This window comes from Monodelphis domestica, chromosome 2 (genome assembly GCF_027887165.1).
Source record: "Monodelphis domestica isolate mMonDom1 chromosome 2, mMonDom1.pri, whole genome shotgun sequence".
Taxonomy (NCBI): Eukaryota; Metazoa; Chordata; class Mammalia; order Didelphimorphia; family Didelphidae; genus Monodelphis; species Monodelphis domestica.
This window is the reverse complement of record NC_077228.1, coordinates 137,041,415-137,113,503: the sequence shown is the minus strand read 5'-3', so window position 1 is coordinate 137,113,503 and position 72,089 is coordinate 137,041,415. Positions and strand designations below refer to the sequence as shown.

General features: G+C 37.5%; 1 protein-coding gene and 1 long non-coding RNA gene across 2 annotated transcripts; one reads left to right on the top strand and one right to left on the bottom strand.

Moving 5' to 3' along the window:
- Positions 1–19,157: 19,157 nt before the first annotated feature.
- On the bottom strand, positions 19,158–27,859 carry LOC130457154 (uncharacterized). Its single transcript, XR_008916232.1, has 2 exons — positions 27,799–27,859; positions 19,158–20,373 (listed from the first exon to the last, which is right to left on the bottom strand). It is a non-coding gene; the product is annotated as an uncharacterized LOC130457154 (long non-coding RNA).
- On the top strand, positions 25,864–44,157 carry SDE2 (SDE2 telomere maintenance homolog). The gene is made up of 7 exons (XM_001376674.4): positions 25,864–28,128; positions 30,833–30,950; positions 32,059–32,170; positions 38,989–39,158; positions 40,647–40,761; positions 42,881–43,331; positions 43,748–44,157. Exons 1-7 carry the CDS (start codon positions 28,012–28,014, stop codon positions 43,973–43,975), a joined length of 1,311 nt encoding a protein of 436 aa, XP_001376711.1. The 5' UTR covers positions 25,864–28,011; the 3' UTR covers positions 43,976–44,157.
- The last annotated feature ends 27,932 nt before the right edge of the window (positions 44,158–72,089 follow it).

Genomic DNA, 72,089 nt, shown 5'->3' with positions numbered 1-72,089 from the left:
GTCCTTACTGCTCTTCTGCCTTAGAACCAATACAGTATTGATTCCAAGATGAAAGGTAGGGTTTTTTTTTAAAGTAAATAAAAACACAAAATCTTTTTTATTAGGGAAGGATCACTGGTAGGGGAGGGGGAAACTCAGAAACTAATGTGATTCAAAAACAAAAGGGATCAACTGAATTTAAAATATTTCAACAATGCCATCTCTTATTCTTTACTCCTGCCATGTGGCTGGACACACATGTGCTTAATAACTTTTCTTTTCTGGAAATACATGTGCTTGATAACTTTGACACAGTTTCTCATGCATACTTTGTTATATCTACAGTGCATCTTTTTATTGCCCTTTCGTTCAATAGTAATTTAGAATCTTCTGAAAGTATGGGCATTCCATTTGTAGCTGTATAGCCTCACCAGAATTTTTGTATTTAGGCTTTTGCAATAGCAAACAGTTTGGTATTAATTGGCAGCTGAGCTAAAACTGAGTGTACATACAGAAGGTTCTGTTAAAGGAACTTAAGCTCTTTCTTGGGAGCAAGTGAGAAAGATATGGTGTAAGCCTTTGGGTGGGGAGCAGTAGCAAATACTGCCACTGACTGCCTTATTTCCCTACAAGGCTTCCAGATAGTCATGAACACATGGGACTGCTATTTTTTGTCTCTCTGTATTTCTTTCTGATTTTAAGTAAAGAGGTATTGGAGATGAAAGGTACTAACTACAACTTTATGGCCTTCAAAAGGTAGGAAGAGCCTTTGGAGGTCTCCATTTTAATTGATGCTGGTGGTTATTGCAAGTGAGCCAATAATATTCTGCAGTGACCTGTTTGATCCAGGCCAACAGAGGATGGATCTGGCAGCTGAGACACTGTTTTAGAAGCAAAGGAGTGACATCAATTGATGATGCTACATGCAGAAGTAAACTTGGTGGGAGGAATGTTTTATAGTTATTTTATGCTTGAGCCAACTCTCTCCAGGGACCAATATATAGAGTGGACAGGGTGCTTCTTTTGGTGAGGGATGCTTTTATACTTTGGTTCTTGTCCTTCTTTCTACAAAAATATCCTTTTGTAAAAGTTAATGCATATTAATCAGTCTTCAATTATATTATATTACCTGTTTGAAATGATATTGTTGTGCTAAGCCTTAGATGATATTGAGGAGATGTTAAATGGTCAAATGATATTGGAAGCATTAGAAAGACACCCCTCATCACTCAAGGTTTCTTAGAACCTTAAAAAGAGATCCTTAATTGAGTTCTAGGGACCTGATTTTCTAGTGCTAGTGAGTTGGTATAGTGAGCCCAGAGATAGATAGAATAATTTAATGAGCTATATGTCAGCCATTATTATTATTATTATGAAATCAAATTTCAGATAACCAGTTTATAAATTTTTGGAACATCATCTCATTTGTAAGGGACTATTTATTTATTTATTTATTATACATTTATAATTACTTTGAAAACTTTGTCAGATGTTTACATTAAAAGATACATTTAATAGTAATATTACAATTACATTATATATGGCATACAGGGAATATAATGTTTGCGTATATGTAAAATAAATTTTGTTCCATATCCTATGCTCTAGTTTCTCTATGTAATGATCTGATCTTCTCTTTTGCCCAAAAAGGTGCTAAAAATTGTCCTTCTATATGTAGGACAGATTCTGATCTCTGTCCCCTCACCTCAGAATCATTTTCTAAAATCAAGATTCTGTTCAGGTCAAAGAGCTTCCTCTGGAAACTCTTCTTGGTCATTCAAAAATTGCTTTTTTGTGCAATTCAGAAGCATCCTAGGGATGCTGAAGTAAGGGATGTTCAATCGCAGCTGCAGGATGACTGGGAAAATATCTGTTATTATGCACCATGGGATGGCTCCTCCTTCTTCTGGGGCTGCCCAGGCTGGGAACCATATGGTAGGAGCAACCATGTGTAAGCTTGCTCTGTTCCTACGTGGGTGGGAAAGCTGATGGCCTGAGTTATCCCACTGCAGGGATAATCAGCCTCAACAATCCTTTCAACCTGCCTCACCAGGGTGTTGTCAGAATAAATGACAATACAACCCTGAGTGCTCTCAGCTATTTGAAAGAAAGGTCCTGGAGTACAAGGATTCCTTCCAGAATCATGCATTTATGTTTGTTATCTGAGCCTTCTTAGTATGTCAGTCAATCAACAAACATTTATTTATTTTTTATTATAATTTTTTTTATAATTCAGCAAGACAAATTTTTTATTAGTCACAATGAAGCAAATGACATCTCAAACTCATATTTAAAAGGGAACTCACAGTCCTTTCACTAAATTTCATCCATTTATCAAACAATAAACATTTATTAAGAGCCTATTCTCAACAAACATTCATTAAGCATGTACAGCTTACCAGGAACTATATTAAGCTGAGAACACAGAGACAAAAGTGAAACAGTCCCTGCCCTAAAAGGGCTATATTCTAAAGAGGGAGATAACATGTGCAAGCTTAAGAGGGAAGAAGGGTTCCACCATCCTCTTTAATTAAGGTGTTGAAGATTTAAAAGTATAAACAAGATGGTTCATTTTCTGTGACCTCTTTTGGAGGGCCTAGACACCTCAGGGGAATCCACCAACAATTTCAAGCTCCCAGAAGCAGGGCTAGCCTATTTGGTTGGCTCATCAGCTGTTCCCTTTTCTCAATCCAAACCAAGTTCATACCTGGTAAAGCAATCATTGGGCAAAGAACATCTTCCTTCCACATTTAAAACCTAATCAGTCTTTCCAATGATTATATGAAGTGTGGGTGAGTTGGAAGGGGGTTAAAATCCTCTCTCTTTTTCATCAGTAAAAACACAATTTATACAAAATGACTACAAGGTAGATTTGGAAGGGAGAACTAGCAGACAGAGGGATGAGAAAAAGCTTTCTATAGAAGGTGGTATTTGAGTTGAGCCTTAAAGGAAGCCACAGCTTCCAGGAGGTGGAGGTGAGGAGGGAATGAATTAGAGGCACAGGGGACAACCAGCGCAAAGTCCCTGAGATGGGAGATGGACCATCATTTATAGAACAGTGACTAGGTCAGAATAGCTAGACTGGAGAATGTGGGAAGGGTAGTGATGTGTAAGACAACTGGAAAGGCAAAAAGGATCTAGACAACAAAGATTATATGAAAAATATAAAGGTTATATATTTAAATGGTAAGGGTTTCTATTTGATTGTGGGGGTAATAGAGAGTCACTGGTGTATACTGAATCAGGGGAGGGATAATTTGGTTTTGGGTACTTTAGTGCATAGCCGTTTAGTGAACTTAAAGTGTCAGCACTTTGGTGGCTGGGTAGAGCATAGATTGGCATAGAGATAGCAAATAAAAGGCTATTGCAGTAGTCCAAGGGAAAGTGATGAGGGCCTGAACTTGTGTGGTGCCTGAATAAGTGGAGGGGAAAAAAAGAAACAAAAAACATTTGAGAGATGCTAAGATATGTGGAAAAAATAAATGAGAGAGTGGTTGAGGACAACACTGAGGTTGTGAACCTGGAAGGCTGGGATGATAGTGGTGCCCTTGAGAGTAATAGAGAAGTTTGGAAGAAGGGTGAGTTTTTCTGGGGAAAAATAATGAGTTCTGTATTTGGACAAGTTGAGTTTGAGATGCCTACAGGATGGTCAGATTAAAATGTCCCACATGCATTTCATGATGCTGGATTAAAGCTCAGGAGAGAGAGGAGGGTGTAATCATGAAAATAGGGTTTGCCAAGACTGTGAATTGCCAAAACTGTAAGGATAATTTTTAGTGTCTTGATTTATATTAAAAACAAGTGGTCGCCATGGGAAAATACCCAAATATGAAAATACCCAAGTCAGCTGGGTTTTATGGAGATTTTAATTAATACAAATGAAGGAATTAAGGGAAGAGAGAGAGAGAGAGAGAGAGAGAGAGAGAGAGAGAGAGAGAGAGAGAGAGAAGAGAGAGAGAGAGAGAGAGAGAGAGAGAGAGAGAGAAAGAGAGAGAGAGAGAAGAGAGAGAGAGAGAGAGAGAGAGAGAGAGAGAGAGAGAGAGAGAGAGAGAGAGAGAGAGAGAGAGAGAGAGAGAGAGAGAGAGAGAGGTCTAGGCCTGAGCCTTAAGGGAAACTAGTCAGTCTTTATCACTCACCACAAGATTGTTCCAAGTAAGCTCTAGTGTTCAGAGAGACCCTCCAATTCAGTTTCCAAACTGAACTACCCTCAATTTCAAACTCCCCTTCCTTTTAAAGAAAATTTTCTCTTGTGTCACCTCCCCTAAATCTTCACATCTACCAATCACAGTAGACGGTTTTTTCCCAGGACTGCCCATTCTTAGTTCTCACCACTCTTTAGTTTTTATCTTCTCTGGGTAGACTAAAACTTCACACCTCTTTTGTTAAGCTTGCCTTTTGTAAGTTGCTTCACCTTTTAGTGCTTAATTTAACCTTTATAGGTACTTAGCACCCTTTTGTATTGGATCTAAAAATAGACCACCTAGCTTAGGGTTTTTGCTTCACTATAAGTATGAGTGGGTACTTTTCATTGTTCAGTAAGGAGTTTACAACTTTATCTTCCCCTAAGGCACTGTTTGAGCAGGGTGGAGTAATTTTAAAAGTTCTCAATACATTCCTGACCAAGTACCTACATTGTAGAAAATGGGGAATAGCTTAATCAAATCTTCTGAAGTAGAGTCTGAGCAGTTTTAAGATTCACAAGGGTTAGAAATATAGATCTGGGAATTAGTAACATAAAGATAGTCATTGAACTCATAGGAGCTGATGAGATCTCCAAGTGAAGGAGTGTAAAAGAAAAGAAAAGAAGGCATAGGATAGGGAACACCTTATAGTAGGTATGACATGAATGATAGAAGAGCAAAGACTAAAAATTAATGGTCAGGCAGGTAGAAGCTTTATCATTTAAGTCTTACTGTATATTTCCAAACATTATATAAATTTACATATAAATTCTTTGAGGGCAGGGCTCATGTTATTAATCTTCTTCAAGCCAGTAATCCTATCACTGAGTATCTAATATACTCAGTATTTATTCAACAAACAATGACTGAATGCTTATTGAATGCAGAAATAACTTATTTGGTTGTAGTGAATGTGTGTAGGCTACTTAGAAACTATGCACTTAGTAACTATTAGTGTGGCTATTAATTATATATATATACACATATATAATTATATTAATTATCCATTGAAATTTCAGACCTTGGTCCTCTACTATAGTTCTCCTTCAATACTTCATCAAAAATGGCAACCAGGAAACTCAATGGATTGAGAGCCAGGCCTAGAGATAGGCATTCTCTTCCTAGTTGTATGACACTGGGCAAGTCACTTAACCCCCATTGCCTTACTGCTCTTCTGCCTTGGAACCAATTCTTAGTATTGATTCTAAGATGGAAAGTAGGATTTTTATTTTTATTCTTTGTACTGAATTTTATTTTATTTTTCCCCAATTACATGTAAAAACAGTTTCTGACATTTTCCAAAGAATATTGAATCTTAAATTCTCTCCCTTCCTCCCTCTCAATCTCCCTACCCACCTTGAGATGGTAAACAATCTCATAGAGATTTTATATATGCAATCATATAAAATATAGGTAAAGAGTTTTAAAAAAGAAATTAAAAAGCTGGCTTGGAGATTATGCCAAATTCTTGAAACCTATGCCAGCAAAATATGAATTCTAGCACTTGCTACCAAGTCTGAAAGACTTCATCTATGGATCTGTGTTGGACTAAATAAACCTTGACCAGATCTTGGTTACCTTTTGAGAGCCTCATCACCAGATTCGCCATAGGTTAATAAACTTTTTGTTTGTTTGTTTTTGTCACAACAATTCTTACAGCTCTTGCATTAGAGAAGAGTTGTAATCTGTAAGGCCAATGAAATTACAGGTCCTGCAAGTATTGAAGCTTTGCTTTGGTCATAGATCTGCTAGGTTTTCCAGCGAATTTTAACAGGGAATTTCTGATGACTCATATTTCAATGGATATTTTAAAGAAATTTAATGGCTCTGAGAATTCATAAGGCCAAATACTTACTCTCTTAAAGCCTACTTCTAAAGCCCTTATTGCAAACAAATTTCAAGTTCAGAAAGATCTTTTTTCTTAAACTTCTTTTTTTATATAAAGTGTTTACTGAGGTTTATTTTTTATAAATAAAATTGCTTTCAAACTATATCTAAATCAAATTGCTTCTGACCCTATCTTTTCAAGGAGAATAAATCTCTGCTTAAAAAACATAGTTGTTGGAATAAGTTGACAGATCACTCCTTATCTCTATTATTTGCCTTAATGAAGTATCTACCTCTCTTCAGTCAGCTTCTGCATTCACTATAGAATGGAATGTGAATACATTCAAGCCAGTTTGTTGACAATGGTCAGAGGGCTAGACCTGCAGTCAAGTCAGACCTCAGACACTTACTAGCTGTGTGACACTGGGCAAGTCAGTTGCCTTATCTCAGCCTCAATTTTCTCATTGTAAAAATGTGAAAATAATAGCATCTATCTCCCAGTTACTAAGTTGACATTGTTGTGAGAATCTAATAAGACAATAATATTCATGAAATGCTTTGCAAACCTTAAAAACTATACACAGGCTAGGTTATTATTATTGTCATTATCATCATCATCATCATCACATAGGCCTGGATTTGATGGACTGAAAACCTGTGGTGGGAGAGAAAGGTTAAAAATCTGTCATAAAACAATAGACACACACATAGGGAAAAAGTAATTGTTTTCAATTTAAAAATAAAAAATTTAAAGTTAGCAAAAATAAAGGTCCAAAATCAGCCAGTCAAAATGGAAATCCCTTGCTTGATGTGCCCATCCCTTCTAGCTATTATCCTATAACCTTGATGGCAAACCTCTGGCACATGTGCCAAAAAGGGCCAGAATTTGTTCATAGAAAGCTAGGACTCAGGGTAGAGCTGTTCCCCTCCCCCTCTCCATGCACCTGGGGACATTCCTTCCTTCACCTGCCCCTCTGCCCAGCAGCCCAATGGGAGAGCTTCCTCCCTCCCCTGTCTGGGGTAAGATGCTGAGTTGAGGGTGGGGCACATATGCTGCATGAGAGTGTGGTGCAGACAGCAGCCTGTTGAGTCTCTGGTGGGGTTGGAGAGGAGCTAGATTTGAGGGGAGCATAGCTCACAGCCTGGCACATAGCTGGAGGGGAGTGGAGCTGGCGGGGAACAGAGCACTCAGGCCACTCTCCTCCCCCTCTCCACATGCACTTCTCATCACCAGCAGCCCAATGGGAGTGTTTCCTCCCTCCCCTGTCTGGAGTATGGGGGGCAGAGGGTGAGGTGGGGGGAGCAGGGCATGGCACTCATTCTGGGGGGGGAACAAGCACAGCATAGGTCTAGGGGGTGGTGTGGGGGTGGCCCAGCATTCCATCTCTAAAAGGCTCACCACCACTGTCCCATAATCTTCTCCTTTCTGGCTACATTTCTTGAGAAAGTATACTCCAATCATTGTGTCCATTTCTTATCCTCCCATTTTCATCTAAATCTTTGGCTGTCTTGCTTCTGCCCTCATCACTCAACTGACAATGCTCTCTTCAGAGTTACCAATGATTATCTTCATAGCCAAATATAATAAAATTTTCACAGTCCTTATCCTTCTTAACCTGTATTCAATCATTAACACTGATGATCACCCTCTTCTGGATAGTCTCTCTTCTCTCACTTTTTCTGATAACACTTTCTCCTAGTTTTCCTCCTGCCTGTTTAAAGGCTCTTCTTAACCTCTACTGCTGTGGCTTCTCCTAGGTCACACCTACTCATCCTGAGTATTCCCTAACTATATACATCCTAGGTCCTCTTCTCATCTCCTTCCTTACCAGGGGGACTGTGAACTTTAGAAATAATTTGATCAGCATATTTCAATTTAATTGTTCTCCTTTGTAATCCTATACATTTTATGCATTTAAAGACATTCTGAGGAGTCTACTGGCTTCCCTAGATGGCCAGAGGGGTCCATGACACAGAAAGGTTAAGAACCCCTGCTCCATATTATTTACTTTGGTGATTTCATCAGCTCCACTAGATTTAATTATAATTTCTATGCAGATCCATTGGTCTAGCCTTAACTCACTCAATCTACAGGATCATATCACTATCTGTCTCTTAGACATTGAATTGTATATCCCATAGATATCTCAGATTCAAAATGTCCAAAACATTATCTTTCCTCACAAATTTTTCCCTCTTCTCACTTTTACTATCAATGTTGAAGATACCATCATCCTCCCAATGTCTCTCCACAGCTTCCAACTCTGGAACCATATGATCTTGGTGTCTTCCTTAACTCCTCACTCATACTCAACACACACATCCAATCTACTGCCATCTAGTCATGTCTACATTCACATTTCTTGCATCACGTTCTTTTCTCTCCACTTGCATACATTATTCAACTCTCACCACCTCTAATCTGAAGTATTGCAATATCTTTTTTTTTAAACCCTTATCTTCCATCTTGGAATCAATACTGTGTATTGGTTCCAAGGCAGAAGAGTGGGAAGGGCTAGGCAATGAGAGCTAAGTGACTTGCCCAGGGTCACACAGCTAGGAAGTGGCTGAGGCTAGATTTGAACCTAGGACCTCCCATCCCTGAGTCTGACTCTCAATTCACTCAGTTACCCAGCAACCCCCTATTGCAATATTTTTTAAAAGTTCCTCCTACCTGTATTAATGGAAGCCCCTCCCCCCCAAATCAATGCTTAATATAAGAGTACAATGTGTGAAAGATAGTGATGAACCAAGCTTCCCTGGAATCAAGCCTGTGTTTTGAAATGTGGCAGGAAATATGATTGGATAGGCAAGTAGGGGCAAATAGAGGAATTTGATCAAGTACGTGGAATAATGGAAAGATGAAGACCAATGAAGTGGGTAAATTGCTGGACTTGAAATCACAAAGACCTGTTTTGAATCCCTCTCTGATATTTAATTGGTTATGTGACCTCCAGGAGCAAGTCTGAGCCTTAGTTTTCTTATTTATAAAATAGGGATAATAATACTGTAGTGCCTAGTTTATACAGTTTTTGTGAGATTCAAATGAGATAATATGGGGTATCCCAAAAGTTTTATGAAATTTTACATTTTAATAGCTTAAAAACATACTAAGATTTTGAGAAAATCCCATATATGTAAGTTGCTTAGTTAAAATACTACATTTCATCATCATCTGTATCATCATAATAACAATAATTTTTTTTTTTTAAATATAAACCCTCACCTTCCATCTTGGAATCAATGCTGTGTATTGGTTCCAAGGCAGAAGAGTGGTAAGGGCTAGGCAATGGGGGTTAACTGACTTGCCCAGGGTCACACAGCTGGGAAATATCTGAGGCCAGGTTTGAACCTAGGACCTCCTGTCTCTAAGCCTGACTCTCAATCTACTGAGCTACCCAGCTGTCCCCAACAATAATAATTATTATTATCATGATGCTCTGCACTAAGGTTCAGGAAACTTGGGACCTAGTCCTGGCTTGGCAACTAAGGAGCTGCTTAAGTTTGTGCCAGTCTTTTAATTCTCTGGGAGATGAAGAGGCTGATCTAGATGATCTTAAGGTCTTTTAGTCTTAAGAGTCTATGATCCTATGAATATATCTCTTATTATTGTATCTATTCAGAGGAAAACCATCCAAGATAACTGGCCTATACCTTATATCAAGTGTGGTTAGATTTTCCATCTCCATTTGCATTCACAACCCCATTCCTGACACTGTTGGAAAAACTGTAGCCAACTTACATCTGTGAGTTTTCTATCCATGCAGGCATCCGTGATCTGTTCTTGCAAACAGCTGCTATGATTTTAGTTTTGCTTTTATCATGACTCACAGTAACCAAATTATCATGGATAACAACAGAATATAATTGTGAATTTGTGATAAAATCAATAACAGGCTGCACATGGAGCCCAGGTGTCTAAAGAGAAAAAGGATAAGAAGGCACTCAGCAGGCAGTCTTTAGAGAACAAAAGCCCAAGCAGGATTTCCTGCAGCAGAGATTTTTTTCTGCTCTGTACTTGATCCTGAGGGTTTATAGTTCTACTGTAGGAAGGAAAAACTCAAGATCAACTGAATTCCTTCCTATTTCCTCTATGACCCACTATTTACAGTCTGGATCCAAGATCCAAGTCCTCTTGGCCACTAGTTGCTTTCCAGTAAACCTCCAGGGTTTTTACAGCTTTGTTGACAACAAATCACTTAGTCACAGATTTTAGGTCTCTGTGACCTTCAGCTTTCAGTTCTGTAGATCCTCCAACATACATGACAAGTTTCCTTGTGGAGTATTTATTGGCTCTGCCTTTCTTCTTCCTTCTTGGTAATGCATTGACTTGGATTTAATGCATAAACAGGACAAGTAATTTAGTTGAGTTCATTTCCTGACCGTGACCCACCATCAAAAAGAAGTCAGAAAGAATGCTAGTTCATCAGATTTGGCCCTAGCAAAAAGGACAAAGTATGGCTATGTGGATTTTTTATAGTTAGCAGTGGGAGACAGACTTTTCATTATTATTGTTGTTATTGTTTTGAAAAGTTACTGTCTTCCAACTTATTGAGAAATAGTTACATTGTTATGAGAATCTCTGATATTTTTATCTAGGGACCACATATTTAATCATCAAAACCTTAGCTTAACATTAATATTTGACTATTATATTCTAATTTTTCCACATTCCTTATTAGGAAAACATCTACGAATTTTCCATATTTATCCTAGCATTTTGTCAAAGGTTTCAGACAGAGTTGATAGTGCAAGGAGTAAATTTTATGGTTGGACTGAATATATTTTTTTAGTTGGTCACGAGGGATTTAAATTCTAAGTCCCAATGAAATACTCAGGTCAGAATGGAATTTTATGGTGGTTTATTTACAATAGAGGAAGAAATTAAGAATGAGAGAGAGGAAAAAGGGAAAAAGATCTGCTCCGGCCTGGTCTGAGCCAGGAAGGAGTTCAGAGGCCTCATCCAAGGGTTCTCTCTAGAGGCTAGTGACTCCAGAAAGCCAAGGGAAAGGAAGTCCCAAGAAATAGGCCTTTCCATAGGCTGCTGCCTCCAGAAAGCCAAAGAAAGGGGAGTCAGCCTTATCACTCACCACGTGATCATCTAAGGGAAGCAGTATGAGGTCGAGCTCCTCCAGGGTTGAGTTCCATGGCCAAGTCCCTCTCACAGGAAGTGACTCAACATATAAAGGCAGTTCTTTACATCACTTCCTGTATCTTACCTGTACCAATGGTGCCTTAAACTTGGCTTTGGATGGCCCAGGGGGTCAGTCAATTGTTTCTGATTTGTTACTTGCTAGCACACATGGGTCATAGACTTTCCTTCCCCACACTTAATCCTAAAGTGGGGGTGTATACATTCCTGGTTGCTAGAATTTTAAAGACTAAGCACAATGAAGTAAATTTAAAATTCACAATAGGATGAACACATATCTATGAATTGGGACCAATGTTAAACCTTCAGAGAAATATTCTTTATGGATTTATGGGGATAGTGGGGAAAGAATATATGTCCATTTCCCTTTACTGACACTCTTCTGTCAGTGTCACAAAAGGAAAATTGGGTTGGTTATGTATCAAACAAATCTGAAAAAAAGTAATATGCTTTTTGAGAGTATACATGTTAGTGGATAGAGATCTGATGACACAAAATATTAGAGATGAAACTACATTTTTATATCCAGTTACGACCAATACTGGCTAGATGATTCTGGGCATATCACTTGAATTGCAGAATAGTTGCAGATCTGTATTGGTGAAGAGAATTTCCTCACTGGAACACATCAATGAAATCATATATCCTGACCACAGAAAACAACATTTTTTAGCTGTAGACATATTACATTATATATTGTTCTGATAAGGACATGCCTCAACCTGAAACCCCCTTCCCAGGATACCAAAACTCTATATGTATTGTGTTCCCCTAGTAGATGTATGTCCAAACTTTTCTGGTCATATGATCAACAAGATGGAGGAAAAGCTGTTTCCTCTAATTCCCTCAACCTCTCAGATCTCTCCAAAACAGAAATTATGTTTTTAAAGATAGAACAATGATTTAATAATAATCTCCATGGCTTAGGACACCTTCAAACCCCTCCCCCCCAAGGGTAAAAAACCAAGCAACCAACTAACCAACTGTAACCATGAAAAATGTGGGTTTCAAGACTGTGAATTGTCAAAACTGTAAAGATCATTTTTGTGTCTTGATTTTAATAAAAAATAAGTGGTCGCCATGGGAAAAATTCCCAAATATGAAAATATCCAAGTCAACTGGGTTTTATGGAGATTTTAATTAATATAAATGAAGGAATTAAGGAAAGGGAAAGAGAGAAAATAAGAGAAATATAGTATGAAGGGCCTAGGCCAAATGGCTTAGGCCTGAGCCTTAGGAGAGACTAGTCAGTCTTTAATCACTCACCACAAGATTTGTCCCAAGCAAAACTCCAGTCCTTCACTGAAATCCTCAACTCCTGAACTGAGTTTCAGAGACCCAGCTCCTCCAACTAACTCCAAACTCCAACTAAAAACTCCACCTTGAGCTCCTTCCTTTTAAAGAAAATTTTCTCTTGTGTCACCTCCCCTAAATTTTCACATCTACCAATCACAGTAGACTTTTTTTTCCCCAGGACTGCCCATTCTTAGTTCTCACCACTCTTTAGTTCTCACCTTCTCTGGGTAGACTAAAACTTCACACCTCTTTTGTTAAGCTTGCCTTTTGTAAGTTGCTTGACCTTTTAGTGATTAATTTAACTTTTATAGGTACTTAGCACCCTTTTGTATTAGATCTAAAAATCGACCTAGATTAAGGTTTTTGCTTCACTATAAGTATGATTTGGGGACTTTTCATTGTTCCAGCAGGAGTTTACAACTTTATCTTCCCCTAAGGCACTGTCATGAGTAGAGTGGAGTAATTTTAAAGTTCCCAGTACATTCCTGACAAAGCACATCCATTTGTTACAATATGGGGAATAGCTTTAACCAAATGTTTTAAGGTAGAGTCTGAGCAGTTTTAAGATTCACACAACCAACAAATCCAAGCTATCTTACTACTGGTAGAAGCAAAAAGGCTGTATTAGTTGATCTTCAATAAAATCAAATCCACATGTTGGTCCCTCCCTTCCTCTTTCCAGTATCATAGAATCCCCAGTTCTAGTCTGCCGAAGTTTGCTCACACTGTGAGAGATAGCCAGAACTGTGGCATCATTCTAAGAGTAGAAGCCGGCTGGGCCCTCAATGGTGAGCCAGCATCTCAGCTATATTCCAAGCTTCAGAAGCTTGCTTCCATGGTGGCAGAAAAGAGGGAAGGGGGAGGGATGTGTGTCTGGGCTTGGAATAGAGTTCAACCCATTCCCCCAATCCTAGTTATCTCCCCCCTCTCCCTCCTTCAGAGATTCAGAGACTGAAACTATAGAAATCAGCCCTACGGCACCAGAATATCAGCCAAACCACTAGTGCTATGTCAGAACTGAGGAACAGAGGAAGCAGGACACTGGAACAAGACACTCTGTGTGTGTGTGTGCATGCGCGTGTGTGTTTTGGGGAGGTGTCTGTGATAATCCACTAAGCATGAAGGAAAGACCTCAGTATTCAGCTGACTAGTTCTATCCCCAAAAAAAGTCACTAGGGGTGGAAACCCAGAGTAGTAAATAGTGAATTGCCCAATATGGGAGAAGGCTGAGATGCTTTGAGAAACAGCCTCCAGGGAAATCATCATCAGAGGGTAGGAAGTCAAAGAGTGAGCAATAGGGGGTCAAAAAAAGGGGGGGGGCTGAAATTACTAAAGATCTCAGGAAGAAGAAAACTTAAAGACCTTGAACAGAAGCAGATATATCAAAAGGGACAAACAAACAGAAGAAGGAAATATGGCCTCCAGACTGTAAATAAGTTCTGGTATTGATGAACAAATACTGAAAAATAAAGGAAAATTACCCAATACTTAATTAGACAGAGAACCCAGTGGAATATGAGATCATGAAATGACAACAATCTCTCACTGAATGATTTAAAAGAGAAATGAGGATTATAAGAGCAGAAGTTATGCCCTACACAGCAAAATTATGGGCAAAGTAGAATATAAACTCTTTGAAATGGTCTTTCTTATTTTTATTGGTAGCTAGGCAGTGAAATAAGAGTGTTAGGCTTAGAATATAGAAAATCTGAGTTCTAATCTTGCCTCAAACACCTATTAGAAGTATAACCCCAGGCAACTCACTCATCTTTTTTCTGCCTTAATTTCCTCATCTGTAAAATGAGGATAATATCAGTATTATTATATCCCAGGGTTGTTGTGAGGATCAAAAACATAAAGTGCTTAAAGTACTATATTATTATTGTTACATTTAAGGTAACTGTATTTATATCCCTAGCCTTAGTACAGAGTGTGGTACATAGTAAATACCTAATAAAAGCTATTCATTCATGAAGTTTATTTGTATATACTTCAGAAATGCTTTCAACCATTTATGCATCATACTAGGTTACAGAGATGATTTTGGGTAGAATAAATTTATAGTAAAAGCATGGTCCCATAAAATCTTAGTAGAATGAATCCTTCTAAAGAGTTGGTTTTCCTAGATGATTTATCCTTTTTAAAATTAAATTTAAATATTAATTATTAAATAATTAAATTATATTTAAAAAATTAAATTAAATAATTAAATAATTAATTATATAAAAATTAAATAAAATTAAAATTAAAAAATTTTAAAATAATTTGGATATGATTTAAATAATTTTAGGTATAAATCTTTGTAAAGGGTATTATAAATTTCAATATCTTTTAAGAGTAAATATCAAGGGCTTATGATTTCTTTAGTATAGGAACACAGAGGAAGTTGTCAAAATTTTATAGAAGTTAAATGACTTGCCCATAGGCCTAAAACTGTGTTAGAAGTAAGACTTGAATCCATGTCTTTCTGATTCCAACTCCAACTCTTTAGTCACTATCCAACATTTCAAATGTAAGATTTAAAATAGTATATGGCTTAAACTGTAATAATTAAAATGGTTGATGTTGTAAACTGTAGCGATTAAAATAGTGGAAGATGTAAATTGTGATAGATATAAGAGAGGGTGAGTAAATTTGACCGCAGAAAATATGTTTCACTACAGTGTCTTGGTTTGTAAATCAAATATAAGGTGGTTGCCAGGGAAATATTCCCAATTATTCAAATACCCAAGTCAACTGGGTTTATAGAGATTTTAATTAATACAAATGTGGAATTAAAGAAAAGAGAGAAAGAGAGAAAAAGGAAATGAGTATGAAGGGCCTTAAGCCAACATGGCCTAGACCTGAGTCTTAAGAGAGAGAGATCAGTCAGTCAGTCTTTTAACACTCACCACAAGGTCTGTCTAAGCAAGGATTCTAGTGACACCAGGCCAGCTCCATCTCAGCTGACTTCACCAGAGAGAGTTCCAGCCAGAGTCCTCCTTAAAGAGCCTTCCAGCCAGAGACTGTTCCAAAGGGCCTCTCTCCAGAGCCTCCAGAGGGACAGAGTCCCCTCAGAGGAGCTCCAGCGAGACCTCCTTAGAGATTGTCCTCCAAGAGCTTCCCTTCTCCAGAGCCTCTCTCAAGAGATTCTTCCCAAGTGATCCTCATCAGAGATCCTCCAAAAAGATTCTTTCCTCAAGAGATTCTGCTTTTTCTTATGTAGGGGCTTTTCTCTTATGTCACCTCCCCTAAGTCCTTACATCTACCAATCACTGTAGACGTTTTCCAAAGGACTGCCCATCTGAATTCCTGCTAAGTCGACAAATCTCCTCAGTAAGTCTGAACCAGAAAAAATGCTGCTGTGTCAGACTAATCTCCTCAGTAAGTCTGAACCAGTGAAAACACAGCTGAGTCAACTAATCTCATTAAGAGAAAACTTGCCCGACCCTTTTAGGTACCTAGCATCTCATTGTATCAATTCTAAAAAACAGGCATGGCTCAAAGAACTCCTTGCCTTATTATGAGTATGGGTCCAAGTACTTTCATTGTTTAGCAAGGAGTTTTCTCCCCTAAAGCAGTCTTAAGTACAGGTGGAGTAGAGGTCCTTCCATAGCAAGGATTTTTCTCCCCTAAAGCAGTCTTAAGTAAGGGTGGAGTAGAGGTCCTCCCATAGCAAGGAGTTTTCTCATCAAAACTGGGAAATTTTTAACATTCACAAGTCTGAGAAATTTCAAGGTTTACAATCTAAATAGAATATATTAAACATAATTTAATCCTTTTATGACTCAGGGTCATTTTTATTAAAAATCCATTATTTTAGTGTGACAATAGATTTATGCCCTTAAGGCTATTGCCATGCCTTTTGCATTATTGTCTGCTTTTAGTAGTTTTTCTATTAATTTTCTTGGTATCAGCTGACACTGCTCCCTGATTTCAGTGTCCCCATCTAAAGCAGCACCTCCTCTCCTTCTAATTTGATGTTTCTAATAATAGGTTGTGAGTTCAGAAAACAAATAACCAAGTTTGTTCTAATTGTTTTAGAATAATAAACAGGCACTGAGTGAGAGTCTGAAGTTCTTTCTTTCTCAAAAAACTTTTTATAATTTTAATGTACAAACTTTTAGACACCTACTTTTTTTCCCTAGTTCTCAGATGTATTCTGGAATAGTGAGGCTGCATGTATGCTTATTAAAAAAATAGGTTAAAGTTTCTGGACAATTGGTTTCCACATAGATTTTTTTTAAGGCAGGAGAATTTGTCAAAAATTCATTTTCTTTGGAGGTTTTTAAATTTATTTATTTATTATTTTTTATCAGCAATATGCCATTGGGTCTATTAAGAAACTGAGGACTGTTATAGCCTGCAGTATAGCAAACTTTTTCATCCAAGACTTTCCCATCTTCCTTCAAAATGCTTGTAAAGAGTTATTCCTAGTTCTTTGGGGCTTTTTAGTGAATTCAGGAAGTGATTCAAAATAAAAATCTGGGTCAGTTGGCCAAGTTACACAGGCCCTATTCAGAGAATTTGCATTAGCAAGGTACCTTTTATTCAAAAACTTCAAAGCTTACAGACATGAACTTTAACCACATTACTATGAAAGCAACAGGGTAGCTAGGTGGTGCAATGGATTGAGTATTGGGCTGGGAATCAGGAAGACCTGAGTACAAATCTGGCCTCAGACACTTATTAGCTATGCGATCCTGGGCAAGTCATTTAACTTTATTTGCCTCAGTTTCTTTATCTCTAAAATGAGGTGAAGAAGGAAATGGCAAACAATTCTAGGATCTTTACCAAGAAAACCCCAAATATGGTCATGAAGAGTCAGACATGACTGAACAACATGAGGCCAAAATTGCCATTTTTTCCCCCATAGGGTCTTGTGTCAAAGGAGAAATGATGCCCAATGAAGGCAGTGAGCTCTCTGAGATTATACTGCAAAGTTTTAGTATAGTCCTTGTGACTATAAGAATCAGAAACACAGAATCTTTGATCTAGAAGGGACCTCAGAGGTCATCCAGTTCAATCCATACTTGAGCCAGAAGGCCTAGGCTTCAGTCTCAGTTTTGTGAGCATTTAATGAAATTTTCCTCCATTTAAGTTGCCAAAATTAAATAAACATTTACAAAAATTTTACTTATTTCAAAATGGACTTTACTGGACTCATGCTGCCATTAAGAAAAAAGAAAATTATCAGGATCCTTTGGTTGTAGAGCTCTGCTCCTGTGATCTACTACTCTTCCTTCTGTCTTGTCCTAGGGATGGGAGAATGACAGTCAGAATGCCATGGAGGCAAGTCTGTTCCTGATATGATTACACCTCGTGCATACACTATCTTCTATGTTTTTCTCCCTCCTCATTCAACTAAATTTGAACCCTGAACTCAAGAACTCCAGGTTTAAATTTTATTCCTATTCTGTTTCCCTTCTCTAATACCTGTCAACTCCACTTTCCCCTTGTCTTTGGTTCTTTCTTAGCCTTCTTCAGCATTACAGATGATCATGCATCTCATTTCCTTCATTTCTCCCTCTCCTTGCCTCCCCACCTTGGTATCTCCCTCTATCCAGGCTAATAGAGGGAAAGAGGGTGAAGTTGTATCATAAGTAACAGAACAACTATGATTCTTGGTTCTGACTCTGGAATTCAAAGCCGTCCACAACTGACTGCCATTCTACCTTACTTCCTCATCACACTAGTCCCTTCCAAGTATTCTGTGCACTAGCCAAACTAATCTCCAATGTGCGTCATTTACTTTCCCATCTTTGTGACTTTCTTCTATTCTGTCCTATCCTGAAATGCACTCTCCCCTTTCTCCATCTCTGCCTATTAAAATTCTACCTGTCCTTTAAGACTCTGGTCAAATGCTCTCTCCTCTTTGAAGCCCTTCTCTGATTTTTTGGCCCTGATAATCTTGGTTCTCTTCTCCCTCTCCACCACTCACCTTGCATAACATTTTGTCTGTATTTGTCTTATACACACTTCTGTCCCATTTTGTATTATAGTTACTTGTGCATTTTATTTCTTCAAATTAGACTCTTAGGTCCATTGTAAGCAGGAACTTAGTTTATTAAATCCTTCCTTCCTATACTTATATAGTGGTTTACACATGATATGCTTAATAAATGCTTATAGAATGGAATGCATATTTTGTTCCACATTTATGTACTCATGAATTGTCTGTGGCTCTAATTTAGAAGATCTGAGCCGTTTATGGGACTGTGGACAATTCTGTCTTTTTTTTTTTTAATAAACCCTTACCTTCTGTCTTGGAATCAATACATTGTATTGGTTCCAAGGCAGAAGAGTGGTAAGGGCTAGGCAATGGGGGTCAAGTGACTTACCCAGGGTCATACAGCTAGGAAGTGGCTGAGGCCAGATTTGAACCTAGGACCCCCTGTCTCTAGGCCTGGCTCTCAATCCACAGAGCCACCCAACTGCCCCGAATTCTGTCTTTTTATATCGAAGGTCTGTGCCACATTTTGGTTTAAACTGAGTCATTATGGCACAGATTGCCACAGAATGGTTTAGTCTATCTGCTGTTGCCACTTCATGGTAGTTAAAAGTTATACCATGCACCTCAGGGCCTTTCCATGTATCTTTTCAAAGCTCATGAGAATTTAGCTTTAGAGAGAATTAGGGAAATCTCACAGGATTTAGAGTGAGAAAGCATCACAGAAATCACAAAACAAAGCTAATATGATAACATTAAAAAAGACTGCTAAAAGACGGACTACAATAAAGTATTGTCCAGTCTTATTTATTAAAAAAACAGCAACAACAAAAAACCTTGCCTTCTGTCTTAGTATCAATACTAAATATTGGTTCTAAGTCAGAAGAGTAGTAAAGGCTAGGCATTAGGGTCAAGTGACTTGTCCAGGGTCATATAGCTAAAAAGTATTTCAGGTCAGATTTGAACCCATGACCTCTTGACTCTAGGCCTGACTCTCTATCTAAGGAGTCACTAGTTGCCCCATGGTAATCTTATTTTTACCAGCTCTTGTATACATCCTCTTCTCTTTAGTCATACTGCTCCCACCACCATTTCTTCTCACCAGGTCTATAGCAATATCCGTTTTAGTTGATTTTCTCACTCTGCCCCAAGTCTATCACCATTTCAGTCCATCCTCTAAACTGATTTTAAGGTTCAGGTCTGACTTGGTCACTTCTCTACTTGGTAAACGCCATTGGTTACCTATCAGCACCAGGATCAAATGGACAATCCTGTTTGGCATTTAAAGCCCTTTACATCCTCAGCCCTTCCTACCTTCCAAGTCTTCTGCTTTATTCCTCTCCATCCACTCCATTATCCAAAAGGCTCTGCTATTCCTTACACACTCTACTCTCCCTCTAGCCTTCATGCATTTCCATCACCTGTTCTCATACCCGGAATCTTCTTGTTTGTCTTCTCTGCCTCCTAGCTTTGGTTTGCTTCCTTCAAAATTCAGCTCCAATTTATCTTCTGCAAAGAGATCCTTCTCAATCCCCCTCAAGGCTAGTGTCTTCCTTTGACATTAACTTCCATGTGGGTTGTATGGATGTTTGGGAGTACTTGTACCTCTGGTATGAGGGCTTGCCAAGCCTTTTCAGGGCTGCTCCTCTACTTTTGATGTCCACCTGGCAACTAACTCTCACCTGAGGCTCTGAGAAGCTGTAGCATGCACAGTGGCCACACCCCAGTAAACCATCTGGGCAGACGGGCAAAACCAGGGTGAGGGTAACTGACAGGCTTCAAACTGGTTGGTGAGTTAGGAGGCTTGTCCACCTCAAGCATGTGAAGATTTCCCTCTGTGGAATGGGCAGATGAGGACAATTTGTTCCAATGACCATGAAGTTGGCAGAAGCAGGCACTGTGGAGTGCTTAGATCTTGGTCAGACATGGAAGATGCCAAGGTCATCCACTCTATCCTAGGCCATTGCCAGGCATCCTGGATTTTGTTTTGCCACTGCACTTGGATGACTCTGAAAGAAAGAATGAAGCTGATGTGCAACTCTGTCTTATTTAAACCCAATTCATGTACAAATCAAGACATCACCTATGACATCATTAGTCTTCTTTGAAAATGAAGGACAAAAACAACTTCCATTCATTTCATGCACTATTGCTTAACATAACTTACTCTCTACACATATAATGCTACATTTAAATGCAAAATTGACCTTATACATTACTTATTATATGTAACTTTATTGGTAAACAATGTTATTTTTTTACTTTTCTTAATTATCATCATTTTCTTCACTGAATTTTGGCTGTTCTGTCACACTTTCCTCAATTTCACTTAGAGGCTATTTCAACAAAAAAGTCTTTCCATGGAGGTTTGTTTCTTCCTCCCTTTCAGAATGTTTTGATAATGTGTGAGACAAGGGTCATCACACAGCTCCAACCCACGACCTGTTGCAAACTTTTCTGGGTGCATCTTTTCAATAAACTGTTTAATTTCTTCCCAAATCCTCAACATTTTCTTAATCTTGCTTGTACTAATGATCTCATCCACCTTGGGCTCCTCCCAACTTATTTCCTGCAAAACCTCCATATGCTGCTGTTGCTATATATAACTCCTTTAATTCCTCTGTTGTCAGGACCCATGGTTAAAAGTTAAGAAATTTGCCCAAATAACTGATAAGACAAAAATAAAGAAGAAAGCAAAAGTAATTTAATACACATGCTCACATGGCCAGATAAACACAGAATTAAACAAGACAGACTTGTGTAACTTGTGAAATCGAACGTTTGGCAGGCTATCTAGTGAAGGGTGGCAGAAGTTGATGATTCAAATATCTGCTCATGACTTAAAGCAAAAAAAAAAATCCTGATTATGGCTGCTTGTATCTCAAATTGCTCATGACTTAAGGTGCTCATGTATCAAGGTACCACTATAACTAAAATATTACTAAAGTTGTTTGTTCTTTTACTCAACAAATATTCATTGAGTGCCATAAACTGCACAAAGTGCTTGTTAAAAATAATTAACAGGGATGAACACTGCACCTGTGATTTCATTGGTATGCTGTGTTGGAGATCAGATGGCACAGGTGCCTCTGCATGCTGGTGGGGGCTGCTTTGCTCCCCCTCTCCACAGCACCCAAGGACATTTTTACATGTCCTGTCCCTCTGCCCAGCAGCCTAACATGAGCACTTCCTCCCTCTTCTGTCTGTGGTAATGTGGGGGGCTCACAGGTGACTTGAGGGTATAGTTTGGGCACATGAGGTCTAAAAGGTTCGCTAATACTGGATAGGGAATTGCTTGGCAAAATTAACTATTCTCTAAGATATATTTAATAAGAATAGTGAGACTATTTCTTTTTTTTTTTAGTTTTTAAAACATTATTTTATTTGGTCATTTTCATACATTATTCATTGGAAACAGAGATCATTTTCTTTTCCTTCTTCCCCACCCCTCCCCTAGCCGATGCACGATTCCTCTGGGTATCACATGTGTCCTTGCTCTGAACCCATTTCCTTGTTGTTGGTATTTGCATTAGGGTGCTCATTTAGCGTCTCTCCTCAATCATGTCCCCTCAACCTCTGTAGTCAAGCAGTTACTTTTCCTTGGTTTTTACTCCCTCAGTTTGTCTTCTGCTTGAGGATAGTTTTGTTTTTTCTCATAGATCCCTGCAGATTGTTCAGGGACATTGTAAAGCCATTAATGGAGAAGTCCATTACGTTTGATTATACCACAGTGTTTCAGTCTCTGTACAATATTCTCCTGATTTTGCTCCTCTTACTCTGCATCACTTCCTGGAGGTTGTTCCAGTCCCCATGGAATTCCTCCACTTTATTATTCCTTTTAGCACAATAGTATTCCATCACCAACATATACCACAATTTGTTCAGCCATTCCCTAATTGAACGGTAATCCCTCATTTTCCAATTGTTGGCCACCACAAAGAGTGCAGCTATGAATATTCTTGTACAAGTCTTTTTCCTTATTATCTTTTTGGGGTACAAACCCAGTAGTGCTATGGCTGGATCAAAGGGTAGACAGTCTTTTGTCGCCCTTTGGGCATAGTTCCAAATTGCCCTCCAGAATGGTTGGATCAATTCACAACTCCACCAGCAATGAATTATTGTCCCTACTTTGCCACATCCCCTCCAGCATTCATTACTTTCCTTTGCTGTCATGTTGGCCAATCTGCTAGGTGTGAGGTGATACCTCAGAGTTGTTTTGATTTGCATCTCTCTGATTATAAGAGATTTAGAACACTTTTTTCATGTGCTTATTAATAGTTTTGATTTCTTTAACTGAAAATTGCCTATTCATGTCCCTTGCCCATTTATCAATTGGAGAATGGCTTGATTTTTTGTACAACTGGTTTAGCTTTTTATAAATTTGAGTAATTAGACCTTTGTCAGAGGTTTTTGTTATGAAGATTGTTTCCCAATTTGTTGCTTCCCTTCTAATTTTAGTTACATTGGTTTTGTTTGTACAAAAACTTTTTAATTTGATGTAGTCAAAATTATTTATTTTACATTTTGTGGCTCTTTCTAAGTCTTGCTTGGTTTTAAAATCTTTCCCTTCCCAAAGGTCTGTCATGTATACCTAATTTACTTATAGTTTCCTTCTTTATATTCAAGTCAAGAATAGTGAGACTATTTTCTAAATGACAGATTAATTCAATTATTATACTTGAATTTTTTTATAAGGGTAATTTGAGTACAACATAAGGACCTAAATGCATAATTCCATTCACAAATGTTAAAACATTAGGGGATTAGACATAATCATTAAAAATGAAATATAGTGATCTCCTTTATTGAAAAGGAATGACAGTAAATAAGTATTAACTTGAGTGCTCATAGAGAACAGAGCTCAGGCTTATACTTATATACTTATATATACTTATATACTTATATATACTATACTTATACAGTATAGAATTCTTAAGTAAATCTAACTTTTTCCCTTCCTTTCCTATTTTTCCTCTAAAATCAGACTACTTAGAATACTAGTTATTTAATTCTTGATGTTTGGGTTTTTTTTGTCAATGTCTTTTATTTTTTTATTCTCTAAATATCCTCAAATACTTCTCCACCATTAAACCTGCCCTCATAATAAAGAAAAACAGGTTAACAAAACTGTTAAAAGGACTGACAGTACCAATACACAGTATTGATTGAAGGTAAGGGTTAAAAAAAAAAAAGACTAACAGTGTAACATTCTGTACTTAGTCCCTACTAATCTACAGAGAAGAAGGGAGTACATGTCTTCTTCTGTTCTCTGAGATCAGGATTGGTTATTATAATTAATCTGCATTCAGCTGCCCTTTAGTCTTTTCATTTTCATTATTGTAGCCAGTTTATGCTTCTAATTCTACTTACTTTGGTCTTATCAATTAATCAATCAACATAATAAGCATAATACCATATTAGATGATGGGGATACAAAGACAAAAATGAAACAGTCCTTACTTCAAGGAGTTTACATTCTATTATGCATATGTATATACAAAATGTACATTTATAGCTATATACAAAATAAATGCAAGATAGTTTTTAGAGGTAAAGCTGTGGAAATCAGGAAAGGTCCCAAGTAGAACATTGCACTTAAGCTGAGTGCAGGATTTCTAAGAGCCTGAGGTGAAAAAAGATTTCATTCCAGGGATGAGGGACAGTCAGTAAATAAAGAGATGGACCAAAGAAATGGATTGTTATGTGTATACAATTGTTAGACCACCAATCTGGCTGCACCTTAGTATAGAAGTAATTAATTTGTAATAATGTTGGAGACAGGTTGTGAAAACCTTTGAATGCCAGAAAAGCTTCTATTTGTTTCTAGAATAAACTGGAAATTTATTTGAGTTTTTGCAAGTTTTTCTCATTTCCTATTTGCTTTCTTATGGTGTAATCATATAACCATTTTACTCATACACTTTTTTCAGTCATTCTCCAATCTATGGATACCTACATATTTCTTGGTTTTGTTACCACAAAACATGTTCTGTGAATATTTTGGTACATAGGGGGCCTCTCTTTGACCTCTCTAAGTGCAAGTACCCAGGAGTAGGATTATTGGGGTGAAAGGGTCATAGTTAAGTGATTTTACTAGAATTATTCCTAAGCAGCTCATCTTTATTCAATGATCTCTGCTGTACAACAGTCCAGATCTGCAAAGAACCCTGTAATAAAATTATTTCCTTTGACTCAACTCTAGGAATGCCTGTCTTTATCAAAATGTTGATCCAGATACAATTAACCCAAGTTAAATCCCTGCATGAAACCCTTTCTTGCCCCATGATCTCTCCCTCAAATGATTACTGCTTGTTTTTACCACTGTCTGGCATACATCTAGGGCTAAATTAGTGCAAATAATAAATGAATCCTCTGCAGTGGTGACTCTAGTTGAATTCATAAAACATGTTTCCACTGCGCTGGAACCAGTTACCATATTTTTCACAACTCTATCTTTGAATAGTGCATTTCAAATACATGCATCCACTTCAGGGGATTCATCATTGGAACTAATAGAGACTTGTTGCACATTTTCAGCCCTAATTCTTCAGTTACTATGGTTTTTGTGGCTTTTGATTTCTCTCTTTAATTAGACTTTAAGGTTTTTGATGGTAGGGATCACTTGGAAAATTAACTAATCTATGTACTGTGGCTATGTCATATTTCAGTTTCTTCTCCATGAACAAGTCACTATATCAGCTCTGGGTATATTCTCTGGCTATCTTCCATGCTTGAACACTTTGACTCCTCTGCTTCAACTACTGATCTCCCTTGCTTCCTTTAAGTTCCAACTAAAATCCCACCTTCTACACAAAGTCTTCCCCAACCCCCCTTAATTCCTATGCTTTTCTTCTGTTAATTATGTACTATTCATCCTACATATAGTTTGCTTTGTATATATTTGTGTGGTGTCTCCCCCATTAGAGAGTAAGTTCCTTGAAGGCAGTGACTGTCTTTTGCCTCCCCCAAATTTAATACAATTCCTGGCACAGAGGAGGTGCTTAATCAATGTTTGTTGATTGATTGATTATTGGATTCAAATCTATACTTTGCCACTTTATACTTGTGTAACCATAGGCAAGTTACTTAATTTCTCTGTGCCCCTTTCTTCATTTAAATGCAGAGTATTCTCTAGGGTATCCCTTTTCCCCTTCTTTGTACTTGTATTCTAGGTATTATAGGATGACTGACTTTCACTTCAGGCTCAGGGTTTTTCCTTGGGTCTACATGATGGTTCACAATAGCCCACCTGTGTATTTGCCTTTAGCTCCAAGCAAATGCATTTACTGTAGGCATAGTATGAACACTAGTAAGAAAACATTCTTTCTATAAACCTGGAAAGCTCTCCTACAAACATATGTATAATATCTGCAGGAAGAACAGATACCCAGAGTACTAACTAGTGCAGAGGTACACATGTAGTGCTAATATGGCTAAGTTAAGTCACATTTCTAGCAAAATAGGGCCCTAGTATTGTTTCTCTTTTCCCATTGTTCTCATTTTGTGCTCCTTGTGGGCACAGTCCCTCTAATGGGCATGTTGCTCTTCTGGGCTCCAAGGGCCTCTTCCTTTTTGCTGTTTAATTCAGCTCCCCAGCTGGACTCTATCTGGGCCAATTCTTTGCTGAGTTTATCAGTTCCTACTGGATCCTACTGAACAAGTTGACCCATTGCAAGATTGCCATGGCTGATGGTGTAGTGAGAGGTCTAAGAGCAAAAAGAAAAGCAATTCTCTCTCATGAACTAAAGTCCTTCTCTATAATTTATTTTCTGAACAGTTAAGAATGCCTCTTTCTTTCCTTTTTCTTCTAAAACCCTTACTTTCTGTCTTAGAATTGGATCTACAGCAACTAGGGTGATTTGCCCAGGGTTACACAGCTAAGAAGGGTTTGAATGCCAGATCTGAATCCTGGACCTCTGTCTCCAGACCAGGCTCTCTATATACTGAGCCACCTAGCTGCTCCAAGAATGGTTCTTTCAACTGACACAGATCATTCTCATAATTGACTTCAGAACTGACTAGCTTGTTTTTTAAAAAGCTCAAACCTTCAACCAATCAATATCGAACCATTCTATTTATTTCATGTCCTTTTCACGGCCTCCTAAAATAGCAAGAACTATAAACACTTTTCTTTAAGTAGTATGCTAAAAAACAAAAAGGCTGAGCTTCATTCATATTCTTTACACTCTGTTGAATGGTTGGAGTGGGGGAGTCAGGGAGGGGGCTCAAAGTATGAGCCATTCAAAGTCACACATAGTACAAGGTGCAAAATGATCCTTTCAAAATATGAAAGGACACACGTACACTTTTTACTAGGTGCAAACGGTACCACAGTACTTCTACATCTAAACGAGGCAAACCCATCTTATTTTCCTCTGTGACACAAATGCCATCCTGTAATTTCTTCCCTTCAGGATTCCTCAGCAGTCAGGAGAACAACCTCAATGCATGTGGGAAGCACTGGTATACCACTAGGCTTCTTTATGTTTGTCGATTGATTACCCCTTCACCCTTCCATGTCATCCTACTTGAGAGAGCCTTCATCCCATTCCTCTCTGTTGTACTCTGACATATATGAAACAAAGCTAAATAAAATACTACCGCCATAAGCTTTAGAAGCGCTGAAATTCTGGCATAGCCCACAGCACCTCTGCACTTAAGCTATTCCTAGACTTTTTTTTTTTTAATAGGAATCCTATCAGTAAGGAATTCAATTCCATGGGCCAGGATATATGCGCTTAATATGGAGGTCAGTTAGAAATTAGGTGCTGGTATATAACCCTTCTGACCTTCCTGTATTACTATCTTTAAAACCGTTCGTAATTTTGGAAACAAATATCGGTGCTTGTTAAGAAGGGCTTTTCTCTATCTGAACCTTTAGCGTAGTGTTTGTGCGCAAAGCAATTAGTATGAGGCGCCCCGCCCCCTTAATTTAAGGTAGGTGTAGGAGGACAGCCAGCAACATCCCCCAAAAGGGCAGGGCGTGGCAAAGAAGGGTCCGGCCTTGAGGGGCGTAAACCTTTAGTCAAGCCCTCTGTTAGGGGACGGGGCCTAGCAAATGTGAAAGAGGGTGCGACAGCGGTCCACGGCGGGTCAGGGTTAGGGAGCCACAATTAAACCCTCGACTCCTCCCAGCCTCTGCGGCCCACCCCGCAACAGCCCCGAGTCCAGAGGAAGCTATGTCCTCGGAGGGCCGCAGAGCCCGCCTTCCAACAACAAAACAGCGGATTGGCTGCAACGGCGCACGTGACCACAAGGCGGGGCTCCGCGGCCCGCTTATCTCAGACAAACAGGCCAGCCCAGGAAACCCGAACGCGAGGCTGGTTGTGGCTACCATCCTAATATAGAGCGAGTCCCCCGAGCACCGCCCTAGCAACCGCCCCTTAGCAACGCCTCGCCCTGGTTCCGGGCTCCCTTATCGCCCACTGCCAGACCTTTCCTGTTCCCCGCGTAGCCTCCTCTGGGCTTGGATCACGTGACTCAGTTTTGGGGCGGGGTAAAGGGAATAGACGCTAGGAGGGCGGGGCGAGGCTGCGCGGGGTGGGGAAGGAGGTGGGTCTGGGAGAAGGGCCGCTTGATGCGTCATCAGGACGCGCCAGCTGGGGTCACTGTGTCGCGCTTAGCTGTTTAGGTCCTGGCTCGAGAAGATGGCTGCTGAACGGCCCGTTTTGGTCTGTGGGCCCGGCCGTGAGTGCTGGGCAGCGCCGTGGTCTTCGGCTCGGGGTTCAGTACGGGATTTCATCTGCTCTTATTGCCAGCATCGGGTAAGGGGACACGGGCGCGGGTCAGGGAAGGAGAAGAGGGGAGAGAGACAGCCCTTCCTTGATGTCTCCTGGTCTGTGCAGGGCCGTCTGGTTGGGGGTGCTCTTTCCTTGAAGCACTTCACCTGAGCTTCCGAAAGTTCGTGGTGTGAGCTCCTTGGATGTCATGAGTGAGCTGGGAGCTTCCCTGTTCGGGTCTCAACCTTCCTGGGGCCTGGTACCCTGTTCCCACAGCAGGTAATAAGCCCATCAGGCTTATTATCTTCCATGAGAGTCACAGCTCCCTGGCCAAGATATTACCACGTTTCTGACCCTGAAACCTCTCCCCTACAGGGAAGCAAAGGAGATGAGGGTGTTGATTTGGTCTTGGGTACTTTGTCCTCCTAGTTTAGGGGTCTGTTTGTTGAAACATTTCCCCTTTGTATTTGGCTGTATTTTCCTTTCTCGTTCACACATTTAACAAATGTTAAAACAACTGTAGTTTCGGAAGCTTGCGAAGTCTTGGACTGTTTCCAAAAGGAAGATATGTCTGTTTGCAAATACTATGTTTTCTCAGCTTCCTCTTTTTCTTCCCACACACATAATCCACTTTATAAACTGTCAACAGACCTGTTTTCAGCTGTGACCATCTGAATTGGAGAACACTTCCAGAAATAATTTGGATCTTAATGTTTCTGAAATTTCCAATTATTCATCCTCAAGTGCAGGTTTTACATCGATAAATTCATGCAAAATGAGTCTAGGGAGGGAAATGAACTCTTGATAATGGAAAGTAAAATGTTAAATCAGAGTTAAGAAAATTAAAAGTATGTATTCAAGTATTTCAGGACCACCATAATGATGGAAAATTTTACAAAACTCCTCTATAACAGTTGGAGTTGCTAGGGAGCTGATATAGTACAAGGGAAAAAAAAAACCAAAACACTGCCTGGGATCAGAGGACCTGGGTTGAAATCCCTTCTCTGATGCTCAGGTGACTGACTACCTGTGTTACCACTTAACTTCTTTGTACCTCAACTTTATCATCTGTAATGGAAGGATTACATGGTTTCCAAGGTTGTTGTTTTAGAACTTTGAGCCTATGACAGGTTTTGGAGAATAAGACTTTCTGTACATTTCTATTAAATTGGAACAATAACAAAAAAGAAAATCCATGGGAGAGGTGTTTATCTATGAAATGGCTAATGGTTTAGGAAGTCAACAAATATTTATTAAATTAATACTGTGTGTCAGGAACTATATAAAACTGTTGGATTCAAATAAAGGCAAGAACAGTAATTGCTCCCAAGGAATTAATAATCTAATGGGGAAGATAATATGCAAACAACTTTGCACCAACAAGATAAATACAGGATCAATGGGAGATAAACAACAGAGGGAAGGGACTAATATTGAGGAAGACTTGGAAATATTTTTTATAGGAAGTGAGATTTTGACTGAGATTTGAAGCCAAAAGGGAGAGGGAGAGGGTGAGGAGTGAGAATTCTAAGCAGAGGGAAAGCCTTTGAAAATGCCCAGAATAAGGAAATAGTTTGTCTTATTCAAGGATCAACAAAGAAGCCAGAGTCACTGGATCATAGAGTGTGTGACTTCAGGAGTAAGGTAAAAGACAACTGGAAATACAAAAAGGGACCAGATTATAAAAGGCTTTAAAAACCAGGGGATTTTATATCTGATCTTGCGGGTAAATGAAAGATCCTGGAATTTATTGGCTTGGAATATGGGGGTTAGGGTGGTGACATGATACAGCTTGCTCTTTAACAAGGCCAGTTTAATAGCTGAGTGGAAGATGGATTGGAGAAGGTCGGAATTTGAAGCAGGAAGGCCAACTAGAAGGTTATTAGAATAGTTCCCATTTGAGGTGAAAAAGCCTTTTAATGATGAGGAAAAGATTTTCATGCCTATTACCCTCACTTTATTACCCAGGATTCCTAGAATGTACTAAATTGTTATTTTGTCATGTGAAGCTGACCTGATCCTTTAGGGAGTCATTGCAGTGACTGAAGGAGGTAGTTAGCAGAGCCAGCTGGTGCTTTAAAAAAGAACAACAAAAATGGTAATATATCTTTGAAGCTTCTTATGGCACTACTCCTTTTCCTTCCCTCTTTCCCCCACCACAGGCTTCATGTTGCTTTTTTATGATTTGTTTTTCCACTCTTCAAGTCTCTTTATAGTTCATTTTAGCTTGATATCATTGGTTTAAAAATATTTTGTGCAAATCACTGTATAATTTGTTTTTGGCCCTGAAACTTCTTAGTATGGCCAAGCCAGATGCTGTGCTACATAGAAGGTAGCAATTTTATAACTAAAAGGCATATGAGAATCTTCTAAAATATGCTCCAACAATCTGAGTTGAATCATATCTATGATCTAGAAAATTGTTTCTTTTGTATTTCTTATTTTTATATTGCTATCCTTTAAAATTATTATAATTATCAACAAAAAGATACAAAAAAAAGACTGATATCTTACATAAAGGCCTTGTATGTGACAGTGGAAAGCCACACAAATAAACAAGGTAACAACAAATACATTTGTAAAAAATACATGTTTTGAGTCATTTTCCAAGTCCATTTGAAGTTCCACTACAATTGACTTTGCTTGTATATATAGTCAGTGTATATACACAGTTTGGATTTTCCTGATCACACTTGCCCTCTAGTTGTAAAAAAATGACATTTTAAAAAGAACTTTTTATTGTGTCCAGGGTATTCCAGTGGATTACTTCTATGTGAAGTGTAATGGACAGCTAACTAATACTGAAGATATGGTTCAATATGGAGCGGTTTATAGTTTGGAGCCCAGACTTTGTGGAGGAAAAGGAGGTAATTAATGTTTGCTAGATGTATCTAGCTAGTAATATATCTAGATATTATTCCATATTTTTGTTCCTATCTAAAGTTATTTTTGCTTTCCTTAATTTCTAAAAGGAATAATTTTTCCCCTAGCATTCTTATAACTCCTGGTCTTTGAAAGCTTTGGTAACAAGAGTTGAAAAGAAGCAATTGATTAAAGACTTTGCTCAAAATAAAAGGAAGTATATTTTCATAATATTTCTGCTCTTACCAGTTTTTTAGCTGGTTGCTTGAGTTCCAGTGGAGATCTGAGTTCATACTAAGGACTAGAAAAGTCCGTGATTTCGATTTGTAGGAATAATTTGTCTGCAGTAAAATTTTTGAGAAGGGATCTGGGAATAAATTGCAGAAGTGAACATAGTAGATAAATGCTTCCCAGGATTTCTCTAAGTGTAACATACAGTGTCTATTTGGAACCTTAAATGACTTTAGATATTGAGAGTTAGTACATCACTACTCAGAATATTTAAAAGCTTTGAATCCCACAGGAGGAACTTCTTGGACCAACTAGTTTTAGCTTAAAATTACATTTCTTTTGAATACTCTGCAATCTCCTACCAAGTGATTTTCAGAGCTATTCATCTCAGAATACTTGGCTGGTTGCCCGTGCTTTTGGAATATCTTAGCTGAGCACAGGTGCTTTTATGGGAGAAAGAACTTTCCATAAGTAAAGAAAAACAACCCAAGTGGGAAAAAATTAGTTGAAAATTAGTTGAAAAAAAATGGTTTGTAGATCTTTTTACCTATGTTGCTTAGGATGATAAGAACCTTTAATTTTTTTGCAAAAATTTCAAGATCATCTTTAATCTTTAGATTTGTTATGGGTGTAACATTTTGCCCAATTAAAATGCTTTTTAATCCTTAGATAAAACTTTATGCAATGTATTATCATTTTTTAATATGTAAAATTAATAATTTTAATTTTCTCTTTTGCTCTGAGAGTGGATTTAAAGAGTGTATAGCATCTATTTAGTGTTATAAAATTTATCATTCTCATATCAAAATTTAGTAACTTGGAAATAAATCAAATGTGTCTATTGGACAGTTCTTCATTTGAAATCTTATCACTTTACCTCAGGTTTTGGATCTATGCTTCGAGCACTTGGTGCTCAGATTGAAAAAACAACTAATCGAGAAGCATGTCGAGATCTCAGTGGAAGGAGACTTCGAGATGTCAACCATGAAAAGGCGTAAGATAACTTCTTTTTTAAAAAGGAAATGCAGCTTCCTAAAAAGCAGAGTTATATTTTGCTACATAGGTCAGAAATGCAGACTTTGAATATTTCCTCTCAAAATCATATTATCATAGAGGTCACCTAGACCAGACCCTTCATTTTACAGCTGAGGAGACTGAGGACCAAGTGATTTGTTGAAAACCATACAGGTCATTAGTGGATGTCCTGGGATTTAAGATATATGTGCTCTTTTCATTGCACCATAATGCCTCCTCACAAACTTTATGTTGCTTTGACCAGAATGAAACCCATGTTGCCCACATTATAGGTGAAAGTTATAACTCTGAATTATAAATGTGGATAATGGCCATATTGTTACATTGAATTTTTGTTATCACATAAGAGAAAGTTTATTTTGAAAAATTCCAGTCAGTCATAGTCAAGCTTATTAACCAATCATGAGGACCCTTGGAGATAGTGTATCTAGCATTAAATGAGACTATTGTGGAATGGCATATTGAATTAAAAATAGAGGGATTATTTCTGTTTTCCTTAATTTTTCTGAACTTGAAGAACTAGATTAAAATCCATAGTAACTTCATTATGAAAATTACTTTACTTTTAGCTATTCTGTTTTGTATAGAAGAATGCTTTTTACAGTATTCTAAGGCCCTAGAGCATTAAAAATAATAAGCCTTCCCTGGAAGCTGTACCATATGAATAGTCACATCATCTATATCCTTCTCCCAGAAGGAGGGGGTATAGTTTCAGCATACTGTCTGGTTTTGTTGTTTTTTTGTAGAGGAGTCAAGGAATCTGACTGACTAGTTTGCTTGTCTAGTTAATAGTTAAGGGACTGTGTGCTAGCCTTTTCAGACATCTTAGAATTTGAAATATCCAGATAGGACACTGCCAAAGATCAATTTGAAATCCGCTATTTATGTTTACATTCTGCCCCAAGGAGACATTTAGGAGTCTTAAATAGCCTGAGCTTTTTTTTTTTTTAAATCTTTACCTTTTGTCTTGGAATCAATAGTTAATAATGATTCCAAAACAGAAGAACTATAAGGACCAGGCAGTTGGAGTTAAGTGACTTGTGCTAGGAAGTATCTCAGGCTAGATTTGAACTTAGGTCTTTACAACTTTAGGCCTGGTGCTCTCTTCACTGTGTTTGCTATCTAGCTGTCTCCCCCTCATCCCCAGTTTTTAAAAGCCTTACCTTTTCTCTTAGAATTGATAATAATACTGATTATAAGGCAGAAGTATGGAACCTGAGCATCTTTGAAAGGTATCCTTAGAAGCACACTTTTTGATAGCTTATGCAAGAAAACTCAAATGGGTCTGTAATCTCATCAACTTGGTAGTTCCCACCAATGATACAGATCAAAACTTATTCGTGTTTTTTCAGAAGTTCGCCACAGGGAGTCTACTCAACATGCTAGCGTCCTTCCTCACTCTTGACATTTGGAGAGTGCCAGTAGGGTGTTCTGGCTATCTGTCTGCCCTTGCCACACAATCAGTTCATCTCTTCCAATTATACAGTTCTTTGATGGCATCCTTTACTCCTGTTCTTCAGAGTTCTTTGCTCATTGGTTATATATTGCAGCCTGCCAACACCCATTTTGTACCTTTCCATTGCCCTATGTGTGATATTTTTCCTTAGCTGTTAGACAGTGGTGGTTCTCATCTTGCTGCCATATTGTAACACTGTTAAAATGTCAATGTTGGGGCAACTGGGTAGCTCAGTGGATTGAGAGTCAGGCCTAGAGATGGGAGGTCCTAGGTTCAAATCTGGCCGCAGACACTTCCCAGCTGTGTGACCCTGGGCAAGTCACTTGACTCCTATTGCCTAGCCCTTACCACTCTTCTGCCTTGGAGCCAATACACAGTATTGACTCCAAGACGGAAGGTAAGGGTTAAAAAAAAATGTCAATGTTGAATGACTTGCTTTCATGGGAGACTTTGAGTCAATAAAACAATTTTACAATTTCCTGAAAGCAATCCAGCTTTTCAATCCTGGGCCTAATATAGTGCCTATCTGTATTCTCTATTTCACGTTTTCTTATTGTCTGACAATCTATAACAGGTTTCCTTAACTTTGTGTCATAGACATAAAATGAGCATATCACAGATTCCCTTTGGTACTATAGTGAAGCCTATGAACCTCTTTGCAGAATAATTTTTTACACATAGTTAGAAACTAGTTAAATTAAAATCAAGTTGTCTTCAGCTTCTCAAATTAAGAACCCTTGCTTCACAACACTTGATAAATGGGTATCCCTCTGATAATGAGGAACCCGGGTTTCTTCTGAGGCAATCAGTTTCACTTCTGGACTGTTAGGAAGTGTTTCTATGTGTTAAGCCTAAATATACCTCTGCAACTTCCACCCATTGCTTCCAGTTATGCCCTCCAGGTACACAAATCTTTCTTCTCCCTATTATAGTCATTTATATCAGAGGTATCAAAGAGGTGTGTGGGCTGGAGCCAGATTAAAATATAAATGGAAATATTTAAATGAAAATACAATAGAAACAAAAAGATAAGGATTAAGTGATTTGCCTAAGGACCCATAGTTAGATTTGAAGCTAGGTTCTACTGACTCCAGACCTGGCACACTGTCCATTGTGCTACCTAACTACTCTGCTAATTGCTTTTTGTAAATACAATTGTCCCTTGCTATATTGCGGTTCACTTATCATGGGTTAAAAAAAAAATAGAATTCTGTATCGGTGAGTTTTTGCTATATTGTGGCATTTTGCAAATGAATACCATACTGTACACAATGAAAATGCAGTACACCATTACTTTGTGGGTTTTCACCTATCATGGAGGTCTCTGAACATAACTCCCACGTTAGGTGAGGGACCATTGTATTATTTTATCTGATCCACAACAACAACCCTGGAAAATATAGATGTCATGATTTTCATTATCTCCATTTTATAGAAGGAAACAGAGGTTAAGTGACTTGCCCAGGGTCACACAATTAGTGACCTGTCATATCTAAACTCAGATTTTCCTGACTACAGGTATAGTGCTTTGTCTCTTGCACTTGTCTCTCTAAGGAGGCAGAGGAGAGAAGAAGGCACCTATTAGAGATGTTATAAAGGTAAGATTGATAAGCCATGGCAACAGAGTGGACAAAGGATGTAAGAAAGAGTAGTTGAGGATGACACCTAGATTTTAAGCTCAGGTGACTTGGGAGGATAATGGCACCTTTAAATAGTAACAGTGAAGTCCAGAAGAGGGGAATGTTTGAAGTTAAAGCCTACTCTAGGAATTGTTTGAGAGAATGTCTGCTCTCTTATATTTTTATTAAGGATTCCTGATGATCACATAGATCATTTCTATTGATATTTTGTAGGGGAGGAGAAAGTTGACATGTTGATTGGTAGTTATTAATGGCCTCTCAATTCCTTGGGGGGGAGGGGGGAGGAGAATAATCATAGCATCTGTGCTTTTTTCCTCCCTCTCCTAGTTGTTGTCTTCTTGACTTTAAGAAGTCCTGAAAATTAACCTTTTTAGTGCTTTCAAAATTGTTTTGCCTGTGGGTTTTTTCTATGTCAATTTGATTTGGTCTAACTATAACTTCCATCTTCCTTAGCTCCATTTCCACATTCTCATCTAGCAGATTAGGGTATGAGGGTTGAGTCCAAATATAGTGGTTTCACTGTAACTGATATTAAGATTACTATAGAAATGTTGGCAAATGTGTTCTGTTTTCTGTTTGATACTTTTCATTTCTTCTTCATGTGGTAAGGCAATTAGACTTAAAACTAAACTTAATTTAGTTAGGTTTATTTTTAAAAATTTTATTTTTTCCAATTTTAAGCATTTTCTGTTTCCTTCTCTCAACTGAACAATGAAGAAAATCAAAATTCTTGTAACATATATGCATAGTCAAAAAAAAGCAAATTCTATAGTTTGTGTACAGAAATGGGTTTTATTCTGCATTTTGAGTCCATCACCTTTCTTTTGAGAGGTAGGGAACATGCTTCAATCATTATTGGAACCCTGGATGCCTTGTTTGTCACTGCCTGGATTTTCTCTCTCTCTCTCTCTCTCTCTCTCTCTCTCTCCCCCTCTCTCTCTCTCTCTCTCTCTCTCTCTCTCTCTCTCTCTTTCTCTTTCTTTCTCTCCCTCCCTCCTTTAATTTGGTCAATTTCGAACATTATTTCCTGGTTATAAAAATCATCTTCTATTCTTCCCTCCCCTCCTGTAGCCGACGCACAATTCCACTGGGTATTACATGTGTCCTTGACCAGAATCCAATTCCATATTGTTGGTATTTGCACTAGGATGTTCATTCAGAGCCTACATCCCCAATCGTATCCCCCTCAACCCATGTAATCAAGCAGTTGTTTTTTCTTTGGTGTTTTTACTCCCACATTTTTTCCTCTGAATGTGGGTAGTGTTCTTTCTCATACATCCCTCCGGGTTGTTCAGGATCACTGCATTGCCACTAATGGAGAAGTCCATTACATTCGATTATACCACAGTGTATTAGTCTCTGTGTACAATGTTCTCCTGGTTCTGCTCCTCTCACTCTGCATCACTTCCTGGAGGTTGTTCCAGTCTCCATGGAATTCCTTCACTTTATTATTCCTTTGAGCACAATAGTATTCCATCACTAACATATACCACAATTTGTTCAGCCATTCCCTAATTGAAAGGCATCCCTTCATTTTCCAATTTTTTGCCACCACAAAGAGCGCAGCTATGAATATTCTTGTACAAGTCTTTTTCCTTATTATCTCTTTGGGGTTCAAACCCAGTAGTGCTGTGGCTGGATCAAAGGGCAGACAGTCTTTTAGTGCCCTTTGACTGCCTGAATTCTTAAAGTTTGTTTTTGTCCATGTTAATACTTTACTCAAAACAAAAACAAGGACGAAAACAAGAACAAAAATTGTGATGGCCAGCATTTACTTTTTCAGGGATCAATTAGAATTCCTTTATTTATCTCATCCTCATTCAATTTACACTGTATAATATGTTATAATGCTCATAATTATTCATAGAGTAGTGCCTATACATAATTTATAAATAGTAAATATGCAGGTAGTTGTCCTGTTTACTGAGTTCTTAAGTTTTATGTTGTCTCTCTTTGTAATGTTATAATCATATAAATTGCTGTCCTATTTTTGTTCACTTCACTATAAAGTATGTAATCAGTTATTGAGATTTTCAGAGTTTTCTGTAAAATTGTCCATTTCATCTGGCAAAACAATAATGCATCATATTAACATATAGTAATTTTATTTAGCTATTCCCTAATAGGTGGGGACCACCTTAGTTAGGTTTAAAGCCAAGCTTTCTGTGGATCTGTCTTTCCTTCTCTGGCTTCTTGCTGTTTCCTGAGGCTACCCTGCTCCTGATCTTTCATCATCTTCCTCTTTTGGAAATGTATTTTTCCCTTGACTATCATGCTCTTATTTTGGCAAGGTCCTTTTGGCTTTTTTTGTGGCAGTTGCTTTTAACATAACTTAAGCTTCTTTAAAAAGCGGTTATAATTCCCAATTTTCAGTATTCTCATTTTTTTGAACGGATCATGTTGGAGATTTTGAACATCAACTTGTTTAAGCAGGCCATGATTTCACATAGTGTTTTCTTCTCATCTTCATTCTTTTGATTTGGTGTTGAGTTTTTTGACCTTTGCTAGTTTACTAGTGAGTAGTCTGAACTATACACACTACAATTCTGTAATTGCTCCCATTTCAGTAATCAATTATTTGTTAACAAGTAGTTTCATTTTCGTGGAGGTAATTGTTATACTATATGTTTAGTGACTTCAAACCCCTTTTCCATATTCACTCCTCCTTCTTTTCTCTTCCTTCTATTTGCCTGTGATAAACCTGTGGCTTTGCTTGCTGGCAGCATATAGTTTTTCTGGGCATCCTTAATTGGCCTTTAGCATACACACCTCTTCAGGGTACAAATCTTCTGGAACTGAAATTTTGTATTTAATACAAATTATGGTGACTTTCCAAATCCTGCCTTTGTACTAGGGGACTTTCATATTCACCCAGATCCATTCTCAGATTCCTTAACTTCCCAGTTCTTTAACCTCCTTTAAAATCTCATGACCTACTCCTTCCCTCTACCACACAGGAATGGCAAAACATTAGATCTCAACATGATCCACAAGTGTCTGAGTAGGAACTCTGACAGTCTTCTCTCTGACCTTAACTTCTCTTATTCTACTTCTTCCTGCCCTTCCTAAACTGATTTTTCATCATCACTAAGACCTCCGGGCAGAGCCTCTACTCTCCTCACTTTCGTAGGTCATTAAACCTGCTCTGATTTTACTTCCCTCTCTTTCCAGCCTCAACCCAATAGCCATTTCAACTCTCCATAGTCCTCCATTCTTGAATCCTTTATCCCTCTGCCTGTTGCTACTTCTTTCTCTCTTGCCATTGAAAAGATTGAATTTAACTGTTATGCTTAAAATTTAGGGGAAATTAAGGCCAGGTAGAAATTAGTTTCTCTCTGCAAGGAGTATTATATTTTTAGAGTTTTATTTAAGATAAGGAATTTAAGAATATACAAGTAAGAGAAGCATGTGCTAGGTGGGCTGAGAGGCCCATTCAAATTTCACTCACATCATGAGACACGTCTGCTCTGAAGCGGAAGTAGGAAAAGAGGCCCAATAGCCTTTACAGCCAGGTTAAATAGAAATTCTTGACCTCGCCCAGGTAGAAATCTCAGTGAGATTAGAGGGCATTCTGGGAACTAGCAAGGACTCCTGGGGTTTGGAGTCCAGAGTTCAAGTCTCCATTTTTACATCATACTAGTAGATTAAAGGCATTTGTATCTGTTGGCTTTCCCCTTCCAGAATGGCCGAATGGGTAAAACAGCAAGCTGAGCGAGAAGCAGAAAAAGAACAGAGACGCCTGGAGAGGCTGCAGCGGAAGCTAGTGGAACCAAAGCACCACTTTACCAGTCCTGACTATCAGCAGCAGTGTCATGAGATGGCTGAGCGCTTGGAGGACTCGGTCCTCAAAGGTAAGAATGGAGGCTGTGCAATTTTCATACTGGAAGAGCATTCCAAACTGTATGTTCATTGGTTTGAGGACTGCATTAAGGAAGCTCCTCCATCAAGGCAGATCAGACGTCGTAGACCTTTGAGTTTTAGAGTTGACTAACAGAAGACACTGAGAGGTTAGGTGTCCATACCCAGACAGGCTATATTAGTGGTGGGAAACCAGGCCTTCTTGACTCTGAGACCACTCACAATACTATGCCAGCCTTTTGGATAGTTTAACTCTCCTCTGTCTACTGAAATCTCTGCTTTCCTTAGAGGCCCAAATTAAGTGGACCATCTCCCCATCCCAAGTGAAAGTTCTCTCTTCCTTTTCAGATATCTTATAACTCTTTGTTTAGTCTCTAGGTGTCAAACTGTCTGCAGATCTTTAGAATGCTGCTCCCCCCCCCTCCACCCCCCCATTAAAATAGAATTGGGAAATGATTAGCAAAATGAAAATAAAAATTAGAAACAAAAATAAATAATGGTAATATGCTACCCTCAGAGATCTAGTTTTATTTAAATTTGACACTACCAGTTCAGACCTTTGCCTTTCTCTCATTAGATTGCTATCTCTGATAGCAAGGTCTATTTCCATCTAGCTTCTTGTCTTCAGTGCTAAGTATGATGCATTAATAAATAACACTTAAGAACACATCACATAATAAATGTTTGAATTACAGTGATTTGGATTCTCAATGAGTTTTGTGTTTCCTGTGAATAATTTTATGTTTATATTCATGTGTGTATGTCTGTCTCATCACATATATATATAACTAAATTGGTTTTTGACAGAAGGCCAGAGAAAGGTTTTTTCTTCCTAACTTCATATCACAGCTTTAAAATTTTTGGTTAAATGCTATTATAGAGAGTTTCTAGTTAAAATTTAGTGGATATAGTAAGGAATAATGGCTCACAGCTTAATCATTAAAAAAAAAAGTCTTAAGCAAGTTGGAGCCTATGGCGTGTATGTGCATGCATGTGTATATGTGTTTTGACAACTTTCTTTTTTTTAAACCCATACCTTCCATCTTAGAATCAATACTGTGTATTGGTTCCAAGGCAGAAGAGCAATAAGGACTAGACAATGGGGGTTAAGTGACTTGCCCAGGATCACACCATTAGGAAGTGTCTGAAGCCAGATTTTAATCCTGTCTCTGGGCCTGCCTCTCAATCCACTGAGCCTCCTAGTTGCCCCCAGACACCTTTCAAAAATGATCTAGATAGGGGGCAGCTAGATGGCTCAATGGATTGGGAAGCAGGCCCAGAGACAGGAGGTCCTGGATTCAAATATGGACCCAGACACTTCCTAGCGGTGTGACCCTGAGCAAGTCACTTAAACTTCATTGCCTAGCCCTTAAAGCTCTTTTTCTTGGGAACCAATACACAGTATTGATTCTAAGATGGAGGGTGAGGGGTTAAAAAAACTGATCTGGTTAAGAAAAACAATTGTTCAATTTTCTGGTCAGGTATGCAGGCTGCCTCCAGCAAAATGGTGTCACCTGAAATTAGTGATAATAGGAAGCGACCTAGTGAACCTGAGATAATCGGTGGAAACAAATCAAGGAAAAGGAAATGCTTTTGGTAAGTTACCTAATACTAGTTGTAATATTTCAGGATTTCAATTATTAACAAATGACTATGGAACCACCTGCTAACCTTATACAATAAATTTTCATATCATAGTGAATGGCTGCTCAAAAATAGTGCAATGGGAAAGATGTTGGAATTTGGAATCAAAGGATTATAGGTTTGAATTCTGGAACTCATCTTGCCTCTATGTCTATGACTTTAAGTTATATCACCTCCCTGCCCCTCAGTTTTTTTTATCAGTAACATGAGGGGGTTATATTAAGTGATCTCTTAGTTCTGAATCTCAAAAACCCTCTCTAGGACTGTATATAGCCTTTAAGTTGAAATACTTCCCGCTTTGCTTACTCTAGTAGTGGTGGCTGGACTACTGCTATTATAGAAAGAGAACCAGCAAAGTTCTTTTTTTCCTTAGGAGTGAAAAATCACCAAAAAAAAGAGTGAATTTTCAAGACTTTTGGCTAATGAAAGAAGTAAACTTTATACACTGTTGAATAAATTGTATTATTCTTTGTGTTGTCCTTTCCCTTTTTTTGGGGGGGGGTCATTCTTTAGGGAAAAAAAGAGTAAGTCCCTAATTAAGAAATGGTTCAAGTATATAAACAACCTATTTTCTAAGAAAGAAATCCAAGTTACCAATAACCATTTGAAAAAATGCTCCAATTCAGATGCAGATCAAAGTATACTCTCACATTAGTTTATTTATAGTTTTATTTTGGAGTTTTGGTTTTATTTGAGTATTCTCTTACAACAATGACCAATATGGAAATATGTTTTGCATGATAATGCATGTATACTCCAGATCAAATTGCTTAACATCTCTGAGAAGGGGGAGGGAAGGAAGAGAGGGAGACAATTTGGGTCTTATAATTTTAGAAAATGTATGTTGAAAATTATTTCATGTGATTGGGAAAACAAAGTATTTTTGAATTTAAAAAGTACAAAAAAGGAAAAATGCTCCAAATCACTAATAGAAAAATGCAAAGTAAAGCATTTCTTAGGTACCATCTCACACCCTTCAGATTAGCAAAGTTGAGAAAAACAGAAAATATGTTGATTGAATTATCTAGGAACTGTGACTAGGAAGATGAATACTTTAATGTACTGTAGAAAGAGCTGTGAATTTGTCTAATCAATTTGGAACTATGCCCCCCAAACTAAACTGCCTACTTTTTTGATTCTTTGATACCACTACCAGACACCAGAGATAAAAAAGGAAAAGAACTCTGAACAAAAGTATTTATAGCAGCTCTTTTTATTAGTGGGCAAAAACTGAAAACTTTTCAGTGCTTAATCAGTTGCTCATCAATGTGATGCTTATCGATTTCAGAATGGCTGAACAAATAATAAAATGGAATATTATTAAGCTGTAAGATATGATGAAGGTTTCAGAGAAACCTGAGAAGACAGAGCAAAGTGAATGGAACCAAGAGAACATTTTCTACTATAACAATATTATTAAGACACCTTGGAAAGATTTAAGAATACTAATCGGTGCAATGATTAGCCACAATTATAGGGAGTCCATGATGAAGTATGCTAAATATTTCCTGACAGACTCAGGGTGCAGATTGAAGCATATAATTTGGAGATATGGCCAGTGCAAGAATTTATTTTGCTTGGTAATGCATATTTATTATGCATTTCCTTTTTTTTTTAATGGAGGAGGGAGTGGAAGAAAAAGTAGTTTTTTAATTTAAAAAATTATCAAAAAAAGACTAATTTTTCTACTTTTCTTTTTAATTATTCATGATTTTATCCAATTTCTTAGGATTGAGATTAATATTCAGTATAAAAAACTTACAAATTAAACAAATCCCTTGAAATATAATTTACTTAAAATTAAGATTCATTATGAAGCAAAGTCACTTTACAATTTCTGGGTCTTTTATACCATTGTGTATACCATGGCCGTAAAATTCTCTTACCTCTTCTGCCATGTAAGCTCTTTTTTTTTTTTCCCACAATGAACATCTCTCCTGGACAAACAATTTTTTTAAAGCTCTTACCTTTTGCCTTAGTTTTTATTCTAAGAAAGAAGAGTGGCAGTCAGAGTTAAATGAACATGTTCCAAAACTGGTCCCCGTAAATCATATTGTTTCTTCTCTGACAGGATGGGCATGGAAGGACTGGAGGATGCTGCTGGAAGTTCAGATGATGGGGACAGTGAAGAAGTCCCCAGCACTTCAGGAATGAGCTTCCACTCACCAAATGACTGTCACAGTAATGCTGACAAGTCAGCAGAATCCATGAGTTGTAAGGATTCTGTAGGAATGAGTCCTGGCATCAGTGTATCAGAAAAACTACAGGTGCCCACAGTTAATTCTGAGGCCATTGCCATAACAGAAGTGTGTGGTGAGCTGGGTGAGAAGCCCACACAGAAGCAGGAGAAGGCAGAAGAGATGGATGTAGACAGAAAAATCAGCATGGAGCAGGAAGCATGTGTGACAGGAAAGAAAGAAGAGACCAGTACAGCACAGGACAGGGAAGGAGAAACCCAAAGAGGGACTGAAGGACATCCAAAAGAGATGAACAAATCTGAGGAAAGTCCAACAGGAAACAAAGTAAGTCATATTTTTAGGATAAGTTTCTTAAATCTATTTCCTCATATTTGCAGAAATAAGAAATGTGACCTTTTAATGCATCTTTTGCCCTTTTTTTTTGGCCTTTGCCACTTAGGCTCACTTATTCAGAAGTTCAGAGTGAGGAATTAAATTCATGTGCCTTGGCTGTTCCATTGTAGGGCTCTGGAAATTAGGACACTTTGTCACTAGGTGGTGCTCATGTATAGGCTTAATTATTGATTATAGCTATTGAAAATTCCCATCAGTGAATGCTATGTAGTACATTAATAGAAATTTCAAGGGAATATAAATTAGAAATTCTGTAAAATGGATCTTTTGTATTTGAGAAAAGACACCTATATTCACAGGAAGGAGGACATTTGAATCATTTTCTTTTTTTTTTCTGTTTCTTTTAGGATGTTCAAGAACCTCTAAACCTTCTGGCATTCAGCTCAGTTGCAGAAATGGAAGTGTTGGGTTTGGATAAGCTTAAATTGGAACTAATGGCATTAGGACTTAAGTGTGGAGGCACCTTACAGGAAAGAGCAGCAAGACTCTTCTCTGTCAGAGGACTAGCAAAGGAACAGATAGATCCTAGCTTATTTGCCAAGCCTTCTAAAGGGAAGAAGAAAAAAAATTCATAAAGGCTCATTTCTTATTGCCTTATATACCAGCAAGTTTCTTTCTCTGAAAATGGTAACCTCTATTACTGTTTCTGCAAATATTTGATTAAAATTGAACTTTTTATTAGTTTGATTGGTTTTAAAATTATATATAAAGAGGCATAACTTGGAACTACAATAAACATGTTTTATATGATATGAAAGAATTTTAGATTGTACAAGTCATTGCAACATGTTGTTTTATATCTCCATAAAGAAAATAGAAAGCTATTTTATTTAAAATGTGGATATTTTGAAAGGTGAATAAAAGATTAGTTTTACCATATTCAGAATATTTTTTAGACAGTAAGATGATCTAGAAGCAGTTCACATTCCAAGTCAAATCAACAATCATTTTATTAAGCCCCTACTCTATTCCAGGCATTATGTTCAGTGGTAGAAGTACAACAAAAGGGAAAAAAAAACCCAATCCCTTCTCATTTAAAGAACAGTTGAAGGAGTTGGGGATATTTCTTTTAGGACTTGATTTAAATGACTGTCATTTTGAAGTTTCAGAATAATTTTTTTTTGTAGCTCCAGAGGGTAATTTTAAGACTCATGGAAGATAAAAGTGAGAGGGAGGTATATGTTTCGGTTTTGTCTGAAGAAGAATTTTCTCTCAGATGTGATCCTTTATCACCTACTTTGCTCAAGAATGAGTTTCCCTTCACTGAAAGTATTGAATTGTTATCTTTCAGGCATCTTGTAATGAAGGGGCCCTACTTTTGTTGGAAAGCTAAAACTAAATTATTTGAAGGTCTTTCTGACTTTTAAACAGGGAAAATTTTGTTGTGTACTTCATCCTTCCCTCCCCACCAAAAATGTTAGAGGAAAGGAGGATAATCCTTTCCAGAAATTTTCCTTCTTAATTTTCACCATGGTCTTGTCTTTTCATTAAAAAAACATCAAAAAACCTGCCCAGTTTCTCTTGAGAAAAGGGTGAGCAAATTCTTGCCATTGGAAGGTGCCCAATTAGTGTATGCCGAGAAGTCCGATTTACAAAAAAGATTGTGTTTTTATTTGTGACTAACAAATCAGAGGAAATAGAACACTTTATAGTAGCAAAAATGCTTCCAATCTCTGGGTATGAGATTCAGTTTAACAAACCCAAAGTGTCTTCCTTCTATGCTCAAAGGCAATTGCCATTTTGCATCTAAAATCTATGAAAAGAAAATTATAAAGTGATTTTTATGGAAATGAATACTAAGTATGAGGATATTTTATGTATAATGGCTAGGATAAGAGTACAAAATTAATTTGGGAAGTGTCAAAATTTTTACCAGTAGCTTCTGACTGATATTAGTCAAAAATACTGGTAGGTTAATAGAATCAGATCAGGCTGCAACAAAATTTATATGGAAAGACAAGTAATTATCAAGAGGAATTATGAAAAGTGATAAAAAGGGGACTCGTGCCTTGCCTTCTCCACCCCAGAAAATCATAGATTGGAGATTTCATCAGCTCACAATCATCTGTAACTTTATTAGCCAAATCTTAGAGTTGTTGGAGGCTTAGTTAGGTTACACAGTTTTCACAATTAAACAGGTATAAGTGCCAGAGGCTGCATTTGAATTCAAGTCTTTTCTATTGGATATTCAGCTCTCTGTCAATTAAAGTTGCCTCAGTTATCAAAGTGTTAAACTATCTGGGGCTGCATTAGACGAAATAGGGAAATGGATCAGAAGGAGCAGGTAGCATGGCATAGTGTCTAAAAAGATAGCCTAAAGACAAAAATCTGAATGCAAGTGCCACCTCTGGTGTGAATGCTGGTTATGTGACCCTAAGCAAGTCACAAACTTCTCCCATAGGGAGGTCTTAGGGAAGGTGGCAACTTACACTAGCTAAGCGTGATGGAGTTAGGGAATCCAAAAGAAAAACCAAAAATATGTCTGAAAAACTTAAGATTGGGGGAGAAAATCAGTCAAATTTGTTAGGAAAATATGAATCGCCCAATAGCAAAAAATGAATTTAACCTACCCTGCATACCATAATAAATTTCAATTTGATCAGTAATCAAATGTAACCCAGAAAATTGGCAAAGAGATAAAACCAATAAAAATGTGTATTAGGGTAGTAGGAAATAGAGACATTATTGCCTTCTTGGTGGATCTGTGGAGTGGTGCAGTTTAAGACCAATCTTGACCATAGACCAATAGTTACAAAACTGATTCTACTCCTAGGCCTTGATGAAAATATTAGATGAATATATAATTACTGCTTTGTAAAATATGACAAATATAGAAAAACATGAGTATGAGAATCAGAACAACAGACGCTGGTTATGACTACGTATGTTTTGAAGGTAGCAAATCTGATAAAAGTCCACAGACAGAGGAGGACATAGAAAAAAAGGTATTCTTCCACAAGAGTGTTGTAGAGGGAAGAATGTTGAATTTAGAATCAGAAGACTAGGTTTGAATCTTAGTAGGAATTTGTGTGGCCATGGCCAAGGCACTTAAAACTCTGAATCTCAGTTTCCAAACTGAGGGGATTAGACCTGATGATTTCTGAGGTCTCTTCCAGTTCTACATTTTAGATATACAAAGGGTCCCAGCTTTAATAGCTTACACTTTCACTTTAAGTTTTAATAGCTTAAAAATCCACCAAGTTAAATAAAATAAAAGAAAATTTAAATCCACCAAGTCTTTTGTAGCACCTCGTATAATGAGGTTGTCACACACATATTATACATATGTGTAGTAGAAATGTTGAGGGGATACTATGAGTAACAGCCACTACAAGGCTTATTAGTTATACTATTTGCTGTAATTCTTTAAAATTTTTTTTAATTTAATTTTTTTCTTTAACATTTTTTCAAAATTATTTTTATTAATGAATTAATTTATTTAATCAATTTAGAACATTATTCCTTGATTACAAGAATCATATTCTTCCCCTCCCTTCCCTCCCCCTCCCCCTTCCCGTAGCTGACGCACAATTCCACTGGGTATTACATATGTCCTTGATCAAAACCTATTTCCATGTTGTTGATGTTTGCACTAGGATGATCATTTAGAGCCTACATCCCCAATCATATCCCCTTGACCCATGTAATTAAGCAGTTATTTTTCTTCTGTGTTTCTACTCCCACAGGTTTTCTTCTCAATGTGGATAGTGTTCTTTCTCGTAGATCCCTCCAAGTTGTTCAGGATCACTGCATTGCTGCTAGTAGAGAAGTCCATTACATTCGGCTGTACCACAGTGTATTAGTCTCTGTGTACAATGTTCTCCTGATTCTGCTCCTCTCACTCTGCATCAATTCCTGGAGATCAATCCAGTTCACATGGAATTCCTCCAGTTCATTATTCCTTTGAGCACAATAGTATTCCATCACCACCATATACCACAAATTTGTTCAGCCATTCCCCAATTGAAGGGCATCCCCTCATTTTCCAATTTTTGGCCACCACAAAGAGTGCAGCTATGAATATTCTTGTACAAGTCTTTTTCTTTATTTCTTTGGGATACAAAACCAGCAGTGATATGGCTGGATCAAAGGGCAGACCGTCTTTTAGCTCCCTTTTGGCTTAGCTCCAAATTGCCCACCAGAATGGTTGGATCAATTCACAACTCCACCAGCAATGCATTAATGTCTCCACTTTGCCACTGCCACATCCCCTCCAGCATTCATTACTTTCCATTGCTGTCATGTTAGCCAATCTGCTAGGTGTGAGTTGATACCTCAGAGTTGTTATGATTTGCATCTCTCTGATTATAAGAGATTTAGAATACTTTTTCATGTGCTTATTAATAGTTTTGATTTCCTTCTAAACTTGGTATCATTGGTTTTGTTTGTATAGGAACTTTTAAATTTGATGTAATCAAAATTATTTTAAATTTTATGATTTTTTTTCTAGCTTTTGCTTGGTTTTGAAATCTTTCCTTTCCCAAAGATCTGACATGTATACTATTCTGTGTTCACCTAATTTACTTATAGTTTCCTTCTTTATATTCAAGTCATTTACCCATTCTGAGTTTATCTTGGTGTAGGGGGTGAGATGTTGATCCAAACCTAATCTCTCCCATACTTCCAATTTTTCTAGCAGTTTTTTTTAAAAACATTATTTTATTTGGTCATTTCCGAGCAGTATTCATTGGAGACAAAGATCATTTTCTCCCCCCCCACCCCCCAACCTATCCCATAGCTGACACGCAATTCCACTGAGTATCACAAGTGTTCTTGATTTAAACCCATTTCCATGTTGTTGGTGTTTGCACCAGAGTGTTCATTTAGAGTCTCTCCTCAGTCATATCCCCTCAACCCCTGTAGTCTAGCAGTTGGTTTTCCTCGGTGTTTTTACTTTCACAGTTTGTCCTCTGTGGATAGTGTTTTTTCTCCTAGATCCCTGCAGATTGTTCGGGGACATTGCATTGACACTAATGGAGAAGTCCATTACGTTCGATTGTACCACAGTGTATCAGTCTCTGTGTACAATGTTTTCCTGGTTCTGCTCCTTTCGCTCTGCATCACTTCCTGGAGGTTGTTCCAGTCTCCATGGAAATCCTCCACTTTATTGTTCCTTTGAGCACAATAGTATTCCATCACCAACATATACCACAATTTGTTCAGCCATTCCCCAATTGTAGGGCATCCCCTCATTTTCCAATTTTTGGCCACCACAAAGAGTGCAGCTATGAATATTCTTGTACAGGTCTTTTTCCTTATTATCTCTTTGGGGTACAAGCCCAGCAGTGCTATGGCTGGATCATAGGGCAGACTGTATTTTATCGCCCTTTGGGCATAGTTCCAAATTGCCCTCCAGAATGGTTGGATAAGTTCACAACCCCACCAGTAGTGAATTAGTGTCCCTACTTTGCCACATCCCCTCCAGCATTCATTACTTTCCTTTGCTGTCATGTTAGCCAATCTGCTAGGTGTGAGGTGATATCTCAGAGTTGTTTTAATTTGCATCTCTGATTATAAGAGATTGAGAACACTTTCTCATGTGCTTATTAATAGTTTTGATTTCTTTATCTGAAAACTGCCTATTCATGTCCCTTGCCCATTTATCAATTGGAGAATGGCTTGATTTTTTGTACAATTGATTTAGCTCTTTGTAAATTTGAGTAATTAAACCTTTGTCTGAGGTTTTTATGAGGATTGTTTCCCAATTTGTTGCTTTCCTTCTGATTTTGGTTACATTGATTTTGTTTGTACAAAAGCTTTTTAATTTGATGTAGTCTAAATTATTTATTTTGCATTTTGTGACTCTTTCTAAGTCTTGCTTGGTTTTAAAGTCTTTCCCTTCCCAAAGGTCTGACATGTATACTCTTCTGTGTTCGCCTAATTTTCTTATAGTTTTCTTCTTTATATTCAAGTCATTCACCCATTTTGAATTTATCTTGGTGTAGGGTGTGAGGTGTTGATCTAAACCTAGTCTTTCCCACACTGTCCTCCAATTTTCCCAGCAGTTTTTATGAAATAGTGGATTTTTGTCCCAAAAGCTGGGATCTTTGGACTTATCATAGACTGTCTTGCTGAAGTCACTTACCCCAAGTCTATTCCACTGATCCTCATTTCTGTCTCTTAGCTAGTACCAAATTGTTTTGATGACCATTGCTTTATAGTATAGTTTGAGATCTGGGACTGCAAGGCCTCCTTCCTTTGCATTTTTTTTCATGATTTCCCTGGATATCCTTGATCTTTTGTTCTTCCAAATGAACTTTGTTATGGTTTTTTCTAATTCAGTAAAAAAGTTTTTTGGTAGTTCAATGAGTATGGCACTAAATAAGTAAATTAATTTGGGTAGGATTATCATTTTTATTATGTTAGCTTGTCCTACTTATGAAAATCTGTTTTTCCAGTTGTTTAAATCTAGTTTTAATTGTGTGGAGAGTGTTTTGTAGTTGTGTTCATATAGTTCCTGTGTTTTTCTCGGCAGATAGATTTCCTAAGTATTTTATATTGTCTAAGGTGATTTTAAATGGAATTTCTCTTTCTAATTCTTGTCACTGAGATGTGTTGGAAATATATAGAAATGCTGATGACTTATGTGGGTTTATTTTGTATCCTGCAACTTTGCTAAAGTTGTTGATTATTTCAACTAGCTTATTAATTGATTCTCTAGGATTCTTTAAGTAGACCATCATATCATCTGCAAAGAGTGATAAGCTTGTTCTTATTGCCTATTTTAATCCTTTCAATGTCTTTTTCTTCTCTATTTGCTACTGCTGGTGTTTCTAGTACAATGTTAAATAATAGAAGTGATAATGGGCATCCTTGTTTCACTCCTGATCTTATTGGGAAGGCTTCTAGTTTATCCTCATTGCAGATGATGTTTGCTGATGGCTTTAGATATATACTGTTTATTATTTTTAGGAAAGGCTCTTCTATTCCTATACTTTCTAGTGTTTTCAATAGGAATGAGTATTGTATTTTGTCAAAGGCTTTTTCTGCATCTATTGAGATAATCATGTGATTGTTGTTGGTTTGCTTGTTAATATGGTCAATTATGTGGATGGTTTTCCTAATATTGAACCATCCTTGCATTCCTGTTATAAATCCTATCTGGTCATAGTGAATAATCCTCCTGATCACTTGCTGGAGTGCTAGTATCCTATTTAAGATTTTTGCATCTATATTCATTAAGGAGATTGGTCTGTAGTTTTCTTTCTCTGTTTTTGACTTGCCTGGCTTTGGAATCAGTACCATATTTGTGTCGTAAAATGAATTTGGTAGAACTCCTTCTTTGCTTATTCTGTCAAATAGTTTGTATTGTATTGGGATTAGTTGTTCTTTGAATGTTTGATAGAATTCATTTGTGAATCCATCTGGACCTGGGGATTTTTTCTTAGGTAGTTCTTTGATGGATTGTTCAATTTCTTTTTCTGGTATGGGGTTGTTTTGCTATTCAGTTTCTTCCTCTGTTAATCTAGGCAATTTATATTTTTGTAAATAGTCATCCATATCACTTAGATTGCCATATTTATTGCCATATAATTGGGCATAGTAGTTTTTAATGATTGCCTTAATTTCCTCTTCATTAGATGTAAGGTCTCCCTTTTAATCTTGGATACTATCAATTTGGTTTTCTTCTTTCCTTTTTAAAATTAGATTGATCAGTACTTTGTCTTTTTTATTTGTTTTTTCAAAGTACCAGCGTCTCGTCTTATTTGTTAAATCAATCATTCTTTGACTTTCAATTTTATTAATTTCTCCTTTGATTTTTAGGAACTCTAATTTAGTCTTCATCTGAGGATTTTTAATTTTTTCACTTTCTAGTTTCTTAATTTGCATGCCCAATTAATTGACCTCTGCCCTTCTTAATTTGTTAATATATGAACTCAAGGATACAAATTTCCTCCTGAGTACTGCTTTGGCTCCATCCCATAGATTTTGAAAGGATGTCTCATCATTGTCATTTTCTTCAATGAAGTTATTATTGTTTCTACGATTTATTCTTTAACTGATTTTGGAGAATCCATGTTCCGTTACTAATTATTATTTTCATTGCATTGTGATCTGAGGTTACATTTATTATTTCTGCTCTTTTGCACTTGTTTTCAATGTTTTTATGCCCTAATATATGGTCAATTTTTGTACCACGTGCTGCTGAAAAGAAGGTATATTCCTTTTTGTCCCTATTTATTTTTCTCCACATGTCTACTAACTCTAATTTTTCTAAGATTTCATTCACTTCTCTTACCTCTTTCTTATTTATTTTTTTATTTGATTTATCTAGTTCTGAGAGAGAAAGGTTCAGGTCTCCCACTAGTATAGTTTTTCTCTCTATTTTATCCTTGAGCTCCACTAGTTTCCCCTTTAGAAATTTGGATGCTGTGCCATTTGGTGCATACATGTTGAGTACAGATATTTCCTCATTGTCTATACTGCCTTTTATCAGGAGGTAATTAATTACCTTCCCTATCTCTTTTAATTAGATTTATTTTTACTTTGGCTTTGTCAGATATTATGATTGTGACTTCTGCCTTCTTTTTATCAGTTGATGCCCAATAGCTTTGGCTCCATCCTCTTACTTTCACCGTATGCATATCTACCTTTGTCATGTATGTTTCTTGTAGACAGCTTATGGTAGGGTTTTGGATTCTAATTCACTCTGCTATTTGCTTTCTTTTTATCGGTGAGTTCATTCCATTCACATTCAAAGTTATGATTAGCAGCTGTGATTTCCACTGCTAGTTACAGTCTTTTTAAACCAATCCCCCCCTTGTCCCTCCCTTCTATTGCTTCCCTCCCCACCCGTCCGTTTATTACCCTTCTACTTCCCTATAGGACGCAAATCAATTCTCTGCCCCAATGGATTTGATTGTTCTTCCCTCTTTGAGTCAATTTCAGTGCAGGTAAGAATTGAGTATTTCCGGTGGACCTGCCACTACCGGCCACACCGAGGAGGCTGTGAAGAGGTGGGAGGAGCAGGACATGGCAGATCCACCCCTCCTTTCCCTACCGCTACCCAGCCCAGCCTCTCTTCCCTGAGCAGATACTCTGGATGAGTGTTAGATGTTTTTCTCAGAACCTTCCTCTCTTAGAAGCAGAAATTGTCACTGAAGTTTAAGTGATACAATAGTTACTCTTTACATTGGACTGGAGACTAGAGTTTTGGAAAATGGTTTATTTTGGATTCTCAGTTTCACAATTGTGCCATGAAATCATGTGGCCTTATTTTTTCTTAACATAATCATTGTATAGAGGGACATGGACTTTTTCACATATCGCTGTGTAGCCAACTGATTACTTCCACTAGGTTTTATTGGGGAAGTTTTCATTCACTTGTAAGTAAAGTATGAATCTCAAAACCATCTACTTATTCCACCCACATTGAATCCTACTTCTGTGTGCAGGTGTTAGCTTAAGAAGTAGCCTGTCACAAAAATAAGGTGTTCATACAAGTTGTGTGAGGCATATTTCTGAGCCATGTGTTTTAAGTGTTTTCCCTCTTCTCATCTTTGTTTTTGCTAAACCGTAAAAATGACTACCCAGAGCAGCTGTATCTTAATTGGGGGGTGGTGGGAGTGGGGAGCCTGAGTGAGGTGAGTTTTCCAAAAAAACTTATTATAATTGTCAAAGAAGATGTCACACATACCCGACTGCCAGGGCCTACTGTTCTATTTCTTTTAAGTTTCCTTATTCTATTATGTGACAGCAGTAGATTGTCCCTGTACCAGCTGTTTTCTCCCTTTTCCTTCTGTTAGGAAACAACTAACTACTGCCCTGTTTCCACCAGAAATGGATTTTAAAAATTGATATCTTTTGATCTTCCATCACCTTTTTTTCTCAAACTCTTTCTTTCCCTACTGAAAAGTGGGGGGTGGGGGTGGGGGCGGGGTTGGTAAAATTAATCCACATATCAATAATCATTTTACTTACTCCCAGAGTGTTCCACTCTTGTGAATACAAGGGAGATGCATTTTCTGATCTCTTCTAGGGATCCAACATAATTTTAAATTCATGGTATTAAGCCTCAGGTTTTGATCCTTTCAATTTACATTATAGTTATTTGTATGTTTTTATTGGTTCTGCTTCATACTGAATCAATTCATAAAAGTTTTCCCCATGCTTAAATTCTTCATATTTGTCACTGTTTAGGGTATAGTATTTTTTTATGTACTCTTATTTGCTTAATCCCCCCTTTGAAGAACACCTACTTAACAATTATTATTAAAAGTGCTACTATGAATATAAAAAAAAGAATTGAGTATTTCCTATCTCCAACCTCTTTACCCTTCCTGTGTATTGATGTTCTCCCCCACTCCCGCCATGTGCTTCTTTGTGACATAAATTTATCCCATTTTGCTTCTTTTCCCATTTCTCTTAGTATTAACCTCTTTTTAAAACTATAGTTGTGTATATATATATATATATATATACACACACATATATCTATCTATCTATCTATCTATCTATCTATCTATATATATATATATATTTATGTCTTGGCATTTCATCCTATACAGTTTGTCACTGTTCCCTCTGAGTATAATTCTTCTAGCTACCCAGATGATAACAACTTTTTAGAGTTATCAATGTCCTCTTTTCTTATAGGGATACATATCATTTTAACTTATTGGGTCTCTTAAAAAAAGTTTGCTTTTTTCCTTTGTTTTTCTTTTTCTTCCCTTTCTCAGTTACCTTTTGATGATTCTCTTGTTCTGTGTTTGGGCATCAGATTTTGTGTTCAGGTCTGGTCTTTTCTTTACAAATGATTGGAATTCTTCTATCTTGTTAAATGACCATACTTTCTCCTATAAGAATATAGTCAGTTTTTCTGGGTAGTTGATTCTTGGTTGTAGACCTAATTCCCTTGCTTTCCGGAATATCATATTCCATGCCTTTTGATCCTTCAGTATAGATGCAGCCAGATCTTGTGTTATCCTTACTTGGGTTCCTTGGTATCTGAATGACTTATTAGCAGCTTGTAATATTTTTACCTTGGTCTGATAGTTCTTGAATTTGGCTATAACATTCCTGGATGTTGTCAGTTGGGGATTAAGTACAGAAGGTGATCCGTAGATTCTTTCAATCTCCATTTTCCCCTCTTGTTCTGGAATATCGGGGCAGTTTTCTTGAATAATTTTCTGTAGGATGATGTCCAGGCTTTTTCTTTGGTCATGGTCTTCTGGTAAACCAATGATTCTTAAGTTGTCTTTCCTGGAATGATTTTCTAAATCTTCTGTTTTGTGAATGAGGTGCTTCATATTTTCCTCAATTTTTTCATTCTTTTGATTTTGTTTTACAGTGTCCTGCTGCCTTGTGAAGTCACTTGCTTCTAATTGTTGTATTCTGTTTTTTAAAGACTGGATTTCATCCCTGGCTTTTTTAGTCATCCTCCTTCTGGTCTGATTTTCTTTGGAGGTCATCTTTCATCTTCTTTGCTTCATCTTTCATTTTCTTTGCCTCATCTTTCATCTCCTTTGCCTCATTTTCAAGCTGATTAACTTTGGCTTTCAAAACATTATTTTTTGTTTCCAGGTGACTTATCTTGCTTTTTAAATTCTTTTCCCAGTTGTCTTCAGCCTCTCTTAATTGTGTTTTGAAAATTGTATTTTAAGTTCTTCCAGAGCCTGTATCCAATTTGCTGGGTTTTTGGGTTTTTTGCTTGGTGTTCCCTCATCCCTCTCTGTTCCGTTTGCTTTTTGTTCATTGCCTGTATAGAAGCTGTCGATTGTAATTTCTTTTTTTTTTCCTATTGTTTGCTCATATTTACCCCTTCTTTACTCCCTGCAGTCGCCTGAGCTCTTGCTCCTCTTATTATGTGCTGGATCTGTGGTTTTGGGCTTTTCTGTCAGCTTTCATCCTTGGAGCTTAGTCAGAAAATCTCTCAGAGCAGTCTGTGGGGGAGGGGTTTTGGAGCTTGAGCTTCCTTGCCCTCTGAATGCTTGATGAGATTAAGCCCAGATGAGTTGAACTTGCAGAGCTGGATGTGCCCTGATTCCAAAACCTCGGGAAGGAGGAGGGGGCAATATGGAATGTCTCTGCTGCTGACACTAGGTTGCCTGCTCTGTGCTTCTTCTGCAACTGCTTCCCCACTGCCTGTGTTCGATGCTCTGAGCCTGGCACAGCTTTGCCTGCAAGGTACTCCCTTCAGATCAGTACCCTTGCCCACCTGGAGGTTCCAGCTACTGCTGGAGGCTCAGTGCTCTAGGTGGGGGAGGGGTCCTGGGACCTTCCTTCTTTCTTCCCCTTAAACCTGAGTGTTCTCAAATTCAGGCTTGGGGGGGGGGGGAGTACCTTTTAAGTTGAGTCCAGCAGGAGGGTTCCTTAGCTGTGTCCTGTTGTTAGGCTTGATTTTTAGGCCCCTATGAGCATTTAGTTTGTAATTGGTAAGGAAGGGTTTTCAGAGGTCTGAACTTTTATTGCCTCTACACCGCCATCTTGACTCCGCCTCCTATAATTCTTAAAAAAAATTTTTTTTCCAATTACATGTATTAAATTTCCACATCAGTTCCAAAGTTATAGGATCCAAACTGTCTTCCTTCTTTTCTTTCCTCTGTGTTCCCAGAGCTGGCAAGCAATTTAATCTGGGTTATACATGTATTATCACACAAAATGTTTCTGTATTGTTTATTTTTGTGACTTATAAAAGCAAACCCCCAAAATATATACCCAAATAAACAAGTGGAAAATCATCTGCTTTCATCTTATTTGCTGCAATTCTTAAAAGAATGCTCGAGTTCTTGATGTAGGCACTGTCTCCAGGGATTGCAACTCCGTTGTAGACAATCTTCATCTGGTGGTCAGATCAGCAAAACCCCAAACAAAAATCTCTGCCTTCTCTGAGTTGATTACAAAAGGTAAATTTAAGAGAGCATTAACCACTGGGATGAGACAGCAGAGAAGGCTTCACATAATGTGGGGGGCATGTGAGCTGATCCTAGAAAGAAAATGGGAGGGGCAGCTAGGTATCTCAGTGGATAGAAAGCCAGACCTGGAGACTTGGAGAATTTAGGTCCTCCGTTCAAATATGGCCTCAGATATTTCCTAGCCATGTGACCTTGGGTAAATCACTTAACCCGAACTGCCTAGCCCTTACCACCCTTCTGTCTGGGAACTGATATTTATAATTGATTCTAGAACAGAAGGTAAGAGTTTAAAAAGAAAAAAAAAATGGAGGAAAATGGAAAGCCCATTCCAGACACAGGTCAGTTCGTCTTAAATTGGACTTGGTGGCCCCTACTGCAGAGCTAGTGTTCTGCTGGTATTATCTTTTCCATTTGTATCTGATCTAGTTTTCAGGACCCTCCTTTCCATAAGATAGGTACTAAGCGCTTTTTCATTATTTCATTCACAGGGTAGCATTGGAATAAGATTTTACTGGATTTTCAATATTTTTAAAGTAAATTTTTATTAAAATTTTTTACATCAAAATTTTTCTTATCTAAGTCCCCTTCCTCCATTCCCCCTTCCAGGGAGCCCTTTGAAAAGAATACTTTTTAAAGAGAGGAACTTTTTAAAATCAGTGAAATCAACCAATACGCCAAAAAGGCCAAAAAGTGTCCTAAGAGTACACAGCTGTAGACTTCTCACTTCTGCAAAGGAGTTGGCTGTGGCTATTTTCTCATCTCTTCTTTGGAGCCAGGCTTGTTCTTTGTAATTTTGTGGCGTTTACTTTTGTTCTGGGATTCTTTCCATGTCTTGACTTTGCTTCATTCTGAATCAAATCCTGTAAATCTTTTCATGCTTCTCTATAGGTATGGTGTGCATTTCTCACCACAGAGTAATATTACATTCCACTTCTTTGCTACTACAAAATGTTCTGTTATACATGTCTTGGCGTATGTGGGGACTTTTATTTTATTTTTAATTTTTATCAGAGACCTCCTGTGGGGGTGGGGGTGGGGATAAGCTTAGCTGTAGAATCATTAAGAGTTAACTAAATGGTGAAGTGATTTAAACTAAGTCATTGACCGGAAAATTTGTTTTTCCCTGGGGAAAGTAGAAATCAGAAATGAGCTTTCCTGTGAAGGTGGCAGCTCAGAACCAAAACAACATACAGTCAGGATCCATGAGAAAGTAACTCCCTTGCTAATAAGCATCCAGGCTAGTGTCAGATAGACAAGGAATGCCCTGTACCCCGCACCACTGACTAATATAGCTGCTACATGATGTCTGCTTGCTCCATCAAGGTTATGTCTCCTAATGAACATTGTTTGCTTTGTATCTTGCACCCTATAAAAACTGCATTGTAATTTCAGTCCGGTGCAACTTTCATTAGGAAGGTTTGCCCTGGTCAGTAATAAATAAATATTGATTCCATTAATTTGAACTTCTGGGTGTCTGGATTTGCTTTATGAAGAGCACCACTTCAGTGGTGCAATGGATAGAGCATTGGGCCCAGAGCACCGAAGACCTGAATTCAAATCCAGTCATCCTGGGCAAATCCCTTAACTTACCTGTCTTGGATTCCTCAACTGTAAAACAGGGATAATAGTACTTACTTCTCAGATATGTTTTAAGGATACAGTTAAGATCTTTGTAAGCCTTAAAGTGTTACAGAAATGCTGGTGATTATCATTATTTCTGGGTCAAAGAGTCACTTTATTTACATAATGCCACACTGCTTTCCTAAATAGTTGTACTGATTCACAGCTCCACCATCAATGAACTGGTAGTACCTTCCAGAAAACCCTCCAACATCGACTATTCCTTTCTTTTTTTGTGGATATGAAGTTATATCTTTCGGTTGTTGTTTCCCCTTCATAATTACATGTACAAACAATTAAAAAAATTTTTTTTGAAGTTCTAAGACCTTTCCCTCTCTCCTTCCTTTCCCCCCTTATTGAGAAGGCAAGCAAATTGATATCGTCATATATATGCTATCATGCTAAACATTTCCATATCAAGCATGTTGTGAAAGAAAAACCCTCCCCTCAAAAACCACCAAAAAATAAAGTAAAAATTTGTAGGCTGCAATAAGCATTCAGACTCCATCAGTGGATAGCATTTTTCATCATAAAGCCTTCAGAATTGTTTTGGATCTTTGTATTGCTGAGAATTGTTAAGTCATTCACAGTTGATCATTGTACAATATTGCTTTTATTGTGTACAATGTGCTCCTGATTCTGCTCACTTCGAACTTTCATCATTTCATGTAAGTATTTCCAGATTTTTCTTTTCTTTTTTGAAACCCTTACCTTCTGTCTTGGAGTCAATATTGTATATTGGTTCCAAGACAGAAGAGTGGTAAGGGCTAGGCAATGGGGGTTAAGTGATTTGCACAGGGTCATACAGCTGGGAAGTGTCTGAGGCCAGATTTGAACCCAGGAACTTCCCATCTCTAGGCCTGACTCTCAATCCACTGAGCTACCCAGTTCCCCCCCCCCTACCCCCCAGGTTTTTCTGAAAGCATCCTGTTCCTCATTTTTCATAGCACAATAGTATTTCATCACACCTATATACCACAAAGAAGCAAAACCAGAAGAACATCAGTTAGATCAATTAACATCTCCACCATCTCATCTGTGCATTAGTCTCCCAATTTTCCCACATTCCCTCTAACATTTGTCATTTCCTTTTCTATCATATTAGCCAATCTAAATAGATGTGAGATGGTACTTAAAAATTGTTATAATTTTCATTTCTATAATCAGAGGTGATTTAGAGCATTTTTTCATTTGACATAAACAACTGATTTCTTCTTCTGAAAATTTCCTGTTCATACTCTGACCATTTATCAACTGGGGAATGGCTTGTATTCTTAGAAATCTGACTCAGTTCTCTTTATATTTGGGAAATGAGACCTTTATCAGCGAAACCTGGTGTCAATTTTTTCTCTATCTTCTACTTTCCTTCTAATCTTAGCTGCTTTGATTTTGTTTGTGCAAACCCTTTTTAATGTAATCAAAATTATCCATTTTATGTCCTGTAGTGTTCTATCTCATTTGGTCATAAATTCTTTCCTTATCCAAAGATCTGAAAGGTAAAGTATTCTATGTTCCCATAATATGCTTATAGTATCACCCTTTATATCTAAATCAGGTACCCATTTTGACCTTTTTATACAGTATGAGATGTTGGTCTATATTTAGTTTCTGCCAACCTGTTTTCCAGTTTCTGGGTTGCTTTGATTTGTATTTCTTTTAGTGATTTGGAGAATTTTTTTCACATGCTTGTTAATTGTTTGTAATTCATTTAGGAATTATTTTTAAAAAACCATTTGTTCATATAATTTTATCACTTATCTACCAGGAAATGGCTTTTGGTCTTACATATTAACAATTAATTGTCTATCAGATAAAAAACCTTTGGGAAATTTGTTACTTTTGCAGTAACTGATTGCTTCCCTTATTATTCTATATGCATTAATTTTGTTTATGGAGAAACTTTATAATATCATGTAATCAAACATATCTATTTTATCTTTTATAATTTATCTATTAAGAATATATCTCAAATCCATATTTCTGTGATCTGCTTCTCTTCTAATATTTTTGTAGCATAATCTTTTTAATATTAAGGTCATGTATATATTTTGAATTTATTATGGAATGTGGCACAAGATATTGGTCCAAGTTGCATTTTTGCCCAGAGGTTTTCCTTAAGTAATCATTGTTTTCCTATTTATCCAATTGGCTGAGGGCTACCTGTTTTTTACATCTCTTGAGTTAAGAAAGGTTTTTAGGTATTAAAATATAATTATCCAAAAATATTAAAAAAACAAACAAAAACCCAAACTATTCTTAGCTGGGGCTGGATTTGTCCTTCAGGTGGTAGCTTCCTGATCCTGGTGTAGTCTGTTCCATTAATCTACTTCTATTTTTATCCAATACCATGTGGTTTTGAAGACTGCTGCTTTAAAATAATAGTCTGAGGTCTAGAAGTGCTATTCTTCCTCCAAATCTACTTCTTTTCATGATTTCTTTTGCTATTCTAGGCCCTTTGTTTCTCCAAATGAATTTTGTTATGATTCTATCATGTTCTATAACACTAATATGCTGGGAATTAATACTTTAGGGATCTTTGGTATTGGTGAGAAGAATACCATAAAGACACGGTTTTGCCCAATAAAAGTATTTATTAAAATTATTAGCTCAACAGAAGTATTCCTTTGATAGTTTGATTGGAATAGCATTAAAACTATCAATTAACTTTGTTAGCATTGTTATTATATGAGCATGGCCTAGGCATGAATACTGCATATTCCTACAGTTTTTCTTAAGGAGTAGTTTGCAATTTGTACAAATATTTTGTGTACTTAAATGATTTTCCATGTCTTATGGATTTTGTAGTTATATTGAATTGTATTCCCCTTCCTATTATTGCTTTTTGGACTTTATTCTATAGAAATGTTGATTTTTGTGAAATTGTTTTGTAGTCTGCTACTTCCCTAGAGTTGGTAATAATCTCAATTGGTATCTTTCTTCATTCCCCAGGACTTTCTAACAAAATCATCATATTAGCAGATGGGGTGATTTTTATCTCCTCTGCCTATCTTCATGCCTTTTTTTTCTTATTGGTATGACTAGCATTTTTAGAACTATATAAAGTAATAGTGGGAAGAGTGAGCATCATTGCTTTAATGCTATACTTATTAGGAAAGCTTCTGGAGTAGCCCATTGCATGTGATGTTTTTGGTTTTCAATATTTATGTTAAAAAGGGTCACTCTGCTCTTGTCGGGTATTTAGCATAAATAGACTAATGCATTTATTGATAATCATGTGGTTTGGGATGTTTTCGTTTTTTAATATTATGAATTATGTTGTTTTCCTAATGGTACATATCCAACTTGGTCATGATGATTTCTTTGAATTGCTGTAGTCTGTTTGACAGGATTTTTGAGTTGATGTTCTTTAATGATATTGGGCTATAGTTCTTCTTGGTCAACATGGTTTAAGAATTAGGACTATATTTGCCTCATAAAAGGAATCTAATAGAGTACTTCCTTAGTTTTTGAGAATGATTTATGTAGTATTGGTACTATTAAAAAAAAAAAACAACAACCCTTACCTTACTTCTTAGAATCAATATTGTGTATTGGTTCTAAGGCAGAAGAGAAGTAAAGCTAGGCAGTGGGGGTTAAGTGATTTTCCCAGGGACACACAGCTAGGTGTGAAGCCAAATTTGAACTCAGGACATCCTGGCTCTGACCACTCTCTGTCCATTGAGCCACCTAGCTGCTCCTGTTCTTTTTTTTTTTTTCAATTTATTTATTTAGAATATTTTTCCATGATTATATGATTCATGATCCCCACCCCTGCTCTTTCCTCTGCCCTCCCAAAGCTGACAAGCAATTCCATTGGGTTCAAAACCTATTTCCATGTTATTCATATTTGTAGTAGAGTGATGCCAAAAGCCCAATCATATCCCCATGATTGGGGTGATTGATCCTATGTTTTTCTTCTGCATTTCTGTTCCCACAGTTCTTTCTTATAAGTTCCTCTGGATTGTCCTAGGTCATTGCATTGCTGCTAGTAGAAAAGCCCATTACATTTGATTGTGCCATAATGTATCAGTCTCTGTGTACAACATTCTCCTGGTTCTGCTCATTTTGCTCTGCATCACTTCCTGGAGGTTGTTCCAGTTCACATGGAATTCTTCCAGTTCATCATTCCTTTCAGCACAATAGTATTCCATCACATATACCATAATTTGTTCAGCCATTCCCCAATCAAGGGACACCCTCTCATTTTCCATTTTTCTTTTGCTACCACAAAGAGCGAGGCTATAAATATTTTTGTACAAATATTTTTCCCTATTATCTCTTTGGGTTTCAAACCCAGCAGTGGAATGGCTGGATCAAAGGATGGCCCCTGTTCTTTAAAATGTAGTAGAATTTTAAGAAGCCATTAAGATCAGGAGTTTTTTTTTTCTTTGATAGTAGAAGTTGAATACCCTAAGACATTTATAAAGTGTTTTACATTATATGGCCCAACAGATATCAAATACTTGTTTGCAACTCCAAATATGTTAAGAGTCAATAATTTGGAGACCTTCTGGATACTTGTCGCAGGAGTATTATAAAATAAGGACACAATTTTGCCCAATAAAGGTATTTAATGAACTCTAGGAAAACTTATTAACTCAACCCTTGAACATTTGTCTACAAAAGCGTGAATACTGTAAGTGGAAGCCTATGGTCATGTGCAATAAGTAACAATGGAGATCCCTAGCATGTAGACCTATTAAAAATGATTCCTATATAATGGAAATAGAACCCTTAATCAGTCTAAAAACATAAGATAGACTTATTTTTTGGAAAGAAGAGGTTAATAGATTAATAATATTTGTCCCAGCTACAATGGGGCCTTTCATATGAGTGACCAGTGGCCTTCCAACTCTTTGTTGAGAGAGAAGAGAAAAAGCAAAGGAAATGCTAGCTGGCTGATTCTCTGTCCACCAGAAAAATAGCCTTTTTACTTTTGCCCAGAGATTGTTATCAGCCACAGTTCTCCTTACTGCATCTCCAGAAGAGAGCTAAGTCAGAGAGACAGACATAGACACAGAGCCCTACACTCTTGGTGAATCAAGTGAGAAGAAGAAAAGATCATGAAAACAAGGTCAAACTTCTCTTTCTCTGCTCAATACAAGGAGGAAGAAAAGAGCAGGGCCAAATGGCAATTGGTTTCATGGTTTAACAGAAGGGAAGGGAACAGTGAAGAGAAGATCCAGAAGCTTGGATCCACTATTGCTTGTTGAGTCCAATCACATGTTCTCACTAGTGGTCCTTGCTAGGATCCAAGGTTGTTCTTTAGCTACTTCACTGAGGATGAACTGATAGTTGATGCTAAGCTATGCCAGCCCTGAAAGTTCATGGAGCTGTTTTCTCCTCTTCTGAGGAAGGAGTCAATTTTGAATCATGGAGAACCTACCCAGCACTCAGTGGAAAGTTGTCTCCTTAATCCAGGCTATGTTATACTCATCACCCTTGAAATGGCTGGATCCCACCAAACCTGGCTGATTAATTCTGTGGATACTTCCTCCTTTCATATCTAAATAACTAGAACAAGTCAGTTGTTAACTATGCCATTGTCAAGGATAGCTGCATTGAAGAAGCCTCTTACATCACCCTTTTGGCAGGCTGATGATGATTTCTGTTACCATGCACACTGCAATTGACTAGCAGGTGAGCTCCTAGGACCTTGGGAGATAGGCTGGTCTGAGACCCCTTCCCTCCTCTCAGGGGTGTGTCAATGGGTCAGTCATGCCGACCACTCAAAAGTTATCTGTGCATTGGTGACCTTCTGAATATAAGGACAGGAATTTCCTGCTAGTAGGAAGACTAAGAGAAAAAAGATACAGTTACTTTTTATTAACAACAATCACAATCTTAATTTTACACATGAAAAAAATTAACATGGCTTTTAATAGCCTTGGCATTTTATGGTTACATTCATTATTCTAGTCCGTGCTTATTGATACTCTAGGTTTCATTAATTCTCTTAGAATCCTTCCCAAAGAACAGCACAGCCTTATAATATTTTCCAAAACACATGAACAAAAACATTTAAAAAGTACAAACATAAACTTGCAAACAAAATAGGAAACGTGTTTTTGCTCCCAATTTAATAACATTAATTCACTTGAATGCAGCTCCAAATTAACTCTAGGGACAAAAACTACAGCCTGCTTGTTTTTCCCCACTTTTGGCATTCCATCTGATTGTATTAAAAAACCACTACACAATATAGTTACTAATATTCTTGCAACAAGCCAGTTACAAAGGCTTCATTGATTAGTATCCACAACAAAGATCAGTGATCAGCCATTCCATAGGCAATAGTATCAACTAGATGCATTTATAATTTAGTTTGTTTTAAATTCGAATCCAAACAACCTTATATTTAACTACTCTGTACCTATTTATATTTATTTTGCAATTTCTATACTTGTTTCCCTTTGGAATGTAAGTTCCTTATGTTGCTCCTCTACATCCTTACATAAGAATTTTTTTGCTTCCTCAGCACCTAGCACAGTACTCAAAACTGATAGACTCTATAATTTTTTTTATTAAAATATCAAACTATTCATTTGTGAAAGGATGGGATAAAATTCCTTAGATAAGTCTACTGTATATGCATGAAAATACACATATGTGTCTGTTGTGAAGATTAAATTAACTCTTCCCCTGCCCATTTTTAGATTTAATCACCAAAAGCATATACACCCCACTTACACTTGAGTGGGGGAGGTCTGTGACCCACATGTGTGATAGTGGGTGATGAATCAGAATCGACTGACTGCCTCCTGGGCAGTCCTATGCAAAGCTTTAGCTGTAATTGGTACACATAAAGTGGAGGAAAGTCACAGGAAGTGACAAAAAGGAATGATCTTTAAAAATGCCAAGAACTTCCTTTGAGGCTCCTTTGGTCTTTTCTTGGACTTGACTTTGGAGGAGCTTGGGCTTGAGATCTCAGACTGCATCCCTTTGGACTGATACGTGGTGAGTGAAAAAGGCTGACTCCTCTCCTGGATATTCTGAAGGGACTAGCCTCAAGAGAGACCTACCCTCTTGAGAGAGGCACCCAGCATCCCCAGGTCCTTGGCTCAAGGCTGAGGCCCCTCTGGCTAAGGACTAACTAGCCCCGACTGGAGCAAAATATTTAGTGCTTAGGCTAGATAGCTTACCTTATCCTCTCTCTGATTTTCTTACTTTCACTCTTTCTATATTTTATAAATAAATTGTTAAAGTAAATCTCCTTGGAATTTCATAAAATTCCTGGGGATCTTACTCTTGAATAATCCAGTCCAACCATTTATATAAATCCCCCACATTTGTACCCCTTACACTGTCTATAGACACACACACACACACACACACACACACACACACACACACACACACATATTTGGGGGAATGGTCAAAATCTGAATGTAGATAGTTGCCAAATGGTCATACAGCCTTTATGTATCAGAGGCAGGACTTAAACTCAAGTTTTTAAAGCTCTAAGGCCATCCTCTCTGATAGATCATGCATCCAACCCAACCACTTCCGTGCCTTCTTCTCTCCAACCACTCTATTGTAGCCTTTGGAACTGCCTATTATAAATGCAATCTCCGTTTTTGTCTTGGATCTCTTCACTTCATACTTCTTAAAAGCTTATGCTGATAGAAATCTGGTCTTTCTAAGATGCCATCATTTCTTGTGTGTCCTTTCCAATATTGGGAGAGAGAACTGGGCCAGAAGGAGGAATTATACTCCATGCTTCTCACTCTCCTTTTACCACCATCAATTAGCAGCTTATCCCTTTGGGAGTCACTAACTTTAAGTCCTAATTTCAGCCATCTCCAGACCTCCATGCCTTTCTCCTTCCTTTCTCAAAGAGTTAGGTATGTGACTCACAACTTTGCTTTCTATTCCATCCTCCACCTCCCCTAGTTACTGAGCCCTCTGTATATGTCTATGCTCCCTCAAACACCTGAAGTCCCAAGTCATCAACCTTCCACAAACCTTTGGATTATATTTTCATTCTATCTCAGACATATACAAGGCTGGATATCATTTTGATATGACCACTCATAACTGACCCACCTCTGAAAATGGAATTCTTCTGACCAATATCATTCAATTTCTTTTTCCTTCTTACTCCTGCTTTTTATTCTTACTAGGATTTCTAAAGTCAATCCACTCCTCCCAGTTCTCCCAGTTTTTTTCCCTTGCTGTAATCTTCCTTCTTCTTCCTTCTTGATTCTATGAGCAATTCAACCATAAACTATTAGCCATCTTTGAATCCCTTGACTCTTTATACTGTTGATAGATATGTTTTGCCAAATACCAACTTTGAATTGTTCTCTTAATTTTCATTCCCTGTGTTCGTGAGCTTCTGAACACTCCTGGACATAGTCACATAGCCACCCCGACTGGATTCATTTCAAATTAGCCCCAGATTGCTAAAATAAGACCCAGACATTTCAAGAGGCCCTACCTGGTTCACAGAGTCTTGAGAAGAACTTCCCAAACTATATATGATTCTTGGGCTATACTGTTCATAGGCTCAGTTTGTTTTGGGGATTCCATGGATTTGAGATTGATACTTTTGCCCAAGTTTTGGGGTTCCAGACAGAGGAGGTAGAGAAGTGAGGTTGAGGTCTGAGGAACCAAGTATAGGAATTGAAGAAATGAGAGGAAAGACAGGCAAGGCAAGCATGTGGCAGGAATGAATTAGAGCTGAAACCAGATGGATTAGGTAGTTGTAACAGGACATCAAAGAAAGAGGTCCTTTCTTCCTCCTACTTTTCTATATCACAGTGTTTGGAAAATTTCCAACTAGAATGAAAATTCAATCCCTTTCTTGAACTCCCAACCTTAGGCCAGTTGGGAATGGGGTGAAAGGGGAGATTAAAACATGATCTTGGTTGCCATCTCCATTAGATCTTTCAGTATTTTATTAGAATATTCAAGTACCTCTGTTATTTCATGCTGTTTTTAAGTTATGTGGCTACTAACTGATTTCTGTCTAAGCCTATAGGTTTGTAGTGAAGATTGAGAGAGGAATTCCCCCAGTTTTATTCCAGACTGGATCCTGAATCAATTGGAGAGTTTCTCACAGTTTTGGTAAATTACTGTAAATGTTCCAGAGTATACCCTCTAGACTGCCTTTAAATCTAGAGGCAGAGGATAAATAAGAAGTTGAGTCTTGAGCAGAGAGTGGTGAAGGTCTCATTACTTCTGAGTTCATTTGAAAATCCCTGCTCATGTTCTCACCTTACTGCAGGTGGGAGGGAGCTGCTCTTGTCTGGAGTCTTTTATTATTTTTTTTTCTCCTTGGATATTCTGTCTCTCAATACCAATCAACTGTACTTCATAGGATTTCAAATGCAAAATGACTGCCATTGCAGCTTGTGCTTAATGTATTGAGCTAGGTATTTGATGATGTTGATATGTGTGTGATATGATAGTTTGCTATTATGATAGCTGATATATATATATGTATATATATATACACACATAGTTCTGTGCATGACACTTTTCTATCACCAATTTGCATATTTATTGGGGTTTTATTTAGTCCAAGTTAATTCCATATGATTAGTGCTTCACTATTTCATTGCTATATGATACTGAATGTCTAAGCTTAGTTTAACATTTTTGGTCTGCTGAATATAATTTTTATTTTATGCCCACTTGAAAAACTGGAGACTGACATTAGTGAATATATTATTGTGGGGTGGGTGTAGAGAATGTAGATGTCTCTTGATATTTGGAATAGAATTAGATTAACATTAATTCAAACGTATAAAAACAAGAATATTACAAGATTATTGGAAGGATCTATAAAATATGTGAAGAGTTACAAGCCATAATAGAGTCAGACAAGGAAAAACCACTCAGTGTTTTTTTGTTTGTTTGTTTGTTTTGTTTTTTCTTTGTATTTTGTGAAGTTAGAGATCCATTCAATCATTCAAAGGTTCCCAGTACAGTAAAGGCAAGAGATATTACTTAAAAATTTGTCTTCAGGCTGCAATCTGAGGTGGAAGAGTTGATTAAAAAACTGGATTTTTGGGGTGTGGTGGAATGTAGGGCAGAGGAGTCTTGCCAGTAGAAAAATTAAACATACTGTAACCGTGAAAATGTGGGTTTCCAAGACTGTGAATTGCCCAAACTGTAAAGATAATTTTTAGTGTCTTGATTGAAATAAAAAATAAGTGGTCGCCATGGGAAAATTCCCAAATATGAAATACCCAAGTCAGCTGGGTTTTATGGAGATTTTAATTAATACAAATGAAGGAATTAAAGGAAGAGAGAGAGAGAAAAAAAGAAAATAGTAGAAGGGGCCTAGGCCAAATGGCCTAGGCCTGAGCCTTAAGAGAGACTAGTCAGTCTTTATCACTCATCACAAGATCGTCCCAAGCAAGCTCTAGTGTTTAGAGAGACCCTCCAATTCAGCTTCCAAACTGAACTCAAATTGTAACTGAATTCAATTGTCCTGAACTTGTTCCTTCGCTTCTTTTTAAAGAGATTTTTTCTCTTATGTCACCTCCCCTAAATTTTCACATCTACCAGTCACAGTAGATGCTTTTCCCAGGATTGCCCATTCCTAGTTCTTATCTTCTTTTGTTCTCACCATTTTCTGGTTAAATAAAAACTTCACACCTCTTTTGTTAAGCTTGCCTTTTGTAAATTGCTTGACCTTTTAGTGATTAATTTAGCCTTTATAGGTATTTAGCACCCTTTTGTATTGGATCTAAAAATAGACCACCTAGCTTAGGATTTTTGCTTCACTATAAGTATGATTTGGGGACTTTTCATTGTTCAATCAGGAATTTGCAACTTTATCTTCCCCTAAGGCACTGTCTGAGCAGGGTGGAGTAATTTTAAAGTTCTCAATACATTCCTGATCAAGTACCTCCATTGTAGAAAATGAGGAATTTTGCTTAACCAAATCTTCTAAGGTACAGTCTGAGCAGTTTTAAGATTCACAATACCTAAATTATAGATAGCTAACATATAGGTGTGGCCTCTGAGGGCTCTTCAAATTCTCTACAGGTAGTGTTGAGTCCTATACCACAGGGATATTATAGGTCCAAACTAAGAATCTTCTCAGGAAAGGTCCTTTGTCCCCTGGACTACAACTGTAGAAAGTCTAATTCATTCATGTGACAGAATCATGGCCACATTGGTACCAATTTAGTTTAAAAAGGATAAGACAAATTGATAGAAAACTTGAAAGGATCAGCTTTAGTAAGTGTGCAAGGTTTGAAGACTACATGCCCTGTACTCATATGGCAAGGATGATTAGAAAGGCTCTTTGTAGGAGGTAGGACATAAAACAAGTTGATGTTACATTTATTGAATCTGTCATTCAGTCCATGAGAATAATCAACTATAGAGACAGAGAGAGAGAGAGAGAGAGAGAGAGAGAGAGAGAGAGAGAGAGAGAGAGAGAGAGAGAGAGAGAGAGAGAGAGAGAGAATAGTAAAACCTAAGTAAGTAGATGAGATTAGTTAGGCTGGAATAAGGACACTTCTGCACTACTGTATAACCAAGAGCAGAAGCTGCACCTAAGTGATCTTAAATTTCAGTAGGAGTGCCTAGATTTGGGACAGCTGCTAGAAGGGGTAAGTCTGATGGAAGATGATCTCAGTATTATAAAAGGAGTCAAAAGTTGGAAAAACCCAATTTTGACTAGAACAGAGCCATCTTCTTATCTATAGATCATGAAAGCAAAACAAAGGAGATGCCCTGAAAATAAAGATTCAGAGGCTGGGAGAACTAGAATCATGCACAAAAGTATCATCTCAGAAAGACAAAAAGCAAAGAAATGGAATAACATCCAAATGCAAGTACAGTCCCAGCAAGATAGGCAGAATGATTTTCTGTCTCAAAAAGGTGGATTAGGTGGCCAAAAATATATTAGGTGCTCATGAGAGGAGAATTATGTCTTGGTTTAGAGGAAGCTGATGCCTGAAGAATAAGTACTGGGAAACAAAGGAAGATACTGGTATGTTCACATTCTCTAGTAAGACTATCAGCATCGACTGGAACCAATTCCAACCTCTTAAAGTACTGATAAGTTACAAAGTAGAAACTGATACCTGCAATACTTTGACTACCCATGGAGTTATGCAGAAGCCTATAGGAAGAAGCAAGCAATAGTAAGTCAACATCATTACATGGCTCTTCCAACTTAGAAGTGGATCCTGATGTGTTCAGTTTGGGTGACTCCCCACTGCTGAAAGAAAGGTAGGATTGGTTCATGTAGAAGTTCAGCAAGAGGACAGGGATGTTGTCCCTGAATAAATGGGATGTGGGATGTGCTGGAGGAACAACTCATAGAATCTGTCTTACTGATTCTCTATTGTTCTGGAGACAATCTGGCAACATTCCTTTATCTGTAATGGAAGACCTCCAAAACCATCTGTAAAAACTGATGACATCATCATGAGAGGCCACAACCTGTATGAATCACCAGTAGCAGTGTTACAGAAGAAGACTGGGAAGATACAAATGACTGTAGATGACCAGACTCTGAACAAGAGAACTAAGTGTATCTGTATTTCATGCCAAGAATTCAAGATGCTTTGGATAATCTGTCAGGCAGTCAGTGGTTATTGGTGTTGGATTTATGTAGTAGATATGATCAGATTCTTATGATAGAGGAAAAAAGGAGGATAATTTTCATCTTCCCTACTTGATTTTTACCAGTATGAGTGTATAGTGTTGATTGCACAGTTGAGAGCTTCACTAAATCTATATAGGCATAACCCAGCAGAAACAAGAAAGCTTCCATGGGCTTGTGGATGAAATATTTCTCTGCATAAACACTTCCTTCTAAGATTATATATATATATATATATATATATATATATATATATTCTGATCAAGGTAAAGACTTTGAGAGCAACCCATTTCAAGGAAATATTAGCTTTGGTAAGTTTTAAGAAGTCCAGAACTACACCTTATTATCCCCATTGTGGGAAGGGGATTTCCCTCTCCATTATGTCACTTTTTTTGACATCATCCATCAGTGACATAAGGTCATTTTCCATTGAGATGTGCAGGTATAGACAAACCCTCAGAGAAAGGAAGTTGAAACCAATGATATGGGAAACTGATTCCATAGGTACTAGTCCCCTGGATGGTGCCAGCCAAATTAAGGAACTATGATAGGCTCCTGAGATATGATATGAGAGAGCTAGTGGGTGAAGAAAACTGCTTTTAAGGTGAGACCAGGAGTCTGCTTCCTCTTCTGTCTGGAGCTCAGAACCTGAAGGAACCCCTGTTGGTGGTGAGCTTCCATCCATCAAACGGAAAATAGGGTAGTAAGCTAAGCTATTCTCTACCTCTTTCCTATATTCCCCTCTCTTTAATATCACTACTTTTATGTAATAAAGCTACTAGCAGCCTCATAATTTAATTTTAACTATTATATCATGGAGACAAACATGTTAAGAATATTGAAAAATTCAAAAGTGATTCTATTTGGTAATTGATTTTATTCTGTATCACTGCTGACATTTTGTGTCACTGTCTAAGTCATGTTTCTTTGTTGTTGAATTAAGTTTAAAAGTTTATAGATTCAGAAATTCAGTCTTTCTGAGTTAGCCTTAAAAATTGTTTCCCTATAAATCACTCTAATTAAGAAAAACCCCGTTATCTCTATGCTACTAGTTGTCCTACAATTAGAGGAAATCTGTTATCTTTATATCATTAGTTATTCTTGCAGGTATTCTAAATCAGAATTTCCTAGCCAGATGGGAGAAAGAATTATAGTTGACTTGTTGTGATAAGGATTTTATTTTGTTTACCCTGTCTCATTAGGAGCAGGGTTTTAAGTTCAGAGGAAGGATTTGTGACTTCTATGCTGTCAGGAGTTCTGGGTTGAGATTCTCAGACTTCTTTAGGAGGAAGCTTCTGGGTCATTCTCTGAGAGGAAAGAAGATCTTTAGTGACTTTTAGACTATTACTTTTATACTTATGATATAAATACTGAGATAAGAAAGAGTGTTGACTGAGAGCTTTTCCCCTCTGAGCCAGCAGGGGGCTGGAGAACAGTTTTTGTCAATGAGGTGATAGTTGGACTGGAGTGGAAGGAGACTAAACTGTCAGAGGCCTGGTTCTTCTCTGACTTCAGCTTGAGAGAGAGAGAAACTGCTTCAACTTTTCTTCAAAGATTATATACATTACTTGAGGAGTTTTTTATATATTTAAAGTTCATCATTTGGAGGTGGAGTCAAGACTTTTTTCAGACCAGAAAAAG

Bases quoted from the DNA above. Each gene is read 5' to 3' on its own strand.
- SDE2 (XM_001376674.4), top strand. From the start codon at position 28,012: ATGGCTGCTGAACGGCCCGTTTTGGTCTGTGGGCCCGGCCGTGAGTGC. The intron at 32,171-38,988 runs GTAAGATAACTT...TTCCCCTTCCAG, and splicing joins GATGTCAACCATGAAAAGGC to AATGGCCGAATGGGTAAAAC. The intron at 43,332-43,747 runs GTAAGTCATATT...TGTTTCTTTTAG, and splicing joins AAAGTCCAACAGGAAACAAA to GATGTTCAAGAACCTCTAAA.